Source organism: Fulmarus glacialis, unplaced genomic scaffold (genome assembly GCF_000690835.1).
Source record: "Fulmarus glacialis isolate BGI_N327 unplaced genomic scaffold, ASM69083v1 scaffold40863, whole genome shotgun sequence".
NCBI lineage: Eukaryota > Metazoa > Chordata > Aves > Procellariiformes > Procellariidae > Fulmarus > Fulmarus glacialis.
In genome coordinates this window covers 8,328-72,053 of record NW_009205553.1, presented here as the reverse complement: position 1 = coordinate 72,053, position 63,726 = coordinate 8,328, and the positions used below count along the sequence as shown (strand labels likewise).

The window sequence follows — 63,726 nt, the reverse complement described above, 5'->3', positions numbered from 1 at the left end:
CTGAGCGGCGGCACCGTGTCTGGTTCGAGGGTAACGTGTTACGTGGGAAAACGAACAAAACATCAGAGCGTTCTCTGATGTACGGAAACGACATGAAAGCTTTTGGGGCGATTCATAAATCAGGGAAAAGCTTACATCGGTTTTAACGGGCCTGTGGACCCAGTAACCTTAAAAAAAAAGGTGTTAAAAATTTAAGTTAATCCCTAAGGTGATAACTCTATGTTCTGGTAAGTACTTCTTTACAGTCTCCGGAAAAAAAAAAAAAATCACTATGTACAAATAATAGATGGTTTATGTGCTGAAGACAAATCAAATTGATGTTCCATTTCTTCTTAATTTTACTTAGATTTATCACCTCATAGCGACCACATACTCATTGGTTCAGTTTGTGGTACACAGAAGCTCAACAGTGGTTCAGCTTGTATATTCAAGAGTCTTTGTTTTCCCAGGAAGTTAACTTACATAGCTTATACAGTTTTAATCATCTTCAACCAATACAGTTGTAGGAGAGTATGGACAAGCTAACTGTAGCAATCTGTCCCAGTTTTAAGGAGCTCTGAAAGTGTGCTACTACTCTTGGCCAGTACAGCATTCTTCTGATGGAGGACTCACTGCCCCAAAAGGGTAATCGAAGAACTCTTCTCTCCTGCTTTGAAATCCTTGTCTTTCAGTGTAGACCCTGCTTACTTCTCACAATTCATATGTGCACAGCCTGCAGTTTATTTGAGATTTATGCCTTGAGCTTTATTCATCCATTTATCTGCTTAGAATTTGAAAGGAGACTAGGTCACACCAAGTAGCACTTTTAAAAATAATTTTCCTTATTTGGACTAAATACTTTCATTAGTGGATTCTTGCATTTAAACCATTAGTATGAGGTGGGGTTTTAGGAGTAGTGACTTTAAAGAAGAAATGAAACAAAATGTGTTCACAGTATAAATGTCACGGTTTTATTTGTGTAATCTAATTGACTGGGAGCTATCCTTTTAAGAACCACTGGAAATCTCAAAACAAAACTACTGCTGCACATAAGCACAAGAACAGCTTTTGGTGGCAAAATTCCTACCAAAATAATTTAAGACTGCAGTTGTAATTAAACAGGTTGAAAAGTAACAAGTTATAGGTGACTATGTTCTGTGATGGTTTATTTTAAGGTGCATGACTTCCAAATTAAATTAAGAGTTCTGGGTTCATCCATGATAGTGGGTCCACTTCTTCTACACTGGGAAATTGTTACAGAACCACTGCTAATGTCTCTGCAGCAACTTCAGCTTTAGTAACGTGGAGCATAAACAGCTCTCAGAGCTCCCGTTGCTATTTTTCCAGCACCATGTCCAACTGGTAGCCATGATGGCATGGTAGAGGCTGAGATGGTAGTGCCCCTCTCTACCTTCCACCCCTGCCTTCTGTGGAAGGTTCTCTGATACATAGCTGTCCTACAAACCAGCTAAGGATAGTCTGTGCTCGTGGGATGACTAGGATGACTGACTAAATGAACAGGTTTATTCCTGCTATGGGGTAAACCTGTTTGGTAACCCTCTTACATGGCCTGGGCTGTAACTCTGAATGATCTGTTGAGATGGGTGTCTCATCTTAAAGCATTGACACACATATCTGTAGCCGAGCTATAAACTGTCATTGTTAGATTCACACTGCAAGCAAACTGTAATATGGTTTTGTCATCCAGTACAAAGAAGACCAGATCACAGTACAGCCATCAGGCTAGGATGGGGTTTCTAAATCTGCTGAGTCCTTGTCTTCACTCCTTGAAGCTTTTCAGACTTTGTAAGCAGCAGAGAGAGAGAAAACCTGAAGGCAGCGAAAGGAGAAACTCAGAGGGGCAAGCCAGCGAGGGCTAATGAAGGTCTAGCCCTATTTAGATTACCGTCTGAACGTCACGTGGAGTGTAGCCTGGAGTGCAACTGGGAAAAGTATCTTGCGTACCCCTAGGTATTGCTTCACAGTGTATGACCAGCGGCAGAAAACCTGGATCATTGAATTCTCATCCACTTGTTCCCTTTTGCTGCCCTTCTGATGTAGTGCTTCAGATGTTTGTAGGAGAATTATAAATACGGCAAGAGGGCATACTGAGACAGCTTCACCACAGATGACCAGTGAAATTGTATCCTGAAAAGAAAAGGGACAACAGGATTAAAAGTCTGTGCAGACTTTTGACCATTGAAAGACACCTTGACATTAATGGTGCTTGAACATGTAGGTGGTTAGATATTACTGGTGCTTAGGACTGTGTTGATCACATGTGATTGGAAAAAGTAATTGCTGTTTTAAGCCCTTACCCAGAAGAGAATCCCAAACTTATTTTAGCATGCTAACAGTTTGGACAGATTTTTTTATATCGGGAAGAGTATTTCAAATTTTCCTTCTGGATATAGTCATTCCTTTGAAAGGAGGACAACTGAGCGTGCTTTAAGGCAGTGTACAACAGTTCTTAAAAGATGCTAGTGTCAACATTGCTTCAAATTTGTGGGGTTTTTGGTACTACAAAGGTATGTCAAGAATATATTTCCTTTATCGTAGCTGTTGTGGAAGATCTACCTTTTTATCTTAATAACTGTCCTAGATAAGACCATGAAAGTTTAGGGAGGCATTTTCAACAGCACTTAACATTGACTTTCATGGGGGTAGCAGAGCCAGAGTATTTCTTCCTGGAGTCAAATACTTGGAGGACTAAGTAGCAGATGTCTGTTACATGGTAGGTTAGGTTAGTTTCCCAAGCAAAACCAAACACTTTCCTCACCAAAGCTGAGTTGGAAAGGAAAAGAAATCTGGGTGCAGAGAAAACATTCTACAGCCTTTTCCCCTCAGCAGCAATGCAGCATGCTGCAGGGGAAAACATAAAATTTCTTCCGTTGTTCCTGCCTGATCAATAAGATTTTAGTTGCGGGGGAATGCAGTTAGCACTCTCTCTGAACTTCATCTCTGCGGTCACTAGTAGAAGTTAAGAGAGGGGAGACATGATGTTTGTAGCAGGGGAGGACGGGAACCCAGTCCCTGCAGGTGAAAGAAGAGAACTTGCGGAAGAGTAGAATGGTGACAAACAAATGGCAGACGGATCTGAGAATGAGAAATAGGGATTTTCTCCTCAACATATTGCATTCATTAGCGAATATGTTACAAAGCGAACCTAGTATCTGTGCATAGATAACTAAACACACAAACCTGTGTTTAAAAGGACAGAGGTTGCAAAGTTGAAGTATTCAAAGGTTGGAGTATTAAACTTAGCTAAGTTTAATGAAAATTAAAGTTGCCTAGACAATCTTAGTTGTCTCGGTACATATAAATTATGATATCGATTAGAAATACTTAGTTATCAGATCATTATTTTTCTCAAGCTGGGCAGTTCTCTGAGTAGGGAATGTTTTGTTAGGGCAGCAAAATGATAATGTTCAGTTCACTTTTGCATGAGACTGATCTGCCTTATTTGCTGCTCAATAAACTGTAACTGTTTCTCTTGGATGTTTTTTGCAGTGCTTAGTACGAATCACAGCTAAGTTTTACGTAAAAGTTAATTTTTCTTCACAATGTGTCTATGAGCTATGGCAAGTATTGGCATTATCCTTATTCTAAGGATAGGGAATAATCCACTAATTTTGAATGCTCAGTTTGAGAGTTACTTGGTTGCTTTCAAAATATTTAACATCGTTCAGTGGTGCACAGCACAGAAGTTCTTTTGTTTTGCAGCATTACACGACGTAGGTTCTAAGCAGAAGGAAAAAATGGGGAACATACTGTCAGAGGTAGGTGGTCCCTCAGGCTGTGGTTTTAGTTATGCTTCCAGTGTATTGCCTTGTTCCACAGACCACACCCATGTCTCTTCAACTGCAGTGTGAAACTGCTGGTTCTGCAGAACTACAACCCAGACAATCCCAAACCAGACCCAAAACAATTATCTTCCTCTTTAGATTTATTTTTTTAGCCAGATCTATTCTCCAGTCCTGTTCATTCCACCAAGACAAGAAAGAAGACAAATAGCTGTGCCACCACAAATATGGGGAGGAATGACTGTGAGAATGAGCAGCAGGGAGGAGCGATGCCTTTAATTCATAGCACTGGTGAAAACAAAGTACCATGAATTCATATCACCAACTCCAGGTACACTACAGCTATCAGGAACCTCTTTCCCACTTGCAGGAAAATCCAGTTAGACAACAGATGAGTCAGGTATCCTTATAACAGCCTTCTCCATTTCCAAGCAGCCATACGTTAATTCCCATAGATCTATTCTAATTCTCTGAATGCATCCAGTGGGCTCATGGAAACTGTAACCATGATCTATCATAAAATATATAAACAGAATGAGATTTGTCAAGCAACTTTGATTTTTGACATGAATTCTTTCTGTTTGACATCCGAGTCCTGATTATAGGCTTTTAAGACCATATAAAGAATACTGTAATTTCACAGGTTTTTAAAAGAAACCTTTACAATGAGGTGAACATAGATCAAATACCCAGTATAAAAAAATCTTTAAATAACTAGGACACTAGGAAAGTAAGCAGTTGAGGTTATTGTAATGGAAAGTGTCAGGCAGTAAGTTCAGATAGCACAATTGGCTCTACCCCATGTATTAAAAATGTTTATTGAGAATGCAGTCCAGGCAAAAGGGCTAGAAATTGGATAAAAGACAGGTTAATCAGGTTCATTCTTCTTCATTTTGCTCTTTTGCTTACAATTTTCATTTAAGCTGTACTAGCTCCAGCCTTTACGTATATGATAGCTGCATCTATTTGTAAAGTAATCAGTTTGCTGGTCATAAGCTTCACCTATCTGTTCTCAACCGTAAGCACTTAAAAAATAAACTGTCTTCACCAATCCAGCTTTGAAGTAGACCCTAAAGAGTCAGTAAGCAACAACTCCGTAAGCTTTCATGCTTTCAAGCCAAACTTAGTGTATTTTGGAAGCTATATTTTGGAAGGATTATCTTTCTTTATGGAATACTTGAAAATCTTCTGGGTTCTTTATTTATAGCCATAGTGCAGAGGAAATCAAACTGGTAATCAATGTTGTCTGCATTTGTCAGATTGAATTGTAAAGCACAAATACATTATTTACAACAGGTTTTAAGGAAGGGATGCATTCAAAGCAGTATCTTAAAATAGCATTTAAAGTCTGCTTAATCTGCATCATAAACCAGGGCCTGTGGAAGGAAGGGATCTCAGAACTGCAGTCTTCTGGAACATTCTGGCTAAAAACACTTCTGAGTATTTGGGGTTTGAATTTATCTCGAATTTCTGTTCAGCCATTAGGAATTTAAATGTTCATCTGCATTTTTATGACAAAATCCAAAGTGTGATTTAAACTCGGAGAGTGTTGCAAAATGCAGAACAAGTGAGAGATCTGTTTTTGAGAGCCAAGTGGGTCTGTTCAGAAAAAGCATGCAGGATGTTAAGGTGAAAAAGAGAAAAGGATGGAATAAAAGAAGGTAATACCACATTACCAGTCTTCTACCTGGGACCACGGGTGAGGTGTTAGAAAGAAAGAGGCTGTAGACTCTAGAGGTGACAATTAAAAGCGAAAAATAAAAGTCCATGAAGGCTGCTGTCTTCAGGTGTGGTCAGAAGGATGCAAAAATGGGAATGGCAGAGGAGTGGGTGGATATCTGTAGCAGTATGTGAAATCTCTGGGGCCTGTGGTTTTGTTTCAGAAGTATTTAGCTGCTGGAGGAAGTTTGTGTGCACTGGGGTGAATTTAACAGGTGCAGAGTGTAAAAGGAATGGAACGTACTGAGGAATCAGTAGGGAGGAAGGAGGTGACCTAGAGTTATAGAAAAATAAGGGCAATTAATAGAAAAGAAATGAACAAGAGGGGAGCTATAAATTGGGTTTGGAAAGGAACAGAGTGCCACATGAAAGGAACTAAAAATATTGCTGTGAACTAAGAAATCTCTTCGTAAACAGTGCTTAGTAAAGGCAGGTTTGGAAAGCAATTTTGACAGTGTGTAGGAGAGATGGAAAATAGGGAGGAAATGAGAGGCAGGAATTCAAAAGCTGAGCATCACCAGAGGAGCTGAGAAAGATGAGAGAATATACAACGCCAAAGAGTCGGCAGCAATGATGTGGAATGGAAGGACTTCAGGGTAAAGAATCTGAACTGATGGTTTATAGAAGGGCTAGAGTGGCAGACGAGAGGAAGCAGTAAGTTAAGGTAGGTAAGAGAAGCCCCATCTTGGGAAGGCTCTGGAAAGAGGAGAGGAAAAAAGCTTTAGAGAGTGTGACAGAAAAAATGAAGTGGAAAAGAAAGAGGATGCTATCAGGGAGTGCAAATAAGGCTCTTAAGATTGCCTGGATTATTATCACTGATCATTTATTATGTCCTCTCAAAGAGCTAAAATGAAGAGGAGAAAATCATGCCTTTAAACTCAAAATCATGCCTTTAAACTTAGTAACTTCATGGAAATCTCATCATGGATGCTGAAACCAGAAGGAAACTGGCAGCACTACCAGGTGAAATGGCTTTACCCATGCGCTATCCCCACCTTTGCGCCAGCATGCAAGCGTGTGCAGCCAGACAACAAGCCCCAAGCTCAACACTGATTTGGGTTTAAAGCAAGAGAAAGAATGGTTAATTATCATCTCGATCAGTCTTCCCAGTCCAGTTTAGTGTGGGATCACGCAAATGCCCTTGAGCTGTGAAGGGCAGGACTAGTGCTTTCAGTAGCATTTCCATGAACTGGAGCCTGCAGTGGTCCCCTCCCCTTGAGAGCAGAGAGCCATTACCTGTGCTCAGCACACCAGGGGCAACGAGGGAGAGGGGGAGCGGGTTCTGTCCTCTGAAATGCACTTCCTCAGCAGTTTGAGCCAGTCTTAGTCAGTGCTTCTGCAGTCCCCCCCACGCACTCCTTCAGTGTTTTCCCCCTCTTCCTTTAGCAATTGTTTGAACCCCAGAGAGTCGATGTGGTTGAAAACTGCTAACTTACCTTCCTTTTTCATCCTTTCCTTCAGATCCTTTGTTTTTTTTCCAGAGGCATTACCAGGATGAGCTAATGCAAGAGGCTTGGCGACATGCAGCTTGGAAGGGATAGAGGCATGTCAGTGCTTAACTTAGGTTGATGTAATTTCTGGAATTGGGCCTTTACAGTGTATTTCCATGAGGATGCAGAAGGATGATACACACCTTGTTCTTTCTATCTTACCTTCCTCCATCACCACCCCAGGTTTCAAACATCCAGTGGCATCCTTCCTTATCTTGTGCCAGCTCTGGTTCTCATCGATCTTTCCTGTCTAACATTCTAAAATGTCAGAAAACAGTCCCCCTGAAAGAGCAGATACTTCTACCATTTTTGTTTGAAGCAGGAGTCCTGGCTGAGGAATTCTTCAGGAGGTATGAGGGATGAGAGCTGTTAAAGCCATTACGTTTGTTCAGCTGCACATGAGACCACCGTGAGTCCCATGTGAGGACTGTAATTCAGACTAAGTAGAATTCCATTAGCTTAAAAGTGATCTGCTCCCCATTGTTTGGCGAGGAGTGCTCTGAATGCATATAATACATTATTATTAATGCATTATTAAACCATTCATTGCCTTTAATTCAAAGAGCCTGGACACGGTAGACTGCAATAATCTGATCTTTATTCTGGGAAATACACTGGAAAACTGCATATGTGTCTGCTGCAAAGTTTGAAGTAATTTAGTGAAACAATAGTTTCTAATAACCGTGATAAATTGTTCTCAGCTGTACTGTTATAAATTGGAAATACAGCTCCTTCAAAAATCACACTGGTCTTATAGTGAAGCAGTAAGAAATGGAGTCCCATGCTTTGAAAGCAGGAAGATAAGACTTACGTACGAATATACTTAACGTTAATTTGCACATGGTGGACTTGATTCTTAGCTGTGGTAGCTCAAAGGAAATTCAGATTCCGAGCTTCACTTTTTACAAACCTGTTTCAGTCCCAGCATAAGCAACAGCATCCATCATATTCCTTTGGGTTATATTACCTGTTGCAGTCCTAAAAGAGATTCAGAGCACAATTGTTCATTGACCACTTTACTTAAATGGATAGTGTGTTGTAAAAAATACTGATCCCGCTGTACTTGGCCCGTGATGTTTGCGTTATGGAATGAGCATTCTCAAGTGGCAAGTTGAAGGGATTTTCTGATGGTTTTCACCCCAGGAGCTTCTGAAGCTGTGGGACTCTGCCAGTGTTAAATTCATAGCAGGGACACAGATCTACTTAAATGCAGTTGTCTCACTTCCTTTTTTTTAGGTCAGAAAAATTGACAGAATCTAGAAGGAAGCACATTCACCAAAGATGGAAGAGGATACCAAACCTCTCTTGGTTCCTGTGGGAGGTGATGAAAGCAATTATGGAATCATGAATATACAGTTTAATCCAGAAGATTTTAAGTGCAAAAGGTACGAGGAAGGCTGAACCTACAGAATGATTCTATAGCAATGAGTTGTTTAATCTTTGCTTTTAGCAATGGAATCCTACAAAGACAGAAGACTAACATTTGGAAACCAGGATCTGAGTACAAACAGTTCCTACTTTGTCTCTATATGATATTATTTCCAAGCACCAGGTGAACAGATGTTCATATTGTGTTTCTTTTGTAAGGATCAGACTCTTCTATTGACATCACTTCAGAGAGAGTGCTCCAATAAGAATTTGGCCTGTGGCTTTTACAGTGCTCTTCAAACACTGAATATCGTGTGTGTATACTGAAGCATGATGGTTTTTATTTAGCACAACAAACTGAAACGTTAAAACTATGCAAGAAAGCTTGCCAGATGGTGTAGATAAATGGCTGTCAGTATGTGTAAATGGCTCTGTATGCACTTTGCAGGTGATGCTGGAAAAATACATTATTTGCTAATACTGAGGGAATTAAGCACCTTTACTGCCTTTAAGAAAAAATCCTGTAGTATTTTTTGAGATTGAGCAAATATGAAAAATTTGGCAGCCCAGCCTTTTTGCCATACCTGCGAAAATAATACGAATCTAGCTAAACGGTTATTTTGCATGTTTTCTTAGAGTTTAATAGCTCTGTTCCCCAAAGGAGGTCAGACTGGGAGACTTCCTCTGCTGTTGCAGTTAAGATTTCTGTGAGCTGGTCCTGGAACCAAAATTAGATCGGAGTGGGAACTAACCTTCTTATGGTAGCTGGAGGCACCAGCTCTGCTTTTTTAGATGAAGGAATAGCCCGTGCTACCTCTTGGACCCTGTTTATGGCTCTTTTCTTTTGCCCTTTGCATCCAGCATCGTATTTCAGTAGAGCAGTTTTCCTGAAGGAACTGAAGATGGCACTGCTGTATACAAAATCCTCTTGTTGAGGCCCACTTCAGCAAAGAGCGTTCTTGATGACAGTGTTCTGCTGCTGTCCCAGCCTGCCGGTTTGGAAAGCCATGAGAGCCTGCTTACACGTTAGCCAGGGGCTAAACAATCTCCTTTTTCTCTGTGAGCAAATGAAGGAGCATAAGGGTCTGAGTGAGCCCAAGAGAACAAACGGAGCACAGGTGTAGGAGCATACAGAATTGTATATATAAAGATTAGGAAACAGTAGAGTACTTTCAGGTGGGAAAAGGAAATGTGCAAAATGAATTCTTGCTTTACTTTCTTTCTGAGGAGCATCTGAGGCCCTTCTGGCATAAGATGACTGCTAATTTATATGACTTTTGGGAGGTCCTTGTGTTGGAGGAAGCATGTGTTGTGTTTGAGGAGCAATGAGTTTCAGGTGGTGTGGTGATGCAGGAGCAACGAGAGAAGTTTACACCTTTGTGATACATCAAAATGCCAAGATCCACTTTTCAGAAGTGAGGTTAGGTATTGTTTCCTCATGTGTGTTTTTTCTCTTGTGTTTTCTAAACTTTGGAGACTCGGTTTCATAAAAGGTCATAGCATGTAGCATTTGGTTCCCTCCCCAAAAGCAGAAGCGTATATTTGGATTGTGTTCCCACCTCCACAACCTCCAGCTTTGCAGATCTGACCAATTTGTCCTTATCGCTCCTCCCTTGAGTTCATTCTCCCATTTTCTACAACCTAGTCTTTTGCCTTCCAAGCATGCAGAGGCACAAAGATGAAGGGCATAAGCCCTGGGATATCAGGAAGGCCTGGAAATCGTACTGGGGCCAAACAAGGCTGAACTCCATCTCTGTGTATTAGAGGAGGCGGTGCTATCTTTAGAGGAAGGAATGAGGAAGAACAGGCCATCAGGGTCTGCATGAGGCATGGTCAGAGCAGTGCACGGTTTGAAGGGCTTCTTCATTAGAGCTTTAGGGAGTAGCAGCTCCAGGGAGAGAGGTTTATCATGCATAAAAGTGTCAAACAGTGCAAGTGCAATCATGCAGAATTTGCTCTGCTTAGTTTGCTCCTTTTTTTAACTTGCTATTCAGAAACCTGATCAGTCGTTGGTCGGTGATCATTTTGCTTTGATTGCGATAGCTCTTGAAGTGTTTTGTGTGTAATCACCGTTTGTCTCTCTTAGTGCTGTTCTGTTCTTTGGTTTGGATTGTTTGAGATCTGACAACATTTACATAGTTGTTTGGTTTTCTTAACAGCTTGGAGGATTTGGGATTTTTGAAAGGTATGCTTTTCAGTGTTTACATAAGAACAATAAACTAACTGTTTTTTAGAGTTGTAAATTATTTTGTCTGGTATTCTTTTGCTAATTTGGGGGAAACATAAAGCCACTTTTAATCCTCTTAGAGAGTGTGTTATTTTATTGTTCTTCACAATGACCCGAATTACTCACACCGTATTTGGTGTGTTTTGCCCATTTTGTAGGTCCCTTTAAAAACCAGAATGTCATTGCTGCAATGGCTTATTGATGATTATTGTATGCAAGAGAGGGAGTTGCTTTTTTTTCTTCTTACTGCTCTTTAAGTCTATTTATTGCCAACAGATACTGCAGTTGTCTTTGGCAATACTTGAATCTTCAAAGAAACAAGTGATGTTTTGTGTTAGTTCTTTTGCATATGAAAAAACTTGACAGTGCCCCCTGCTAAAGGGAGAGCAAGACTTCTTCCTTTTTCTATTCTTTTTGAAGTCCCCTAGTGTTCTCACACAATGGAGGAGAGATCAGTAGGTGAAATTAAACAGTTATAAATTAAACATTGTCTATAGATGGCAGTCAGAGAAGCTTTTTGCATGCAAAAGGGTTTTTTTTTCAAAGTTCTTTTAACTTACAAAAAGGTAGACAATGGTCGGGACTAACCTGGGCAAAACTGCATTTTGCATTCATCAGGCTTTTACTGCCCCACACCCATGTGGTCTTTTTACTCATTGCCTGCTTTTCATTTTTCTGTGTTGCTAACATTTTTACTCATTCCTAGTATTACTGCTTTCTAGCTGGGAAGAATTAGAACCTTCTTAATTAAGAACCTTCGTACTTCTTTGGAAGAGAAGAGTAGAATAGCTTTGCCTTTGACACAGAAGAGGGAACAGTGCATGAAATGTGGTATGGTAAAGGGTGTGATTCTTTGTTTGTTAAAATGTGTATCCTGTGAGCAACAGATGTGACTTAGTATTGTGCTTTGAAAGGTTATTTTGGTTCTGCATCCAGCATTTTAAGATACTTGTGTGGTCATGCTGTAATCATTGTAATGACAATAGTGATATAAGTGTGGAAAAAGTTTAAGTAAAATGTATTACCAAGAGAATAAAGATTTTACAGGATAAACTGTAAGCATACTGTTTACAATGCTTATGTAAATTCAGACAGCTTAGAAAGTAAAAATCAAGTCAGTCATGGAATTCTTTGGAACAGGTTTCCTGAAAAGAAATGCACTGACATCTGTAAAGTTCCTCTCCAGATAGGCAGTTCCCGATTAAGAAATAGCAACCTGTGAGTATAGTCTTCTTGTTATTACTTTTTCCCCTTACTTTAATTTCCATGTTAGTGAATCAATTTTAGTCCTTAGTTTCTCCTGTGCCATATACAGCATTCCTATAATTGGTGACTCAGTAAAACAATAAAGCCATAGGAATTTACTGGCTTTAGTTCTGTGTAATAATCCTATCACATCCCTGAAAAATAACTGATTGATGTGGGGTGTCAAAGAAATCTCTGCAATGAGCTGAAGTGGCTCCTCGTGGTCTTTTTGGAGGAGAGGAAATAAAGTGTTAAGCATTCTGTAAAGAGGGGGGTTTTTTATTTATTTAAATATGGGAAGTTTGTCTAATGTGAAGTCATTAATACCATCATGTAGAGCCAAAACACACACTGACACAAAAAATTGTATTATAACAGCTCAATGCTCAGAACATTACTTTTGATCAGATGTCCAAAACCAGTTGCTTGCTGTTCAAAAATACTTCAGCAAAGGTACTCAGAAAACAGTATTATTTAGTTTAAAACTTCTTGACATAGGTATTCGCCATACTGCTTCATTGCTTTGCAAGATGTAGTACATTGCTGAAAATATCCAGAAAAGAGGTGTAACATTCATAGAATCATAGAATCATTAAGGTTGGAAAAGACCTCTAAGATCATCGAGTCCAACTGTCAACCCAACACCACCATGCCCACTAAACCATGTCCCTAAGCGCCTCATCTACACGTCTTTTAAATACCTCCAGGGATGGTGACTCCACCACTTCCCTGGGCAGCCTGGTCCAAGGCCTGACCACTCTTTCAGTAAACAAATTTTTCCTAATGTCCAATCTAAACCTCCCCTGGCGCAACTTGAGGCCATTTCCTCTTGTCCTATCGCTAGTTACTTTGGCAGAAGAGACCAACCCCCACCTCGTTACAACCTCCTTTCAGGTAGTTGTAGAGTGTGATGAGGTCTCCCCTCAGCCTCCTCTTCTCCAGACTAAACAGTCCCAGTTCCCTCAGCCACTCCTCATAAGACTTGTGCTCCAGACCCTTCACCAGCTTCGTTGCCCTTCTCTGGACACACTCCAGCACCTCAATGTCCTTCTTGTAGTGAGGGGGCCCAAAACTGAACACAGGATTCGAGGTGTGGCCTCACCAGTCCCGAGTACAGGGGCACGATCACCTCCCTACTCTTGCTGGCCACACTATTTCTGATACAGGCCAGGATGCCGTTGGCCTTCTTGGCCACGTGGGCACACTGCCGGCTCATGTTCAGCCGGCTGTCAACCAGAAGCAGTCAACCAGAAGCCGGCTGTAGCACCCTTATGGATGCTAGGAGTTGCAAGATTGTATGTAGTTTGCCAAACAAATTTTCCTATTATGCTGTTCCCCCTAACCCTCCAAATCACTTGAACACTTGAACTTTGCCTAGCACAGTATTTGGAAACAACTTTAATCATGAGCATCTCTTTTCGTTTTCTTTGCTTGCAAAAATTGCTACCCCTAAGTTCATAATGTGAGTAGGTTTAGACAGAAGCCCTCTTATCTCTTTTCCTGGACCAGCATTAGAATTCTTATTAACTGTCCCTTTGGGTGAGTAAGAAATAACTAGCAGATGAGTGTAGCTGCAGGTTTTAGGGGAATGGTTTCTGAAGTACATGTGCAGGGTGTAGTGTATGGGAGGTGTGGACCTCCTGCATGAGATCCTGCATCTTGTCCATACTCATTGTGCTGTGGAAAAGAGCTGTGTTTTACTGGTGTGTTTGCCCTGGTAAAAAGAGCATTGTTTTTCAGGCTAGCTATTGAAATATAAATTGTAATTGTGTTTTTTAGTATGGGTATAATAAATTCATTGGACACCATAGTCTATCTCAATGCATGGAAATTGTCTGCACTGTTTTGCATTAATAGTCACACCCTCCAGTCATGTAACCTCTCCCCTTCCCCCAGATCACATTGTCCCACATCCTTTTCATAATCATTTTGCCACATGAGAGTTGTAATGTGATTGCCTGGATAATTCAGAAAGTTTTCTAGGAATCTGTTGCAGCTGCTGATGCTTGCATGTACAGAATGCTTGTCTGCTAGACTTAAGGTCCCTAAAGAGAGTTTTCCAAAATACATCCCAGATTATATCCCACCTGCTTTGGGCTTTGAAAATCTCAGTCTTTGAGAACTTCTTCAAGTCTTTGAGAGCTTCTCAGACTTATGTCTGAGTATGCCCTACAACCAGTCTTTGATCTGGGTGTAGCTGGGGCTGGGAAATTACTTTGATCCTATACAGAGTGCTACCCTCTCCTAGTGGAGATCAGGGAGGAAGGTTGCATCCCAGCCTGCCTGCATAGCTTCCGAGTGAGACTGATGCTTACAAAGAGATCTCTAACAACAGTAAAACTGATGGGTGGACAGTCTGTTTTAGCATAGTCACTTGCTAAGTAAGACTAGAGGTGCAGTGGTACCCTGAGAAAAAGAAAATTAATTGCTGCTTTAGATCATTTTCATTCTCAACAGATGCGCACCAGAAGGGATCAAGAGGGGAAATAGCCCAAGTACCGGCAGCATTATACATGTGCACTCCTCCAGGCAGGAAGCAGCAGCAACAGATACATAGAATTTCTTTGGGGAGGTTTAATTTTTTTTTTCCTCACCCATAGATCGGATTCTGGATCACACCCTTCTGTTTCGTGCTGAACAATAAATTGCTTGTTCAATCCAGACTCTCTTCATAATACTGAAGAAAATGAAGTATCTTTCTCTAAAGAATTTCTTACCTTCAGACAGATATGTTTTTGCTACACGTGAAATTTTTTCTTGATATTTGTTTGGTCATTTACTAACAACACTATTTTCCCCATAAAATAGGATGTTATGTTTTTGTTTTCTGTTATTTTAATTTTAAAATCATCCATGGCTTTAACTTCAATTGCTTTAAAAATAATTTCCCACTGTCTTCCAGTCTGGAAGAATTTTCTTTGACGTCCATGTCAGCAGTTGTTGAACACCAATTTGAAGGAAATCTTTACCACAGATCTGCTGGCTTCAAAACAAAATGTGGACTTTGTCTCAGTGTAATTTTTCCACATAGCAATGGAAGATTATGGGGATGTACTAGTAATATTAACTGGAAATGGGGAAAGACGTAGTCCTCATGAAGCTCTTCACACCGTGCAGCTGCCGTATAATTACCAAAACACATACTTTTCATGTTCTAAATATAATGTGTGTCAGTGATCCAAAAAGAAAACAGCAGAGAGCTGACTGGGGGCGGGGAGCATTTGAACATACTACACTTCCTGTTTTCATAACTACAGTCTTTATTTTACAGGTCTTCTAATGAAATATTTTTTAGCAGTGTCCAATGATTGCATCAGCCCAATAAATTTTAAGCTAAAACAAGTGAAGTCCTTTAGAGCTGACAGTCCATGAGTATTTTTGTATATTATGTACCTGTGGAATTACTTAGCCCTGTGTGTTTCCGACTTAAGTAATAAAGATATTGCTTAAAATTTTTTCCTGTATAATTGTGGTATCTCTCTTAATTGTTTATAAGAACACCACAGAAGTCCACACAAAATGGGGATTTCCCCTTTCATGTCATAGACATGGAAAAAAAAAGAGTCAGCTGAGAGTGTTTTAAAAATGGAAAGTGTGTTCACTTTCATTTCAGTAAGTGGGAAACGGCTTAGCAAATCTAAGCCATTTTTTTCATGATGAAGGAAGGTGTAATAATTAATGAAGTCTAAGATGAAGGAAAGAATGTATTTGTGGAGAAGGAAGTTATTTTTCTCTGTTTTCCACTTTTGTCAGTCAGTTTTTATTAGTCCCATAAATACTCTTACCTGCTGTGTCCCCTTAAGCACACAGGAATAAGGACCTACCTTAATCTCTTCCAAAGATATAACAACCAGTTTCAGAGCTGTATTCTTTTTCTTCCTTCCAGATAAAAGGTGGTACCATGGTGCAAACGCTTAATGATTCACTGGGAAAGAGAATGAGACCTTTGTCACGGTATTGAGATATGGGGCAGGAGGGGTTGACCAAGTTCCTTTGTAGTCTGAGCCAGAAATGGGTATTGAAAAACAGTCAATTCAAATAGGCTTTGCTCACATTACAGGAAAAATGGCATGGATTTATTACTGACCTAATTTCTGCTTTTGGTAGCCTGAAACTTGGTGTGATCTCTACTTTTGTGGGTTCTGTTTTTGGGGTGGTTCATGTTTCTGAGTGATTAAACATCAACCTGGAAGAAGAAGATCAGAAAGCTGTTGAGATTACTTTAGGAATTAAAAGCACTGGTGAAAGGGAAAAAACCCCAAAACCCTGTATCAAGGCTTACAAGTCACCAGTATCCTCCCTCTTGTTTGAGAAATTAGCCTGTCACTGCTAGGAGTGAATGTCATGTTTAAGCAATAGTATAGTATGCCTATATGGAAGTAAATTATATTTGATTAAAAAAAAAAAATCTCTGCAATATCTTGATTAGATTGCATATCTCTGGTCCCTTGCATGAAGCTATGTTGTGTTGTAACTTCAGGAGCAGCTTTCACTCTGATTGCTCTGTACCTATGTGTGTGCAGAGAAAACAAGGGGTTCTCCTTTAGTGGCTGTGACCATGCCTGCAGTCTAACTCAGCTGTGGAAGAGGGAAGGGAGACCACCTGTGTTCTGTACATCTCTGTATGAGAGATGTAGGACTTCTGTTGCTGATAGTCCTGTTCTCCGTGATTACCCTAATTAAATCTGAAGGGAAGTTGTGAAGTAGTTCAGAACTGTAAACATCTGTTGTTCCATGTCCTGTGACAAATTCCATTCCTGGTTGCGTTGGCTTAAAAATAGTATGAGCACATGGACTTATTTGAGCTTCGTTCCTTCTCCATTAAACACAATTTCATACGGTGTTTTTGGCTAGATTAATAGTTCCTAGCCTTTTCATAGGTGGTCCTCATTACCACCACTCATTCCTCTCTTTTTCTGTCTTCTTTCTGCTTCTGCATTCTCACACTTTCTACCTCTGTTCCTCATCACTATTTCTAGCAACACCGGTTATAAGCACTAATAAGCGTGGCCAAGCTTATTAACATGTAGTTCTGGTGTGACTCATCATTGAGAACTAATAGACTGGATATTAGGTCTGAATTTTGATGTTAGGTTTGCCCCTAATCTGGGCAAGAGGCCATTTCAATATGGATGATATAAACACATGGTTCTTTCATGGATGGCAGCTTTCCTCATGGCAGTGATATTTCTGCATTTGCTTTGTGTCCGTGAATGACACTCATCCTGAGTGATGCTAAGCTGCCCTCTGAATTGTATGTTAGCTCTCGTGTTCTAGGGTTTTAAGGGTTTTCCTTTTCTTTCTTTTTTTCCCTCCTTTAGACCATTTCATGTGGAGCCTACAAACATAGTCAGTGTGAACGATGACATGCAAAGAGTCACTGATGAAGCTTCGGCAATGAATAAGCGGATTCATTACTATAGCAGGCTCACGACTCCTGCAGACAGGGCATTGGTAAGGCAAAGACAGGGCCAGATTAACTGAGTGGTGTCTGGCATGTTGGGTCTTCCACAGCCTAGGTTTGTAAAAGAAGCACAAATAAAGGTAGGGAGAGAATCGCTCTGCACCTTGCTTTGAAGTAAATATCTAGTAGCTGAGTGCCTTAACAAGGTCTTGTGTTATCACAAGTTGCGATTGACTTCTTGTGCAATGCCTTCACCATTCAAAGAAAACATACAAACAGCTTGAATTTTTTAACAGTGGTCCAGGCTGCCCAGATGTGTGTACTCCTTTCTCCCATCTATAAGAGGATTTAAGCAGTGGTCAGCTGCAATGATTGAACTAGCATGATCTGTGCATAGTATGTTACAGACATTTTGCAGAAGAAAAATCTATTTTTCTGCTATCTAGCTAAAAAACTTATCAACGTTTTTTCATGGGGAGAAAATCAATGTAGTCCAACCTTTTTTTTTTTTTAAATGCACTTTTCATTTTGTGATTTACAACAGTTGGCTTGCTGTATTTGGGACAATAGTTACTTTGGTGTTACTAATAATTCTTGTTTTTTATCCATTTGTTAGATTGCTCCTGATCATGTACTTCCAGCTCCTGATGAAATCTACGTGTATAGTCCATTAGGAACTGCTTTTAAAGTTGACAGTTGCACAGATGGCTATGGTAAAAACTCCAGTATAGTGACAATGTATGTTAAGCACCTTGCCATATATTAGCCAGAAAATTGCATTATTATTGAATGTTCTATATTGTATGCATAACTATTGTAGCTAAGAGCATAGTATGAAATAAGAGCGCTTCTTAAATTATTCACTGGCTTTTTTCTTTTCTTCATAGATTTATGATATGGAATACAATGATGGGTACATCTATATTAAGTATCCCATGGGGAATAAAACAGGTAAAACTAAGAAAAATGTATGTGTATGAAAATGTTTTTGGCAACATGGCTTGCTCTTCATTTTTCTGTAGTGTTACTGATAAAGAAAGTAAACTGTGTTTCTCCCTCCTAACAGGCAGGCTTTACTTCTGGAATAATTCTCATCTTACTGATGGGCATTTTGACTCTTTATTGCTGCTACAGAGTTGTGAAATCACGGAAAATGATACGTAAGAAATACAAAGCTTCATTATGCAAATATTTCCATTAAGTGTGAAATACAGAAATCTAATAGATTCTTAGTTTGTCTGTATCTTTGCTGTACGTTAGACCTGACCTGCAAATAAAAGGTGTTCTTCCTTTGAATGTCTCCCTACTTTTGTAGTCTGGATCTAAGCTCTGTAGGCTAAATGTCTGTCTTCCCTTACTAGATTATCCTTCAGTTCCTTGGGACCTAATTATTATAGCCAAACCCAAACTCTTAGCAAGCAAGGTTTCAGGTGTTCACTTACTAAGCGCTTGGGGACTTAAAGAGTTAGAGGCTTCCCTTCTTCCCCATAGACACTACCCAGTTCTCTACATGTATTTCTGACGATGTTTCACAGTGGAACAGCATGGGCTGTAGCTGTATCCGCTTGCGTTCTATGTCTGTACTACCCTAATACTTGTGTGTTGGAAGCAATTTGTGGACAGTTGCCTCACTGACAGTGATTCTATTTAGAATGTACTTTTATTGTTCAAAATTCATATTGCAGCTCTTGTAGTTGGTGCTTTTATGTGTAAGCTAAGCCCTCACTTGCTCAAATAAAGGCAGTTAAGATGTCCGGTTTATGTGACAATTTATGTGACAATTCATTTCAGGGCATGAGGACTGGTTCATGGTCTGGCCTACTTTGCCATAACTGCTGCAAAAGGCTTTAGCTGCAAATGCACGGCTGCATTTTTGCCACCATGTCTTATTCCAGTGCTTCTGAAAGTACTCAGAGTAGTAGTATGGCCACAATAAAAGCCTCTTCTTCTTCAGGCTTTTTAGTCAAACACCTAACGAGTGTTACACTTTAAAGTTAACAGCAATCTTCTTAGCCCTTGGAAGCACTGTGAATTTGTCTCAGAATATTCTGAAACAAGAACACATCCAGTCATGAAGAGTTCTACTGACTCTAATACAACATTTTGTTTAGGTACGTTTCTGTTTTTTGTATCTTCTTCAGCTTTAATAGATACCTCAAACTGGGAATTCCCAGATGTTTGCAAGTATTACTTTGGATCCTTTGGTCAATGGTCAAGCCTCTTATTTTCTATGGTATCGCTTGTTGGAGCCATGGTTGTTTATTGGGTGCTTATGTCCAACTTTCTGTTCAACACAGGAAAGTTTATATACAGTAAGTATACATTTTAGGTTAACTTTTACAGCTGTCTTGTGGGAAGATCAAGACTTTCCTTTATACTGAAAAAGGATTGTCCATTTTACTTAATCTTGATTTTTGTTACTTTGCATGAAAAGTCAAGTGAGAATAAGTAACTGTGTGTGGAGTCATAGGCAGGGTCATGTAGTTTTGAAAGCCAGTTTCTCAATCTCTCCCTTAAAGTGTAGTTTTTAATGAAAGACAAAGTACCAATTATCTGATTTGCATGTCAGTAATGAGGCTTCTTGGTGTAGTTTAAACAACCCAAACCTGGTTGCTTGTTTCCACTTTGTATTTTCACTCCCCCCTTGTTTGCATGGGTGTAACTATTTGAACAGTCATATAACAGGCTAGGCTGTTGAAATGATCCAGGTTAATGAAAAAAATCTAGTTTCATTCTAGATTTCAGCAAACACACTTAGAGTGCTGCCATTTAGAAAGTTTCTGCAGGCGTCCCTGAAGGAACGATGAACTGTAGGGTAGTGAAAGAATGATTCTTAGACTGGCATTGCTGCAAAAGAAAACACACTGGTTATTTACACCCTTGTACGTGCACAGACACACAAGCTTTTGTGGATACAATCAATTAGGTATGTAGAGTTGTGGGAATAAATAATGGAATTGAGAGCTTTGAAAATCTGACTCATAGCGTTGAATAGCACAACTAAGATTTAAGAGTTTCTGTTTTGAAGGTAATTAACAAATCTCTGAGGCAAATAACAGCACAGACACTTATACCTCTTAAACAATGTTTAATTAGAGTTCCCACCATCCCTGAAGGACATACTTTACTTTACTGGTTAATGACTGGTATATTTTACAGCTGACCTAATTCATATGTTGTAAAGGCCATTTCATTTTAGACTTTGTTTTTTTTTAATAAGGTTGGCACTTCAATCCTAAATTATTCTAAACCAAGTAACTCCAATTCTAATAAGCAAACTTCAGAATGATCAAAACAGTTCCTTTTCTAGGAAGAAAGTCCTGCTTTTCCCTGAGATTCACATGTTATTTTATCACTTACCTGTATTTGTTAGGGTTCTTACTTAAGTTGTTTGCTCTGTGATAACTTTAATCACTGGATTCTTGTCCTAACTTTCATTGTGGCTACTTAATTACTAAGTTATAAAATGGGTAATAGGATGTAGGTTTGACACAATGGCATCTTCCAGCCATGCGTTTCTAAGATATTCTAAGCAGGCTACTGTATTTAATTCTAGTATATTCAGATGACTTTTTGAAAAATCTGCACGTGCAATTTAGGTGGGAACAAATTGATTTCCTAAGGAAGGATGGTCTAGAAATTAGTAGTACACGAAGAATGCAAGAACTGTAAGCCAAGTATGATATCCTGTCTTTCTTTTTTTTTTTTAACACAGTGTTCCATGCTTTTGTTCTGTTTTTGTTTTACGAAACAGAAATAAATCCACAAATGCAATTGCCAGTTGTAAAACACTTTCTAAGTACAGAGGAAACATAAGCTGGCTATCCGTCTATAACTAATTTTCAAGTGCTCTAATTCTGTAAGAGCTATGGATTCTTCTGATGGCTTCACACTAGGAACCTTTTTTTAAGTAGCAACACAAAACAGTGGTGAATGAGGAGGTGATGAGTGATTTTAATTAAATCTTCTGATTGTTGTATACACTGAGCTGATATCAGTAAGTATGAGAAACTGAATTGTGATTCAGGGTGTCATAAATCAAAATGAAGAAACAAAAAACAGTTTTCTTCCCACACGACTTTTTGCTTTCTTTATGAGAAACAAGCTGCTGTTAATTGCATTTAAGAAATCTGAGGCCTACTGCCCCAGTTGATTTTCTGTGTGCATAATACTCCCACATGCAGCAGAAGCAAATTTTAACCAGAGACATGGTAATTAAATTTCCAAGCTGATGGGCATTTTCTGTGTTTATATATACATAAATAAAAGGAAACTGCTATCCAGTACTCTCATACTGTTGAAGTTGCAGAAACTTGAAAATATCTGGTGTGGCAGAGCAGTAAAGTGGCACAGGGGTGTACTGGAAACAAAATACTACTGGAGATGACTGTAGACAGTGATTCCCTTCTTTAAAATATAACATGGAAAAAGCATCCCACAGAGTCTCTTCTGAAAAGAAAGATTAGAAAAATGAGTAGGGGAAGCTTTTTCCTTATAATACCATCTGGACTAAGGATATGGTTGCATGCACTTTTTTTCTGTCCCAAAAGAGGCTGGTTTTAAGATGCATCTCCTCGCTAACCTACTGTACAACACTGCAGACCAAGGAGCTGGGACAATTAAAGGTGTGCTGGGATAACAGGAATGAGCAGCTGGGAGGGGAGGCTTGGGAACTTCAGAAATGGACAGGGCTGCTGAGAAGAAAGTAGTGCGTGGGGGGGCTACTTTAAAACACTTCTGAAAGAAAGTTTTATAATATCCACTTGGGGTTGGGGGGAGTGCAAGCTGCTGTATCGCGCCTCTGATGTAATTTTCCAAAATATTTCCTTACTTAATTTTTATTGTCAGCAGATAAAAGCCTAATAGCAGGTTTACAATATTGATAGTAAGATTGTCTTCTTCTTTTTAGACTTTGTTCATGACATTAATGTAACAGATATTGTTCCTGGCACAAATGGAAGTAACAAAGGTAAGAAGCACTTATTAGTATTGTGTTTGCTGATTTGGAGGGGTTTAAAGGCAAATCATCATGTTTCCATGCCTACCCACATTCTAGTTATAAAGTGTATCTCATAAGTTCTAACTACCTGTTTTTAAAAAAAATGTAATTTTCTATGTGAGATTTGTACTTCCACAAATGGAAACAACACACAGACTTTCCACATACTTGGAAAGCTTAATAATTAATTTAAAAAAAAAAAAAAAAGAAGAAAGTAAGTGGGGGTGGGGATAAGGATTAAAAAGCAAATTACAAGTTTGTGTATACCCAGATAAACCATGAATGTTAGACCTCTTAACAGTAGTTGCACAATGAGGAATTGCCTCAGGGAATTTTAACTTTTGTATCCTAAAATTGAGGCACATCAGATCTGTTTACTGTTTAAAATCTTGGCTGGGGCATCTTTGCTCCTTACCACCTCTCCAGCAACATTATTATTTTAAAAAATGCTGTAAGAACAGCTTTAATGATGCTGAGCATAAAAAGAAACAAGTGTCAGGCTACATGAAGGTCCACTTGTCTTTTGTGGAGAGTCTGACATTTGCACAACTAAGAGGAGAAACTGCACTCAAGTATGAAGATAGGTCTATTGGGAGTTCTTAAGTAGGCAGAGTAAGGTAGAATGAAGGCAGAAACTAGGCATTCTGATCTTCCTGCCTGTATACAGTAACTGAACATGTAGTTCTTTGTTACGAAGCAGAAAATTTTCTCTATCCTGGGTGCTTATGGGAGTGGGAAAACATTTCAGTACCAGCCGGACTAGTTGCAGCCGTGTTTCTGGAGAGCAGCTGTTTGGAGTCAGGCAAAGGAGTTCAGAAATAATTCTGAAAACCAGTTGATTTGCATTTGGGCTAGTGTTGAATCCTGTTTCTCCTACAGCCCTTACAAGCAAGGGACCAATAGCTGCTGCAGTGCTCTTTCGCTCGTGCTCTCTCCTGCTTCTGCTGTTCCGTCCCATTCTTATGCAGCAGGGGGTGTTACTTGGAGACAAAGTAGACAACAATATTCCACAGCACCCTCCAGCAACTGGAAGATATAAAGCAGCTGCTTCACAAAATTAAGGGCTGCCAGATGCTCAAATGACTCTTGGCAGGGCATTCAGGGCTACCAAGGAGATCAGTAAGAAGAAAAGCATTTTTCAAGGTCTGTGAAACAATCCTCTTATAAGCAATGGAGAGAAAGCAAATGAGAAAACTGGAAGTAAAGTAATGTAGTGGTCTCTCAAGAGATTTGGCAGAATACTTTTTACACCTTTGCCTTTGTAACATGCAGCCAATGTGGGAGGGAGGCTATCAAGTATTGTGGGATGCCAAAATTTAAAATAAGACTATGACAACAATAATAAGATGGGTTCATATTTCAACACATAGCTTTGTAGGCATGTGTTAGAAAGAAATGCTGATATTAACAAAAATCAAATAAACACATTTTTATCAAGGAATCTTTTTGTTTGATTGGTTTTGTTCCAGTCACTTGTTCAGGTGCTGCCATTGGTCAGCCACCATGTAACAGGAGTGTGATGTTCTCTTTTGGCAGCGTTATGGGTCCATATCTTAAATTGCTTCTGTTGTGTTGTCTAGCAGTGATGCACTTGCACCTGGCGTGGCACCAAGATGACAGGGTGTTTTGTTTGGTGCATGAGTTTTAGACCTGCCAATTGTTACAGTAGCTTGCTTGTCATCCGTAGTTTGTGTGTACCCAGAGCAACAAACAGTAATACAGCCTCTTCTGTACACAGATGCACTTGCATCTTGGTTCATGTGATCTTACTGAAGTGTGTAGGGACAGATTACAATGCTAAATAGCAGCCAGATGCAGAGGTGTGTTACTATGACTTGGTTCCAGCAGGTGCATGTAGGCACTGAACACAGCTAGTTACAAGTATGTGACCTTGAAGGCTGATCATATGCCACAGCTCAGGCTTCAGACAAATTAGCATCTTTGTTGTGCTCAGCTGAAAGAACCGTAGCACTTGTCAGCTTAGAGTGCAAGGTGCCTAGCAGTGAAATCTTAGTGCTGAACTCCTGATAAAAAAACAAATAGAAGTTAGGAGCTGAGTTGTCAAACATTGCTTTTGAGTGGTCCTTTTCGCCAAAGGTAAAATGCTCTCCAGAAATTATGGGATCTTGGCTGTGAAGATTCTGTGCAAGTAAAACCTTTTTCATCTGGGAATATTTTTCTTTTTCTTTCTTCCAGTCATTTGTCCAAGTGCTACTAGCAGTCACCCACCACAGAATAGGAGCATGATGTTCTCTTCTGGCAACAATACCGGTTTTGAACTCTTCGAGGAGTGGTGGAACAAATCACAAACAGTACCATTTTACCTGATTGCTGTTCTTTTACCCCTGCTAAATCTGAAGTCTCCATCCTTCTTTGCAAAGTTTAATGTCTTAGGTAGGTAACAAATACTATTAAAGCATTGGTTCATTGTGGCGAAAATGTATAGAAAACAGAGAAAGCTATTCCAATGAGAAGAATCATAGAATAGAATCACAGAATCATTTAGGTTGGAAAAGCCCCTTAAGATCATAAAGTCCAACCATAAACCTAACACTGCCAAGTCCACCACTAAACCATGTCCCTAAGCGCCACATCTACACGTCTTTTAAATACCTCCAGGGATAGTGGCTCAACCACTTCCCTGGGCAGCCTGGTCCGATGCTTGACAACCCTTTCAATGAAGAAATTTTTCCTAATATCCAATCTAAACTTCCCCTGGTGCAACCTGAGGCCATTTCCTCTTGTCCTATCACTTGTTACTTGGAAAAAGAGACCAACACCCGCCTTGCTACAACCTCTTGTCAGGTAGTTATAGAGAGCAATAAGGTCTCCCCTCAGCCTCCTCTTCTCCAGACTAAACAACCCCAGTTCCCTCAGCTGCTCCTCTTAAGACTTGTTCTCTAGACCCTTCACCAGCTTCGTTGCCCTTCTCTGGACACGCTCCAGCACCTCAGTGTCCTTCTTGTAGTGAGGGGCCCAAAACTGAACACAGGATTCGAGGTGCAGCCTCACCAGGGCCGAGTACAAGGGGATGATCAGTCCTCTAGTCCTGCTGGCCACACTATTTCTGATACAAGCCAGGATGCCGTTGGCCTTCTTGGCCACCTGGGCACACTGCCGGCTCATGTTCAGCTGGCTGTCAGCCAGCACCCCCAGGTCCTTTCCCTCTGGGCAGCTTTACAGCCACTCTTCCAATAGCTTGCTAGCAGCTGCTATGCCTCAGAGTGGTTTGTTGGTTTGTTAATCGCCCACAGACTTTCTACCCTGCTTTGCTTGAATCTTACAGTTAATAGGGAGTTAATTTTTTTTCCTTTGCTCCCTTGATAATCCTGTAAAACAAGTTCCACTATATTTACAACAGATTTTCCCAAATGGTGGTACATATACTACTATGCAGCATTTGATGCATATTACCTTGGCACAAACAGCCAGGCATACCCTTCCTCATCTGGTAAACGTTTTGACACAGGCAGTTACTTGCAAAGATTAATTGCTTCTGACCTGAAGTAATTTGCTACCAATCAGTTGTTTAATTAATCACAACATCAGTCAATCAGTGTAACCTGCTGCTGTGCTTTGCCCCAGCTCCCAATATCCTGGTCTATTCTGTGCTACAAGGACAAAAATTGTGATGCCTCCTTGTTTCCATGTCTTGAGATAGAAGACCAAGGCAGGTGGGATTGGTAAAGTGGATAAAGTGTGTGGATGATTGGTGGGGTTGGTCCCAGTTTATGCAGTAGGAGAGGCGTGAGGGCATAGCATTGAAGCCCATGGTGAAGAGAAAGGGAAAAGGAGATGGGAGTCCCAGAATGGGTTGAAAAAGATGGAGATGTATTGTAAAGGAGATAGAGGACAGGGAAATTTGTTTGTTCCCTGTTCCAATGTGACACTTAATTAGAGCTTGGATCTGCTGTTGCTGGAAGCACTAAATGAAAATACAGCACAGGAACTTGGCTAAGTGATAGTGCTTCTGTGTAAAAAGTAAGGTTTTTACGTAGAGTAGATACAACATTAGGGAAAAGAAAATATTTTATCAAGTGAGATCTAGCCATAACTGTATCTATTCTTAAAATAAGCAGATTATTGTGGGCAACTATTTTTTTTATTTGAGAACCTGAATACTAAAATATGAAATTTCTCATAACTTCAGTAGATTATTATATAATTCAGAAGCTCTTCAAAGTTGCCTTAATTTTTGTAAACCTTGAAGTTTATAGGACAAGAAAAAATGGAAAGCAATTTTTGAGATGCTGAAATGAATCTTAATAGAGCACTTTTAGTTATCTTTACACCTACAGAAACCTAAATCATTAGGAAACTCCAGAATATTTTAGCTGTTAAGCTGATCCTCAAGTACAGAACCTTTTATCTTCCTAATTCCTTGACTATGCTCTGTGTATTCAAATGATAATTTCTTCAATTTATTTTTTAACCTTGGAGATATTGCTGGAATGAAATGATGTCTTATCTGAATCTGTATTCTAAACTGTAAAAATGCTGTTTATTTGTGTATATTTACTTATAGCCTGTCTCTGGTGACAGTATTATTGGCCAGGAGGTTGCATCGCAGTAGCCTTAATTACTGTTACACAGTTTCCTTCAATTTTTAGGTAGTTATTATTTTGCCCTTATCTCTTTCAAATGGCAGGAGCCAAGATGATATGCTTTCCATCCCACATGCAGACACAGCATGGCATTTATACCCATCTGTGATCTTATCTGTAGTCCTCTAGATGTGCAGAGTATTGCTGGATACCTCTGAACTAATGAGGTGGAATGCAAATCCGGTGTTATGATCAAGGTTATCCAAGGTTATGATCAAGACAAGGTTTAAATCAGTAGCGATCAAATATCATTATCAGCTTCTAGCTCCCAGTGTGAAATTCACAACTGCAGTAAACATTCATATCTCATTGGGCCATTTTGGTTCAAAAAGTCAATGACTGAATGGATGTTGTAATAGCTGCAGTACTGTGGCTCACTTTGTCTCATGTTAGATTAAAATCCTGACAGCTGAAGCTGGAACCGATCTGTTACTTCCTAGAGACCTCCCTACCTGTCCAGCACCAGGGATAACAGGGTACTTCATCCACTGTCAGTAGTGCAGCACCCAGAGAACATTAAACATGCTGAAAGCTTGCATTGGGTGCAAGTACGTTATTCTTTCTCTCTGACCTGTGAAAGAAATAAAGAAAAAGAAAATTTAGACCTAGCCTGTATTTTTAGGAATGAATACCAACCCTAAGCGTTTGGGCTACTGGTAACTAGTTGGATGGAGCAAGAATAAAACACAGCACAAACACTTTCTGCTGCCTCATGGTGTTTGTTTGGCTCTTGTCTTTCCTAGGTACAGTTTCAGTTGTCTACTTAGTTTTTCTGGTTACTGTAAAGGCTGCTCGTCTGGGAATCCACTTAGAATACAACTGGTTTACAGAGAATGATTTTTTTGTACCAGGTAAGATAGTTCAAATGCAGTAATGAAGCATATATATGATGGGATTAAGATTTTTTAAAAGTAATTCATGAATGACTTTCTCATCTACCTTTTAAAACCTCTGTGACATACGTGAAGTGAGGAAATGCTGTCTGATGTTGCATGTAGAGCCTCAGGAAGGATCTGTTGTGACAAAGTGACAAGGAATCCCTTTCCCAGTGATGTTCCTTAATTAGGAGACAGTATCAACTCTGTGGAGGAGGAGTGCTCAGGGGTATCTCCAATATTTATCATGTGTCAGGGAACTTGCCATAGTCTTGTTTCACCTATATTATAGTTCTAGTTCTAGCTGCACCATTGTCAGATTATGCCTATTTCAGTAGCTATTCTCAGTTAAAAATGACAAACTGTAGACAGACTGACTGGTAAAGGTGCTGTACACACTGTCTTGCTTAAATGAAAGATCTCATTCACCATGATTTACGAGTATGATTTTCCTGTACTTCCCATTCTATTTCAGGTTTTAGTCCATAATCTTATCTCTTCTCTTTTAAACACCTGTTAGCTCTCCAGTATATTTCTTCTCTTTCTTGAATGTTGTTTTGGTGGCTGTTTGTTCTTTCCAAATTACTGTTGCAAATTACTGTGTGAGATGTCACAGTCATAAACGGTGGTATTGCATGAACAGATAGTCTAAAGAGATCAGTTTCTTGTTTTAGGAGGCTTTGAATGAGAGATTTAGGGTTAGGTCTTAGCTGCTTTTTCCCCATCCTTTACAACCAGTAAAATTGTGTGACCAGTTAGCTCCAAGGGGCTATGTCCTGTACTGTTGAACTGTATCACTCCTTCTGTTCTTAGAAACAAGAGTATTTTGTCCTCCTTTAAAAGTTACTTATTTACTTAAGGCAAAATTCAGATATATGCAGCTTCTTAGGGTTTCTTTTGTGAGTTTGTGGATTTCTAGTTTCCCAGTCACAATAAGCACTGTACTAACAGTTTTACACATGGGTTGCAAACTATTGTTAGGTCCAATAATGTAGAATTGCAGACAAAAACAAGGATAACTTAAAACATTAGTATGGGTTTTGAATTACTGTAGCAAGATAGAGATCAAAAAATGAAACACCAGAGTTGTTCTGTGTTTCTAATAAAATCTGATCTAATTTGTGGAATCATGGTGATGCACTGTGGCAACAAGAGTAACAACTCAGTGAGTAAATTACAGATAGTTCAGTAAAGTTACTGATATGAAATTCAACTGATTTAAGTGTGTTCACATCACAGTTGCAGTGGTCTTGCAGCTACTTATTCTTTGTCGTCTTCTACCACTCCCTTTGGGTCGATTCAGCTCTCTGGTTGAACTGAAATTAATCTGGCACAATAATAAGCAGAGTGAACAACTTAGCTGGTATATTCCATGTACGTTTGGCAAAGAGGTCTGCTCAAAATGCAGAATTCCCCTTCTCCACCCCCCAGCCCCTAGCTATCATCAAATCTGTTCATTTTTCCATAACTGCTGAAGGTCATTCCTTCTTCATCTCAGCCAGGCATTCAGAACCCAATTTCAGGATTTGAATGACAAGAAGCAAGTGAAAGGCTATGTAAAACAGTTTCTTCAGCTTGGTCATGTCACCAAGAAAAAAAAAAATTGCCCTTTCTGGCTGAGTCTTCAAACCCAGGCAATTTTTGCTGAATATGACTGTGTGCAAGACCAAAGCAGATGCTTTGAGGATAAACTGGATTATCATTGTAATTCCCTAAGAGTCCTCCTGACTACTGCAGCATAAGTACAAATTTACAGATGGATGTAGGTAGTTCTGAAACAGTGCTATCTATGCTATCTATTTTTCTCCATCACTACATTTATTTTTAGGCACAATTTTTAGACTAACAAACTACTTTTGCCTCCAGTATAAAATTTTGGATTTCAAAGCATTAGATGATTAGCATCTGCGTTAATGACCTAATTTGTTTTGTATGGCATTATTCTTAATGCTATCTGTAAGTAGAAATGATATTCAAGCATGTGCTGCTCAGTCAGTAGATAGACCACAATGTCTGGTCTTGCTCCCATGTGAGCATGGAAACATGGTTTTAACCTGAACTGCCCCAGCTGACAGTCATCAAATGCTCACATGCCTCGTATCTACAGGCTCTTCCTGAGAGTGCAGGAGAAAATTAGGAGTGCAGCTCGAACTATGGTTCACTAGCAAACCCATGTAAAGTGGAAACCAGCCTAAGTCTAAGAAACCAGGTTTTAAGCATCTTGAAGTTCAAGTCCAAGATCTATTAAGCAGTCCTAGTGTAAAATAAGTTATAGCACAACATGTGTGCTGTGGGTCACTAAGAAGTGGAGCACCCAGAAGTTTGGTTATTTTGTCAATCTGACTAGTACTGCTAGTACTAGACAAAACATGTAGCTAATGCATACAAATCCAGCTACTACTGATATTTGTAGTGATGGGGGAAATGCAGTGCTAAAAGAGATTCTGAACCTGTCAGTTTGATTTTTATTATTGAGATTAAAGTAGTGGATGGAAAACAAGCCCAAAAGTCACTTGCATTCTCAATTCTATCAGTAGCGCATCATGCTAGTTAGGTATTGAAGATACAGTGAATCCAGCCCTAGGGAAGGCATATTCTCTCAACCTGGATGAGCCCTTCATTAATTGCCTAGGGTGTGTTTACCTTGCTGACTTCATAGCACTTTAGAGAAATCTGGTTTGAATATATTTGCATGGAGCTCTCTGTGGTTTGATCTGTAAGGGTTTGTGAGCCTCTGATGAATGTTTTGCTATATTGCTGGATGCTTTCCAGAAGCTGAGCTAGCTTAGGGATCTCTAATTGCTGTTAACACTCTAAAGAGTACATATATCCCTACATAATACCAACAAAGATGGTGCTTTAATGGTGTTACACATTGGTGAATTCCTAGACCAGTTGCAGCGCTTCCAGAAACACAATCATGTGAACCTAATCCTTCAAGTATTAAAAGAAGCGCAGCAATGCTATTCTCATGGCGCAAAAAAATAAATAAAATTTTCATAGGTGCTGTAAGGTGTATGATAAGACAGGAAGTTGCTCTGCTTTTCTTTATGGCCTGGTTTGTAAGAGAACCTCTTAAACATCTACAGAAGTCATTTTTCCTCTGGTAGCATAAGTGAATTCTTATCAGCAAAAGATGCTCACAGAGTAAATGATTCCTTCCCCCCCATGTCCCTGTTCAGGGACCAACAGATATACAGCCTGACTGCAATCAGTTCATGCCTCAAAAATGCTTTCCAGTTAAACTGTTGAGAAGCAGAAAAACTTGTATGTGTAAATCCTAGATTATCCTAATAATCTTTGATGGTTGGGGTCTCTCCAGAAACTTTGCTGGAGAGTGTGTTATATAACAGCCACTGTCTTCATGCATTTTATACTTCCTGATTAAATATCTGCGTTGGCTATAGTCAAAAATAAGATAGATTGTCCCATTTCAACGTGGAGGTTCATGTTCCTGCCAGTAGACTCCACAGCACTGTATGTCCTCTGCATTTTGGCATTGTTTGTTTCAAAGAAGTAAGTTACTATAAACACTTTTTTTCCTCCCTTAGAGTTTAGAATTCTGTTCCCTCAGCTCACAGGGGTTCTGACACTTGCCTTCTTCATCCACAATTGTGTCATCACGCTTCTTCAAAATAACAGGAATCAAGAAAACAACGTAAGTAATTTCACAAGACTGTGCTGATTTGTATCTAGATTGCCAGATGACACTAATTTTTTTCTGTCTGCTTCTCTTGAAATTGATCGAGGGACTGTAATAGCTTCAGAAAATGTAACTTGCTCTTGTGATCCGATAAGAAACCAGTTATACGTACTTTTCACTGGCTACCAATGAGTAACAGATGCATTACAAATTTATGCAAATGAAAGCCTTGAGGAGTGTCCCAGACTTATTTGTGGTCAGGCTGGTATTAAATGGCCAAATTACACATAAGAGGCAGAAGGCTTGACAATGTTGTAAGACTCTAGAAAAACCTGACCAATTCTAGAATGAAAAGTGTTGGAGAATATTGGGCACGGGACTGATTGTAGCAGAGTCCTGAGCAATAATGTTGGGGTCTAGATAATATCTTTTCTCAGAGTTGCTTCAGTAGTTTTGCGTCACAGTCCAAGCCAAGGTCCATAGGGAAACATGATCCTATTTAGGAAATCCTCAAAGCTAAAGCCTGGATTGGGAGTCTTTGTGATATGTAGCCTTTGGACTGGTCCTTTGCCCTTGAAAAAGTTAGCTACTGCTCATCCAGATAGAACCGCATTCTTTCTTAATATCTTCCCATTATAAAATACAAAATGGAGTAAACATGATACAGAGTTAGAATCCTAGAGTATGTTTTTACTGTAATTATTTTTATTATTTAATTTTTTTCCTCCCTACTTCCCAGGATTCTTGTCCAGCTTCATTAAAATCTTAGCTGTAAAGGTAACTACAATAACATACAAAGTTTTTAAAATATTAGCTGTATGAAAAACGGGCATAGAATCACAGAATCCCGGAATGGTTGAGGTTAGAAGGGACCTCTGGATGTCATCTTGTACAACTCCCCTGCTTAAGCAAGGCCACCTAGAGCCAGTTGCCTACACAACACATCAGATAAAATATATCTGATTTGATTATTCAGAAGTGAAGTGCAGATTATGTGCCAATGCAGTGAGATGACCTTTTGCTTTAGTAATCTGTATAGTTACTTTTTTGTCCCCATGAACCAAGGCCAGCTTGTGAGTCACCACCTCTGCAAATTCTCCTCCAGGAAAGCTTCTTGGTGTATATGGGCATTTTTGAAAACAGTTTAACAACTAAAGAGAGAGTTAGTGGAGTTCTGGAGAAAGAAAACTAACTAAGTTTTTCCTCAGTTTTCTTAAGAAAATCTTACAATGTGGAAAAGGGCAAGATTTCTCTTTCTCTTTAGCTGTGGCTTTCGAATTCTAAAGGCATGGTCACTCCAGCAGTCAGCTTTGTATGCAGAAGAGGCCTAATGCCTCCATGCCACCTTCAAGACTTTTCCTGTGGCTTTTCCCCCCTCCATTTACATCGGAGCAAGCAATCAGCTGCAAAGAGCAGCACCTGGAATCTTCTCCAGCTTGCTTTTCCTGTGTTAAGGAGGAAGAAACTGCTGCCTCATTTGAATCAGCTTTTCTGAATGCCCTCCCTGGAGCTAAAGTTGAATTTCCAAGTCAGCCCTAGCATGGATCCCAAGCCCTTGACAAGACTCAGGCATTCCAGAAGAGTGTTTAAATTGTGTGGAAAGAGCACCTTTAAGTATGGCAGCAACGGTTTGTAATGGGAAACCAAATCTATGCGTAGTTCTTCTAGGAGTTTTATTTGGCTAGAAATTTCCTTCCCTGTTTGTAGCTGTACAGGAGCCTTTCACCTAGGACTCAAAGTGCTTTGCAAATGTTAATGAAGCACTCTTCAAGAGCTAACTGTTTTGTGATTATTTCACTAAGCTGCTGGACTAAGTGCGACGTTTACATATGTATAGGGGTCTCAAGTTCTGTCACGGTGTTGCAGGTATTTTTTTCCTATGTATTTACATCAACAAGATGCTTTCTTATATCAGTATCTCATGGGGAGTCAGGTAGTCGAATGGAGACTCCACTGATCTATGGACCTGTTAACATGTCACTTCCATCAGAGTTCTGTAAAAAGGCACAGAACTTGGCAAGATGGAAAAGTACTGGTTTAGTTTTGAACAAAACTTGCTGAAACTAGTGGTCATAAGAACAACTCTTTGGGGAGGTGGAAAAAAGTAAGAGAAACAATAACATTCCTTTTATGGAGTCAGAAATCCAAAACAATAGCAGCTTCCATTCTGGTCACAGGCGTGTATCACTGCCCAAAGCTAAAACACACATGGGGGGAGGATTCCTCTGGCTGCTATTCCAGTACAGTGGTGTGGGTGTGAGAAGAGCAGTGCACTGGAGTAAGCCAAATGTCAGCAGCACAGCCTGGAGAAGCCCTGTGAGCAGGGTTCTTAGTCTGCACTTCAAAGGTGAGCTTCCTGTTCCCATCTCCTCCTGTTGCCCCCTTGATTTATCAGTGTAAGTTTTTGTGCACTGCACAATCAACTAGTTTGGAAACTGATGGCATAGAAAACTAACCCAGCCACAAAAGGGTGATTTGTTGGGGTTTTGGGGGTTTTTTTTCTGATTCACGTCTGTGATGTGGTTCCCTGAGCAACTGTACAGATGCTGCACGAGCCCAGAGCATAATCTACAGGCATGAATATACTAGTGTTGTCTCCTAACAACTGTTTGTGGACCTACCTGGGGGAATGGCTGGGAGTGGGGAGATGTTTTTTGTCCAGGTGGTAACTGCAGAAGGCATGGAGCTGTGGATCGTTCTTACTTTGTGCAGTGTTGAAACGCTGTTTATTCCCCGTAAACAGACTGAGCTTCCATTGATGGCTGTCCTACCATTGGTTTCGCTTTTCAGCCAAAATTATGCATAGCATTATGCATCTTGGTGAAGTACTTTTTTGTCGTCCTGTTAAATGTTACCACTTGCCCTTGACACTTGAACAGGTGAAGTCTGTTTTTATGATACGGATCAGAGTCCTGTTGAGATATTACAGAGGCAGCATCTCTCTTTTGAGAAGTGGCCAATCTGAAATGAGGTCATCAAAAGGTACTTCTTCTAGTGGTAAAAATTACTAAGCACTGATATAAGCTTCTCCTTCCAAGAAGCAACTCTACAAACCAGCTTTCACTGTGGTACTTGAGGAAGAAATGAACTTTTCTCCATGGCATGCAACAGCGAAAACAAGGCCTGAAAGTTGCCTATTCTTTTCAGTGTCACATAGGAAATACCTGAGAGCCACAGAGCCTTCACTGTGCGTGTCCAGTTGTGTGCCACAGGTCCAGCCTGTGCCTGGGTACTAGTCTATGATAGTGTGATATAACGTCTTGTACTTTCAGAGTTTTCTTTGTTAGCTCCACCAGATTTATCAGACTCATCATTTTCTTAGGAGGCTGGTTTCTGCCTTAGTTCTGTGGCTGCTGTTAGCCTCAGTCACCCAATTTTCTGTTCTTCCAGATGCACTTTTAAGATTTTATTATGTGCATCTGACCAGAAAAGCTCCTGGTCAGCCATAAGTGCAGCTAGCATGTTCTCTATGTTCCACCTCAAAATCTGCCTGTTAGTTCAGGTGTACTTGACAAGGCCTTGGCAGGTGGCAAGCTGTGATCCTTACGGACTGTGACCTGCATGTTATCTTTGATACTTCCCTTCCACTCTGATCCCCCAAATACTTCCTCCTTTCAACCATTTTTTCTACATTTGAATCTTAGATTATAAACTCTACATGCGAGGACTGCCATATTCTTTATGCTTAGGCAGCTTCCACCACAGTGGTGTCCATTCTGAATATAAACGTCTTAATATAAAATCTGAAATAGGCAAATGCGATTATTGCTCTGTTACTTAAAATTAATCCTTTTATCTCTCTCCATGTGTCCTGTGGTTTTATCTGGAATTATGCTGTCTAAACAGTATTTATAGTCAAGGTCTTTAGGGAGTGAACCGAGGTCTCCTGAAGAGTAATGAACAGTAATCAAAAGATATTCCTGTTACATACACAAACACACACTCTTGTGCAAAAATAACCGTCTTATATGCAGAAGCAGATGTTTGCAAGGGAGCTGATGGATGTTTGAGAAAAAATAAATTCAGGTTTTCGAGTTGTCTTTATTTCTTTTCTTGTTGCTTATGGAAATCAAAAACTGGGTATTATTTGTATGGTGACAGCACCTGAAGACTGAAGGTCTATTGTGTTACAATTTTTATCAAAATTATCTCAGCACTTAGTTTCAGTACAGATTAAAGCATACACCCTTAAGAACTGTAGGAACATGAACTGGTTAGTACAATCAGGGGTAATAGCACACCAACTATGTACCCTTAATCAAGTGTAGTCCAAAGGAAGCAGTAAAAAATTTTGTTTCAGATTGCTTGTCCTCACAATGGCAAGTACTTGTCACAGCAAAAATGGTTTTACAGTTGGTTCTAGAGCTTATATGTAGGCTGAATACAAATAACAACTGCGAGGTACTATGCTGTCTTTATATGTGAGGAATACACCCAAAATACCAAATTTAAAGCAAATGAAAACAAGTTTTGTCAGATGATGTGCCTTAGGAAGGTCTTGGGTGCATTTTGAAAAATTGTCTTCAAAAGATGAGAGTCCATGTCTCCCTGCAAAACCACCTTACCCTGATTAGTCTCTGACTCCTGCAGAGCCAGAAGTTACTCATAACTACCTATAAGAAATCTGGATGCTCAGATTTAGTATTCCTAAGATCACTTTTTAGGATGGGCACTGGTGCTTTTGAAGATGTAGCTGTTATGTAAAAACCTGTACAGCTTCTCATGTCACTGAGAAGAAATTCTGGGAATAATTTAAAGAAAATGCTATTGCTCAACCTCTGATGGAGGTTGATAGTCCTTACTCAGTGACCGATGTGAGGAGAATGAAGACTAGAGAAGCATCTTCCAGCTGCATGTAACCAGTCAGCAGGAGGAAGAGGTTGCAGCTGGAAGTGTGCAGCTGCCGGTGGCATGAGGGCCACCCACGTGAGGGGTACACGTTAACAGCACATTGTTGTCTGGTAAGAAATATCATTGGCCTCTTGCAGGCCGATGGAAAAAAGGCATCAATCTTCTACCTCAAAAGCACTGGCAAAATGAGCAGGAGATTCCAGTTCCCTCACTAAAAATTGACTCCCTTCTGAACTTCTCTTGAAACTTGTAGTCAAGCACTTTGTACTTTCCTCAGGGACTGCCTTGCCCTTGGAAGACCCCAGAAAGGTATAGGATATGCTGCTTTTTTCAAGGAGATAGGGTGAAGAAACACTAAGGGAACCATTTCCGTGCACAGATGTGATCAAACTTTGCCCACACTCAGTGAGCTGGCTGGATGCCATAATTATGATCCTGGTCTGGAAGCCATATAGTCCTAATAATTTGGTGCTGTGCCTGAGCTACTAAGACTTGCTCCTCAGTCATAGGAAAATAGGGTCATGTATTGAAGAATTACTAGTAATCCTTTAAGAAGCTGATTGTTAGCACCAGCTAAACAAATGGTTTGCTCTAAGGTAATGAGTGTTTTGTAATGTAGCATAAGCTTATACAGAATATAGTTAGTTAACTAGAAACAAATGGTCTCCCACTTTATTTCCAAAAAAAAGAATTGATGTAGAAGAATAACCCACTAAGTACCTTGCTGTGAGGTGACTCTGATGTATGTGGATATGTGGATTCTGCAATTTCATAAAGTACTTGGGTAGATTTGCTGCTTATTTTCCAATACTAAATGTTGCTAAAAACTTTTAACTATTTTTGTGTAGTTGACAATCTCTTTATATACTAGATACTTTATAAATATAGTCAAAATTTTCAGAAGTGAACATTGAAGTTAAGGTTTACATCCATGTTTAGGTATATGTAATATAGTTAAATATGGATTTATGACCCTAGCTTCAGCACTCTCTCCTAATAATCTTTGACTATTATTTAGTGCATTTACCTGGGGTGTTTACAGAAATTCAGTAATAAAGTGGAAAGAGTCATTATAAAATACAGTGCTAAAGTAAATTACATACATACTTCTGTGCCTACCTATGCCTTTCTGTTTTATTTGTGTTTTATTTGTATTTTTTATTCAATGATGTATTAGCTATGTCTTCCGTTATCACGCCATTCATACAGAAGCCGGTGTATGGATCATCCTCTAAGGTTTCAAAGCAGCTTCTTAAAAAATGTCCTTTACCTTATATCTGCAGTTGGGTAGGCTGATGTCTTTAATTGCAAGATTTTATTCCTGACAAGAAATTTAACATATGGCATTGCTGGGCTTTCTGCCTTCAACAGCTGTCTCTGTGTCCCGAGGCTCTTAGTAAAATAGGGGAATGTAAGAAAGTAGAAGGGGTTTCTTGTTTATTTGTTTTAATAAATAGTATATGTTTGTGCATCCAGCAATAACATGCTACATCTAGTGGCGTATTTGTTTCTTGGTGCCTTTTCTGTATGTAGATAGATACCTAATACTTGTCTAGCTCCACTTTGGGGTATCTTCTTGCAGCTTTCTGATCTGATCCAGGACCAGATTTGAAGTTCCCATTCAAGTAATAGAAAGTAAAAGTAAAAATGTAAAAGTAAGAGTAATATATATAAACTAGTAATAAATATAAACCAGGAGTAAGTATAAAAGCAACAGTAATAAATGCAATAGCAATCTTCGCCTGAGGTTTTTATTTTGCCTGTTTTGGTGTGTCAGTGCTGGCCAAAATAAGATTTTATTTTTCCTTAGGTGAGAGACCTCTCTATTGCATACTTCCTGGTGGGATTAACATATCTGTATGTCGGAGTGATAATTTTTGCATCTTTTCCTTCTCCACCACTATCCAAAGAATGTATTGAACAGGTGAGATATTTTACTTCAGTATATATTTGTCCTTGGTCTTTTAATAAATATGTGTTAAAAAAAGAACTGCTACTGCTTCTTGCTTCATGACTCACTCTGGCAGACACATCTGTCCTTGACTCTGGTCAGTTGGCTAACGCCTCATGGGCACTACCACAAGCAGATGAGTAGTGCTTGTGTTCCCTCATTTATATTCGTGTTTGGTTGCCAGTAGTTCTGTAAAAAACAAACATTTAATAAATACTCTGTGAAAGTGATGAAGAAAGGACCAAAATGAACAAGTGAACAGTTGAGGCTTTAATTTCTTTGGCTTCTTTAATCCTGAAAAGTATTATGTTTATGTTTAGTTGTGTGTTGCAGTGACCAATCCCACTCATTGGGGCTGGTTTCAGGTACTCCAGCAAAAGAAATGTAATGTGAATGCAAGCTCGTTTAGATAGGAGTCCTCGCTATAGTTAGGTTTGGAGTCTTAACACTCTAGTAAACCTTGCCAGCAGAGTTCTTCAGATAATAGCACCACATGAAACACCCTGTGAAGGCTATTAAACTCTTATCTGCTTATAGGCAAGGCTGAGTCCCACACCCTAAATTACTTCAAAGATAGGAGTTATCAATTGGTGATCCATTTTATGCCAGGTGTTCCATGTCTGTTGCATAATATTTAGCAATAAAGCAGCATTTAAAGCCTTCCTCTGACTGTAAGTTGGTTAGAACTGGTACCACTGTTTAACCATGAAATAACTTTTCAATTAAATGATTTGAAATAACTTCATGGGGTGAAATCCACAGTTAAATAATAGATGACAAGTGATTTTCTTCCCATTTATTTTCTGTAGTTATCCTAAGTACTTACAAAGCCATTTGTATATCTCCATGATACTTAAGTCTTACACTACTTTTTCAGATGTTCCCACTTACAGTATATGATCCCTTCCTCATTTGTATATGATCCAGTTTTACTGATTAAATAACTGTTTTTAATATCTGGGTATGATATGACAGGTAATAGGAGCATATGAATCCATCTGCCTAAAAAGTAAGGTGGCCCTTCCACAGCCTTGATTATTTGAGGATGTTCAGAAGATTAGAAAATAATTCCATCTTTAATGCTAACATGAAAGCTGACATCAGCCCTGTAATATTAAAAAATCAGTTGGTATTTGGTGGCAAGGCAATTGTAAAAGAGGGAGAGGGTATTTCATGTTCTGGAGTTTGTTTAGCAATTGTAGTTGCTTGGCTTTTATCCCTTTCTTTCTTGCACACAGCTATTAAAAATCAGCAGATACATGTAATCAAGGCACCATTGATAATTGTGACATTATTCCTATGTTTAGAATTTTCTAGATAACTTTCCCAGCGATGACATCATGTCATTTTTTGCTGTTCCAGATGATGACTGTATACCCACTGTTGGGCTATCTGGCACGAGTTCAGCTCTTAAGACAGTTTTTTGGAAATGCTTACCCAAGGTAAGAAGTCTACTCCTTGACAAAAGCTTGGCGCACTTTGCTTGACTGGCCTTCTGTTGTCAGAAATTTGGCTGAGCTTTTGAGGATTTCCTTTGCTGCATTAGGTACGTTTCAAAAGCTAATTTCACAATGTTTGTGGAGTTGGGGTGAATAGGCATGCAAAATTAACTTGCCTGCAGATCAGGACTGCAACAGCTTGGCAGAACAGAATGGGGGTGTTCTTTTGGTTTAGCTCTTCGTTTTGTCAATAAACAGAGGAATTTTGTCAACACAGTTCCTTTGTGTTTTGCATTTATATGGCAAAAGAAAAGTTGTACAAGAAACAAAATTTGTTCAGTCCAGAAACATTTCATCAAGTCGTCTTTAAGCTGTGAAGGACATACACTCTGGATATTAACCTTTCAGGGTGCCATATGTGTTTTGATTGTGCATAATTAGTAATCATCCATCTGTTTTTAAACAGAGCTGATAGCTAAGTGAGTTGTTAGCTGTGTTATCTAGGCTGCTGCTATGCTTATAAAAATAGCTTTTCACATGCCAGTTTCAGAGATGAGCCACACCCCTGCATTTGTACACTCGGAACTGCAGGGAAGAGCTGATCCAGATTTCAGTTTTAGTTGGTTTTTTTTTAAATAAAACCTAGGACATTTATATTTGGCGTATTGTCTGAATTTGTCACAGCTGAGAAGCTGGCATTTATCTCTGAGTTTCTTATTTTATATTGTGAATTACTGTTGATGGAGGAAAGGAAAAAAATATCCCAGGAAGAAATGTGTATTTCCTGTGTGGCATCAGCAGTAGTGTACAGGTCTGGGAAGACGTTGTTCCAAGTTTCAGGTTTCTTCTGGGTCCTAAAATAGGTATGAGAAGGTCTAGAAACTGGATGCCTAAAATTAGGCAGTGAAATAAGTGCTTACTTTTTTTGATGCTAAATTGTACGCAGTTCAACATTGAAGAGATTTTTAGGAACTGCTGCAAGTTACTGTTGGAAACAAGGCCATTGATTTAAGTGCTAAACATGGATTTCACAGCCACTGGGAAATAGCCATGTCCTTTATATTATGGATGTGCCTCTTCCTATCTCCTCCCTCCAGTTACTCCCTGACCAGAATGGTTTTCATTTCCCTCATGCCCTCTTCTAGAACCTACAGCTTCATACCAGTCTCTTCTCAGGTTAATTCCAGCTTGCTGTTTTAAGCCTTCATGGTATGACGAATGTCATGATGCAGATACTTGCTTGGTTCTTGTCTCCAGGATGTCCTGTGGGTAGCTTCACTCACTTTTTTTTTTTTTAATTTTTATTTTTAAGATTCCTTATAGGGAGGTATTTAAAGTTTCTGAGAAGTCACTTAAATCACTCCAACGTATAGTGATAAGGTAGTACATTCTGGCTGGCTGCATCTCCCTCTCTAGTATCCCAGCACAAAAATCACTCAACTAACCTCGAAGCTCTGTGTATTTACAACTGGCAAGGTCAGCCCTTAGTTTTTCTATGCAATGGGGACTAACTGAAGACTGGTAGCAAGCAGGGGACCTGTCTCTGGGACGATAGTAAAGATTTATTACCTGGTTGTGACGTCTGTCTTTTGATGACTGGTTCTCACCATTAGCTAAAGCTAACAAAGGTCCTTTAGTAGCACTGTGCCGATACCACCTTTTTAGGAAAAATTTCAGTATTCTGAATTTTTCCCAGAGCTGCTTTTGTGGGGAAACATTTTGCAAATATAAAGAAGTAGGCCTTACTGACATAAACTGATGTCTCACTGGGGAGCCTGTTGATCCACCCTGAAGAACCTACCTGTAAATACTAAGTTCCACGGCTTTCGTGTAGGAAAATGAACACTCTACTAGTAGTTGTATATATGTGGCGTCTTTTATCAAAATCTTCAATGTCCAGGGTTAACGGTTCTCAGTCAGTAAGAAGGACTGACCTGCAGAGACTCAAGCTTTAGCTCTTAGATGTGTGCATAAGGTATATATATGGAGGGGAATATTCCCGGTCACTTGACTGGAGAAAATTTCTATGTTAGTAGTGAACCAAAAGGATGAAGAAGGACAGAAAGAAAAGAACAGAAAGTGGGGTTCTGTGCTGTTCTTCTAGAAGAATTTAAAAAAACTCTCAAAACCCACAGTTTAAAATCTTGTATTTTTGTGACTGATTCTGTATGTTTACATGAATTTTCTGCCTTTTCCTATTTTTATCTTCAGGTAGTGGAAGTGGGGTTTAGGAGTGTGCGCTGATGATATAACCATCCATCTGTTTATACAGCACATTGAGTAGTGTGCTGAATTCATACTGATTTTGCATTTGAGGATCTCTGTTGGCAACCTAGCCTCATTTAACCCTGTGATTTAGTGTGCTAAATCTCATGTATTTCCATAGGTGTATCCTTCCTGTATTAAGTTTCCTTTGCAGCTGAGAGAACGTTAGAAATTTATCTTCTGGCTATAATTGTCCAATTATTTCTTCTTTTACAAAAAAACCCCCACACACCTCCTCCTTTGGTCCAAGTCCTCATTGTAAATTTTCCTACCTTCTTTTTTAAGCCCTGGGTTGCTCCATACAGATGTGCTGCAAGTTTCACAAGAACTGGAAGCTCCCTGATATTAAAAGCCAGGCTTCTTCATATGAGCAATTGTTTGCACCTGTGGATACCTGCTTCTGCTATGAATGGAGTTAATGGATAGCCATTAAGTTATTAGCTGGAGCACTTGGAATTCTGGATGGATGCATCTTAAAGCTGGCTGTTGATTGAATACCTTGATCAGACACGTGCTTACAGGGCTGCCAGATAATTTTTATTTCCTAGCAGTGACTGTATTGCTCAGATTTGATTCTTCGCTTTAACTCCTTTTTCTTTACTATCTGTCACTGGATATGATGAAGCACCAAGGTATTAGTTTGCTGTTTCGTAGTTCCTAGTCTTGACAATTGGTCTAATCTAAGGCAATTTCTACGAAAAGCAGCATCCTGTTTTGTATCCTGGTTTTTGCTGGTAGGCCATGAATTATAACTGGATTATAACAAGGAGCCGTTTGCTCACCTTCAGGGGAGCTTTTCTTGTCTGAAGACTGATCGCTATGTCTTCTGTCCCAAGCTTTTTAGATACTTTGCAGTGCTATTTTTCTACTAACAATGCTTTGCTGTGCTTATCCATAGTGTATCCTACTAACCTGTAGTCTTGCGTGATGAAGCAGCTCACCCTCTCCAAACTTAAAAGCTTAAGCAGATGATACATAACTTTTTCTTCTCCCAGGTTTCACATCAAGGGTCAGCTGAACAGTGGCAGCTTGGTTGTCTGAAGCATAGCGGAAATGAGTAGTATCATCCTATGTCCTCCAGCAGTAAGGAGGAGAGCAAAAGCCCCCCTGCTTCTACGAAGGGGGATTCTCCTTCCTCATATGTATCAATCATCTGTGTCTCTGCCCATCTTAAAAACCAATACATGTGTAGACATGCTTGGCATAGGCACATCTGATAAGCCTTCAGCCTTTCTGTGGTTCCTACAAAAGATTTAGAGACAAGAGAAGGCATCTTAATTCCTTCTTTCATTTTGCAAAATGTGTGCTAGTGTGCAGACTAAAACATAGAAAGTGACGTACTGGGATGAAACCCAAGGAACTGTTCATTCTCTCCTTCTGTCCCTGGTGTTGTAAAGGAAGGCCAGAATGTCGTGTATTGGGAAATTACTTTCTTTTCTAAAGTGAGACATGTTTGCAATGGCATCATTTAATGGGTGACTTAGGGCCAGAGGCATGTGGTTTATCTGCCGTTTGTTATGTGACTCTGGATCTTCTTATACGTACAGAAAGCTAATTTTTTTTTATTATTGTTATTGGCTCTTGGCTACAGTGGTATTTGTGACAGAGAATTCCCTTGATTAATTACATGCCGCGCATAAAATGCTTTGTACAGTCATTTGATCAGTTTTTAAAACTTTTTAACATCTTTCCTGTTCTGAGAGGTTAAATAAGCTGATGGACAGAAATCACTTGGCTTTTCTTAAAGATTGTCCTCCCTTTACTCCATGGTAGCCCAGCAGACCTGCCAGTTCTCCCACAGATGTGTGTCTTCTGATGCAATGAAATACGTTTCTGCTGTCTGCATGCATGTTTAGTTATCTGCGCTTCACCTAGCTTCTGTCTTGCTTCTTAACTGCTGTGATTCAGTCTTTTGATTGATGTCACTTGAATGAGATTTCCGGGAAGAAAATGCATTTTTAGATACAGTAGCCTTACAAAAATTCTTACTTAAATGACCGTGGTTTGCTTTTTTCCTTGCTTTCCTGTTTCCCTTATTGTGTGTGTTCACTCTGTGACTCCATGCTGAGTCCAGCACTTCTAATTTCCTTGCATCTGACCTGAGGGGATTTAAAATAAGTTTGTTTCTTTAAATGTCCCCTGCCCTAGGGTTTGGTTTCATAGTTTTCAATATGATGCTTACTTTGAGGATACTGAAGTTAATTAGATATATATGCGGTCACTGTCGTTCAGTGGCTTAACTGTAACTACCACTTTTGCAGGAGAGAACTTGATAGAGCAAGCCCTCTAATGATCTTCTGGCATACCAGGTTGTTTCTTGACTGTGAATCTGAAAAGTGAATCTTGCAGTGGGGAAACAAAGCAGGATTTAGGGGAAAGCTTGATTTTTTTTTTTTTTAAATTTTTTTTCCTCCTCCTCTCTGCTATCATTTTTGTGGAATTGCAGGATTTTTGCAGGTGAGCAGTGATTCCCTTTAAAGTCTTCGTCTGCCCAGCTGAGAATATTGAGACTGAGGACAGAATATAAAAGACGGAGTGCCACGTGCTGCACTTGGATTGCCGTGGGTGTGCCTCTTTTGTGAATTACAGCTGCCTTGAGGTAATCCAACCTGTGCCTCAGAGCAGCAACCCTGTTCAGGCTGCCCCGGCGGACAATCCAGCCTTGGCACGGGCCACCCAACTCTGCCATTGACCGCGAGGAAGAAAGTGCTTAGAGAATAGATCTGTGCTGGTGGGGTGGTTAGGTAGAAAGGGGCCAAATCCTTTCTGATCTCTAACATCATCTAAATAGTTTTCTGCCTATAGTCGTAATAAGTAGAGGTGGTATGGTTATGCCTCCAAAAAGTATTGTTTTTCTGACTGCCCTTTTGCAATGTGTGGTAAGCATTAATCGTACTGTAAGCTAAAACTGAGCAATTTAGAACTTGTTACAATGTCATGGGCTGTGAGAAATGCTTGTCCCTTCTGGAGCACACACACACCTGAAACTTGGAGTCTTATGAAAAATGCTATCTCAAATAATACAGCTACTAGTAGCCCTAGATATCAGATTCTTCTTTATTCAGAAGGATGGTTTTTTTCTAAACGATAATGCCTTTTTCTCCATTAAGAATGAGGCTTTTTCCTGTCTTGGAGCTGAGATGGACTATGAATATCTGCCTACGTAAAAGAAAGGGCTTGCAGGTTAAACACCTGTTAACCGATAACATGGTTATAACTCAGGCTGTTTCAAAAAGGTAGAAAAAGGAGCAAGGATGTTCCAGGGGAGAAATACAGTGTAACCTTTTGCCCTGAAATGGATTTAAATCCTTTTCAGACTTTTTGATTTTGGTACTGTTCTTGAGGATCCTGCTTAATTGTAATAATTAAAACTGCAAAGCACTACTCTGCAAGTACTGAATTGTTTTGGAGACTCCAGCATTTTGAGACCATTGTTTTCAATTGAGCCAAAACACATTTCCCCCCCCTACCCTGACCCAGTTATTTTTTCCCAGATCAAAAAGTTGAAAAATGTTTCATTTCACACCAAAGACACACACACCCCACTTTGCTTTTGAAGTTATAAGAAGCTAGAATTAATGTTTTAAAAAGCAACAACTTTGAACTGCAAAATCACTTCTTCTATTTTAAATCATGTCAAAATGAAATACTTCAGATTTTTTCAGGTTTTCTGCTAAGATATTCTGAACTGACCCAAATTTGCAAAACGTTTTTGAATAATTAAGCCTGCACTCTTTTTAATCCCTCTTGCTAAAAAATTAATCTCAGCAAAAAAAGAATGGAAGAAGTGCCATCATTTTCTGTGTTCATAAACTTCTTGCTTCAATTGTGCTATCTGACAGTAAGATCTGCAATCTGCCATATGTGTGGGGAGAGAGGAAGTAATTTTTAATGGCAAACACTTTTTTATGAATAGTTTAGTTAATTGGCTTTCCTTAGCAATATTAGAGAAGCAGTAAACGTTTGGTTTGTCTGATTTTGGGGATTTTAGTTTTTGTTCTTTGGGTTTTACCAGGTTTATATCCAATTATGTTTTTGTTAAAGTTTCAGCTGCTGTTTTCCCACTGCTATCTTCAGTATCTGAGGTACACCTCTTGTACCACTGTTAAAATGTCATGTACAAAATGAAAGATACTAGTTTTATCCTTTTGAAATAGATTTTTAAGAGTGAACGTTAGAAATAGTCCATATCTTAAATTACTCCTTTGTTTAAATTACCTCCATTCCCCTAAACTTTAATGAGACTACTTGACGTCTCTAATCTTTCTTCCTAATTTGGAGACTGGCAGCCAGCCTTTCAGCCATGGAAGTGGTCACTTGTAAAAAGCTTGTTAGTTACTGACATCCTCCATAATACAGATACTTCTTACAGTTAAGAAAAAATTAGCGTTGGCTTACAGATTTTGTTTATTTTAAGAAATCAAATCTTCCAGAAGAATAAACAAAACCTGTGAGTGTATGTATGTTTCCTGTGTGTGAATTCTTTTTTTCCTTCATAGAAACAGCTGTGTGACCGGAATATCGCAGTTTTTTATTGTATTTCCTGACTTTACCTTATGTTAAAATATGCCAACATTTCATATTCTCTAAAGAAAAGTAATACTTTCCTGAGTCTCAGCTCTGTGCATAACTACACTGAGTTTGTCTGATGCATTAAAAGCTGCTTTTGCAGAACAGAAATTCTCCATTTTTTTCATCTTTAATGCAAAAAGGAAAGCAACAGGACATTCTTTGTAAAAACAAATTCAACAAAAAATTCCAGCATAAATAGTACACAATATTAAATGACGTCCAACATTCTAAACATTTGTCCTCTATCAAAATGCATTAGAGTTCAAGTTTTAAGGTGTTATTTCCCTCCTTGTATTCTATGTAACATTTTCCACTCAATACATCTTTTCCTTTCTTCTGGTTTCCGTTAGTTCACTTTGAGCAATTCAGATCATTCTCTGAATAAGCTAATTCTTTCTTGTGGGAATTAAGTTATACAGTATTGTTTCTTTGGTATTTGAATATCCATCTGAAATACTTGAGTGCTGAGTACCACGTATGGTGTTTTTCAGAAGAACAGCCAAATTACACATACGTACTCCTTAAGAATATTTTGAGTCAAAACACTAGATATTTAGAGTTTGGCACTCTGAATATTCAGTAGATGTTATGTTTGCTGTGAAATTAATTAGCTTTAATAGAGTGAGTCATGCAAATAGAAACACCATCCATGTACCAGTTAAACATTAGTGTAAATGAAGGATAATGGCCATATTTTGTAATAAATACAGCACAGATTTTAACACTCTTCCCTCACTTTCCTGTAGCATTTTCCATGTGCTCGTCCTGAACATAGCAATTGTAGGAGCTGGAGTAGCAATGGCAAGATTTTATCCGAATATAGGAGGTATCATAAGGTGAGTGTTGCTTGCACAGTGAACTTGCCTCTGGTATTGCTGCATGTTTGCCTCTCGATGTTGAAAAGGAACAGTATGAGTGCAGGTAATTCTGTCATTATATTTTGTGAGGCTTACACCTTTTTGAGATGTAAATAATGTTTTAGAAGTATAAACAATCAGCTCTTTTAAAGTTCTGACAAGCAGCTATCTGTAATTGTGCCTCTGTATCTGAGGTGATTAGGATGATTCCCCAAGTTTCATTGGAGCTGTATCTGAGGACCTTGTAACTATACACATGAAAGAGTATGGTGTCAGTAGAAAAGTTGCTCAGTTATTGTGTGACTTTTCTCAAGCTTTTATTTTGTGTCAAGACCATTTGAAGCTGTTTTGAAAGTCTATAATAAAAATCCAAGAAAGCAAGTAACTTCAAAGGGAAAAGGGACATAGAAGTTGTACTTCTAAATGATATCTTAAATTTGCCGTGTTAATAAACACCTAGGATTTCTATAATTGAGAAAGATTAGGGGAAATAATCTAATGAGTTTTATTTTCTACATTTGACACCACCATATTTGTAATCATTGTCATTCATTCCTAGTTTGCATCTTTCCTACAGCAACCAGGAGAGGGAGGTGTTTAAAAATATAGAAATCTGCAATTACAAAACCAGAATGACAGGCTTGGGTCTGACCAGAGTAGCAGAATAACTTACTTTTGCTCAGTGGCTGATCTTTGAGGTTTTTTCCATTTCCTTTTTTTCCTACCTCTCCTTTTAGTGAAAATTTTTGTATTCCAGTAATAGAGATGGTCTAGTTCTTAATTCCAGATAAATACCATGCAATACATTTTTCTGTTTGCAGACTGATCCTGACCTCTGCTGATGTGTTCATACTGTGCATAGTAATCAAACATTTTGAACAGTGAATTTCCAGCTGATAAATTGTCTATATACAGTCTAACTTAGGTATTTGCTGGTTTTGTGTTGCAGGTGGTTACTCTCAATTATGATGTTTCCTCTGTCTAAAAGGAATGTTCAAATATTTGAAATAAAATATGTTGTTAGTTAATAATGCACATTTGGCTGCAGTATAGCTTAGTAGGTGGAAACTCATAGTAGGGGAAAATAATGAGAAGGTTTTGGTAAGCAAGGGAGTGGTTAGAAAAAGAACAGTTAAATGTTTCACTTGCTGTGGTTGGTCATGTTAGCAGGAGGGCATGTTGATCTTTTCAGGTCTGGAGAATGGTTTGCTAGGAGCTCATTAAGTACATTAAAATAAAAGTTGCAGATTCAGGAGCATTTCTGTGCTTACATGCTTTAACATGTGTCCTCAGATGGCTGGGGTGCAATGAGATTTGCAGTTCTGACAGTAAAGGATGCCTAAAAAAGGCTGTCCATGTTGCATGTTCACAAATTTCCCCAAAGAAAGTAGAAACATCAAGTCAAAGAGAGGGAGTCAGTCCCCAGAAGCGTCTGGGGATGTGACTGAAATGTCAGAGGCATGTCAGAGTGCAGGTACAGGGGAGCAGGGGGCTGAGCAACACAGAAGGGGGCATAATTAAATGCTAGTGAAGGAGGTGAAGGACAGCAAGGAACAGAAATTTATGTTTAGTGACTGCAGATAGTCATTGTTCAGCCAGACTGTTCATTGGTTTGAGGGGGAAAAATGACAACAAGAAATGAGAGTTAACACAAAGCATTCTTTTTTTCTTTTTTTTTCTTTTCTTCTTCCCCTCTCCCCCCCTTTCCTCAGATACTCTGGAGCAACATGTGGTCTGGCGTTTGTATTTGTGTATCCGTCCCTCATCTACGTGATTTCCCTGCATCGTGCTGGGCAGCTGACGTGGCCAGCATTGATCATTCACATCTTTATAATCCTCCTTGGACTGGCTAATCTGATTGCACAATTCCTATTGTGAAAACTCCCCCTTCTCCCTGTGGCTGTCAAAAGTGGTACTGTGACATTTGGCAACAGCCTTGAGCAAGACTGTCATGCATGAGAACGAACAGTCCTCAATATGATCTTCTTGAGAAAAGCTGCACCTTTGAAACAAATTCAAAACACATCTTTCAGGCGCTTGACAGGAAACCTGTCTTGCTCCTCTAAAAACACAATTTTGTGAGAAATGAAATGGTTCAGACTTGAGTGAGGTAGTTCTCCTGTTTTTGTTGAACGTACATCAAAGATTAATGAAACTCAAATATTTTAATTTTTTACAGCACACTTCTCAAAACACACAGCTTTCAGCCTCAGGCGGTAGAACTTCTCTTTCCTCCAAAGGAACTGTCCTTACCTTTATTAACAAACATGCTTTCACACTATTGTTCAGTGACTGTTTGAAATGCTCTTTTGTTGCAGTTATTTTCCTGTTTTGTTTGGAAAATGAAGAAATTATTGTCTTTCCCTTTTTTTTTTTTTTTTTAGGTTAATTTCTAGTCATTTGGGTCAAAATGCACTCTTAATTTTGAATATGCTGTTAAATTGTTTTGGCAATATTTTTCCTCTAGGAAATTCCAACTAAGAGAAACAATAAACTCATGTCTCAGTGTTTTATTCAGAACGAGTATGTACACAAGTTATTTGTGATCTTACAATGAAGAAAGTCAGGAGGATAAAAAAAAATTAGAACAAGACAATTAAAATTAGAATTCCAGGCTTGACCTCACTTCAACTCTGTTAACTGGGCTATTATGTGAAGCTGTGAAGTAGCCTTGTCAGGAGTTGCATGTGGTTTTATGGATGCATGTTGGACACAATATTCATCACAGGCTTGCTCCCTCACTCGTAGGGTCTTAAGCTAGTGGTCTCTCACTGTGCTCTTCCATTACATTACTCTAGACATTTTGGATGTGAGCAGAGAGACAAAGCTAGCACTCTTCAGAACTGTGGACTGAGTCAAATTATTTAAGTTTTAGATAATTCCTAACAGAAGCTGGAAGAATCTGGGAAGGGTTTTGTTGTGGGGTTTTTTTTAACTTCTTGTTTACTAACTAAGAGGGTGTACATGCGTAAGCCCACAGACACCTTCCTTCACCTACTGTCTCAGACTGTGACTCTGAGTCTTAACCCAAAACATGCAATAATTAAGTTGCCAGACACTAGTGGAATGTCATCTTTTGTGGTTGGAGAGAGAGTAAAAACTCCTCTTTGTACAGAATTTCAGTATATTAAAATAATCAACAAATGTAGAATAATTGAAAGAGGACTCTGAGCAATGCTAAATTCCAAAGTAAAAGAGTGAAAAAGTTGGAGTGATGCAGTATTTGTGAAGTAGGAGTTGAGTTGGGAAATAATTACATTGCAGGGTAAGAGTTTGTATTTTCATCAGAAAGACAATGATAATTACCATGCTTCTCTGGAAAACGATGTGAATTTTTGTAGTAATGATGTGAATCTGTTTGTTTGAGTTAGGCTCCTCAAACTGTGTAAAGGACACTGACTTGCATACATGTCCTTTGATTTGTATGAAATACAAGATCATATGAGTTTGGAATATTACCTGCAGATTAGAATAATTATTTCAGATTCTCTCTCTTTTTCTTGTGAAACTTTCTGTGCCTTTATTGGAGAATACATCCATCATCTGTTCTGTATTAGAGAGAAGTATTTGCCCCATCCTGGCCATTTTCCCTGTGTATACTCTTATCTTCCACTGCTTTGTTTCCTTATTCTCTAGGGCATATCTGTCCACCCTTTTCACTGCCTGACAGTGAGCGTATTTTGCAGTGCTGACACCATTAGCACTGGCCAACACATTTGCTTTTTAGGGACAGGGTCTGATCTCTGCCATAAAATACTTCCTTGAATGTCTAGGTAGTCATCACTGCACGTAACTTGATGGCTGCATTCCTCAACGTTCTCAGCAGTGTATTTCACCAATTAAACCTGTTTTGTTTTTTTTTACTTTCCGACAAACTTCCTCTTCTTTCCAACAAATTTTACAAATTTACAGTTCCACAACTGTAATATGTTGCTAAACCCTCCACAGTTACTTGATACAGAAGAGAAGTACTTGAACACCAAAAGGAAAGGACAAAAGATGCAGGATTTCAAGCAGCATTGGCTCATTCACATTAAGCTCTTGTGCTTATTTATTATAGATTCAGTGCTTAATTTAGGTACAAACCCTGAGGAGTGCAGGTACTTCAATTTGATTATGTCTTTCCGTGTTCCATCTGAATATGGTTCCATGAGTTAACTCCTTGCCATTGTAGCAGATAGTAAAATGCCCATTGATTTTTAGTAGAATTAAATTCTGTTAGGAGCTAGTAGTTCAACAGAAATCCCCAAGTAAGACAGAGTTCACGGTGAAGTGTCTTAATTGCATCTTCTGTTTGTCTCTTTCCCAGTTGTGCAATGTACAATGATCTGAGTTAATATTTAGAAAGAAATTACTCTGTACCTTTCTAAGAGCCTGTTTTAGCCCTGGGTTACAGAGATAGGTTCTTGCTGCACTGTTTATTTATACAAGCCTTTAACAGCTTTGATTTGAATTATAAATTGGTAAGTATTAAAGTGTTAACAAATATTTCATTACACTGGCATCATCTGAAGCACATTTTCTTATGGGAAAGTATTTTTTTATTTTACTACGTGCAGCTGAGATATTCACAAGTGTCAGAAACAAGTTAGCAGTGTGTAAGTAGAGTGGCATTTTCAGGGTTTTTTTTTTTCTTTGTCAACAGTCAACATCCTGAGTTAAGTAATATTTTAAAATTTCATGGCAACTTAAATGGTCTAAAAGACCAGAACTAGATTGCAGTGTCTCTTTTTATGCAAGCACAAAATGTAGTCCTCCACAAATCCACACTTCATCTTGCTTGCTCATGCGACCTGCGGTGATGGCCAGCTAATTCCAATTCCTTATGTTCTCTGTTCCAGCAAATCATCATGTGACTTAGTGGAGCAGAAAAAGTAATATATAGACCCAATGGTGTATTGTGAAATGTCATTTATTACCTTCTCATAGAAGAAAAATTATTTCTGCTGGAAATACTGAATTCTGTCTTTACATTTGAGCTTTGCTGGAGTAAGCTGTGAGGTGAAATACTGTCAACTCTGGCCATTGAGTAAGAGTCTAAGGTCTTCTTCATAACAGTCCCAGGGTCTTTGTTTGGCACCATCCCTACTTCATGGCACTTTGAAAATCCAACCCTCCATATTATGTGGTAACTCTGTGATGCAAACTGAAGTTTTCATTGCATGGGGCTCAAGCAGCTGTAATCATGTATGCTGCTACCACCAAGCCAAAACCCAGATCTCAAGGTATGTAAGGCATTAACCCAGCATGACCTTTAGACGTTGCCAAAGTACCAGTAGCGAGGGAAATTCCCAGGAAGCTCCAAGAGCAGTTGTGGACATGCCTGTGTGGTGAAGTTGTGGACATGTCTGTGGGTGATTACACACAGTCGGAGCACCGAGACGAAGGCATTAGTTTTTCAGTGGGAGGTTTGTGATGAACAGAAGTAGTCGTACTTTCTAAGGACAGGGACAGATGATGGGGCTTTTATGTCCGCCTTCTGTCATGACGAGAGAAAGAATTACCTTCTCCATATCCATGCTTGTACTAACCTCATTGCCTGTTCTGTAATGGCCTAGCATCATCTGTTCCAGTTTCTTTATGTTATCGTGGCCCACATTCTTCCTTTCAGCTTCTAGCAGGCTTCAAAATCTCTCCTGTGCTCTCAGTTTCCTCTTGCTCTTCCAATCACGCACAGCTGCATCTGTTCCTACAAATCAATCTTTTCTGTTCTGTCTGGATTAATAATGTAATGTTAATGTATTAAATCCTGTAGCGCAAATGATCTGCACAGCAAAAATGAGCATTCAAAAAAGGATTCAAACGTTCTATCATTTAAACGGAGGGGCTCAGGGAGGGCATTTTATGTAACTTTTTTTTTTTCTTAAAAGTTCAGCCTTTCGAACTCCACGTACAAAAAAATACGTGAAGATAATGGCATTTGGTTGCAATGCTGAGCGCTTTGTCGGATAGGCAGTTTGCCCGCCCAACCTCCAGACTGCCCCCTCCTCCGCCAGGTTTCCCCTCAATGGTCGGGTTTTGATTACATGATCACATAACTTTTTTTCCATAGGGCGTCAGCTTGAGAGGGTGAAGGTTGCAAGAGCAATTGGTTCCCTATCATTGCTCAGACCTGGCATCTCCTAACTTTGCGTGCTGGACTTTGGGCAAATGTTAATTAACATGCAAGAATGTGCAGTCAGCCCTAAAGTTGCTTAAAACTCCTTTGTGACCCGTGTCCGTAAATGTCCCTCCAGCACAGCATAATAGCAGAAAGCTGAGAGGCAGAAACAGTATAACTGAGTGCTGGAGCTGCTATGGGAAGGAGGAGAGACTTCCCGGAGTAACTGAGACTGTTGAATCTTTGATATACAGCCTGCATTCTGGGAAGTCTCAGAGACTCCTCTGTACATACAGCCACACTGATGCTGCAATGGCCGTGTTCTGCAGCATGGTAGTCATGGTAGATATGGTAGCCTCTGGAAAGCGTATTTTTGCCTTTCAGGATGTTTTACTCCAGAGGACAACTGCACTAAACATCTGTCACGATTATAATGGATATGAAGGCATCTGAGGAAAAACATTAATGGGATAGGGATTAGTGCTTGGTAATAGCTGGTAGCAGCTGTACCAGCAAAACAGTGTCTCTCTTACCTTCAGTCGGAAGCAGAAATTCATTTCCATGGGCAGTTCATTAAATTTGGGGGCTGTCTTCAGTAATGAAAATGCTATTTTAGCAGAGCTCTCAATAACTTCCTAACAGGAAGTAAAATATTAATAATATGCAAAGCACTGATATTTTTGTTTTAGCTCACTGTACTGTGCTTGATGGGGGAGTACAGTGCAAGCTTTTCCCTCTGAGTTGGTATTTTGTGAGGTTGGAGTCATGATCGGCATATTTAATTTCTTCTGCAGTTGAGAACGCCATTAAACTTTTCTTGGAAAAGAACAGGACTCAACTTGCCAGACCCTCTCTACCTCTCACTCCTGTAATTTCAGATGGTGGAACCAGTGTTACGTAACTGTTGCTCTGTGGTTTGTATTTCCAAACATTGACTGATCTGAGCGGGGCAGGAAGGGTCTCTTTCTTTTTTTCAAATTTACCTACTTGTGGCTTTTGCCATATACCTCCTTTTTGTAATCCTAAAGTAGATTAAACAGTTCAGATGAAAAACGTGGCTTTATATAAAACATTTTTTGGTCCCTTCTTAGTATGTTTATATTGCAGCTTGGCTAAAGCTCATTGAATTATTTCCAATAGCCCAAAGACTGTTTAAAAACTGCTGTCCATGTGTTTCTTTTCATCATTGTTTGAATGGTCTTTTTTCAATTCCGTGGACCTTGTTCACTTCTGACATTTCATTAAACTGTTAGAGGAAGTTGAGATTAGTCAGGTCATTTCAAATCAACACAGCAAAGTCATTCAGCTGCAGTATGAGGGGAGGAGAAATGCCTACACATTGAGTTCCAGGCTAGATACTAAATGCCACACCAAACAGAGACATTGTCCCCACTGCCCAGCTGGCTTCATCTCTCAGAGCAAAAGGAGATTGTATTATGAAATTACCACAGGGCATTCAAATTACAGGCTGCTTATGGGAGGAGAGGGGAGGCTGCTTTGCATTGAAGCTGGTTTTTTTATTTATCTCCTCAGCGAATACCTAGTTTTTTGCATACAGATGTGTAATAAGAGCCCAGGTCAGGATACCAAGTTAGCATAAGCAAACTCGGGGACATCCTTTCACCTTCCAGCATAAGAGTTCAAGGGGTCTGGCCTGGTACAGGGTGGCAGAGGCAGTGAAGATGATTCCCACTGATACTTTGTGCTGGCTTTGTGGGTTTGGGATTTGGGAGAGCTCATGTTCACTCAGCACCTCTTCTATAGAAGCGCAACACTCTTTACTAAGGGAAGGTTGAATCTCACCTATCCTGTCTGCAGTCCCTCGGCTTGAGAGGGAGGATTTGCGTAACTAAAGTCCTCTGTTATGGAATACAGCTGTTATTTAGGGTGCAGCCAGATTGACAACAATGGGCAAAAGATCATGTCCTGACTCTTGCCTGGGAAACTGCTGTCTTCTCCCTGAGACTAGATTTATTCAGCCCTTGAAATCACTTCATATTTCTTTCATGGTGCCACAACTCCCTAACTATTTTTACAGTGGTGGTCCAGGTTTAAGTATTATCTTGTCTCTCCTCTTGATACGTCATACACCAAAGGAGTGAGAAGTTAGGGGTAACCTCTGATAGCCAAACTCCAGCGAGATGTGATTTCTTCTCTGAATAATTAGTTGCGATATCGAAGGTGTAACAAAATTTGCTATTCTTAATGCTGGGGGGGAGGTTGGATTTTTTTAAGCTAACTGAAGTCTGGCCTAAAACAGTATGAGAAAACAGTGAGTTGTGAATGCGCATATTGTTCCTGCTCCTACTCAACAGAAGAGAACAAGTTTAGTTAAACAGAAGATGACAGTCTTTGCACTGTGAGTGCACTTGTTTATACCACAGACAGCACTTATTTTCTGCAGGCAGCCAGCTACCCCATCATAGCAAATGCAATAAATGATGGGCTAGAGTTCCTCCAGAAATAAACTCTTACCTAAAGGTGTATGGTTTTTCATTCCTTTCCTGCCTGTTTTTGTAGATAACTCAGATGCCCCAATGAGCCCCTTTCAGACAGGTTTGTTCACCTGATTTGCACCTTAGTAATACATTGCCATTTAGTGGCATAAAAGTATGTATGTTACCACAGGCTCCCACGCCTTCCCTGGGAGCTTACGAGACTCTCCCAGTTCTTTCCACAGTGAAATCTGCCCTCAATCCCCATCTGCACTGGAATGTCTATACTTACCTCTGAGGCCAAACTACAAGTAAACTTCAACCATTGGGTAAACTTGTTAAAAATCTGGCTTCTATGGTTTTATTGTGAGGGCACCGCACAGTTTTCTTTAGCACATGACTGAGTCTTTTATCTTCATCCCATGTGTTTATACAGGGAAAATCAGGCCATTGGACGGCAGAATGTTTTAACATTGCATATGCTTCCCAGTGCACCCTGACTAAAGCGGGTCTCTTAAAAATGAATCTGATAAAATGATCTTCTCTGTTGAATCAGGGATAGAAACACAGCAACCCCGCTTTATCCATGTATGAAGTGTCTGGAAAAAATTCACTGAGAAGTAAGATCCATAAGAAAGACAACTACAAAAAGAGAAGCTTTAAAAGTCATCAAAATGCACATAAACAAAATTTTCTGGCAAGGGCAGCCTAGACCTCTGGCTTACTTGGGCCAGCTGCCATCAGTAGGAATCTTTCCCTTTGCTTTCAATGGGCACTGATTCAGGCCTTGGAGAAATTGCTCTTGAAAAGATTTTGGCAGTTAGGGGAAGATTCCATCAGAAACAGCGGGACTTGGCTTTTCATGCAAGAAGCTGCGTATACTTCAGCAGCTGTTACTCAGGTGCAGTCGGACCTGCATCACTGTTTACATGCTATATTGTTGAGCGTGATATAACAGATTCACCCTTAAAAAAACTCGCTGAAAAGGTGAGTACCAAAGTAAAACACAGAAAGTAAGTGGGAAGCACAACCTTATTTTTTTACTGTTGTTTTTTTTTTTTTTTGCTGCAGTGATAACTCATACAGGAAAAAACAGAATACTTTTGAAGTACCCTCAGCTGGCTATTTCATCCCAGGGTGGATCTTGCTTTTCTTTGACTCCTTGGGCAAAAATTTACAACTATTCTGGGATTTGTGTGTAGTTGCATTGTTGCTCCCCTATGTACTTCTTCTTTGCCTGTTAGTTATTTGTCAGCAGTGTTTCTCTGTGGAGTATTTTATAGCGCCTGAACCACACGGAAAGTATGAACCAAGCTGAACCCACTAAATTTGGTGAATAATCCGTTGTGTGTAGATGCTGTCATGTATTTCTGGGGAAGAAAAAAACACTAAGGGCACTCTGTCCTCTTCAAAAACACTTGTAAGGAACAGTCCCAGAACTTTAAAAGATCCTCCCTTTTCTAAGTGCTGTGTGAATTTCCATGCAGTTCACTACCTTCATTACTGACTAGAGCCACAAACCTCAAGCCAGCAGACAGCTGGAGAGGAGCTGTGAACTTTTTTGACCACATTTATTTTAAAATGTTAAGCCAAAGTATATATAAAGTCACGGAAGACTCAGAACTCAGTTTTCTGCCATGTGCTTCTCCATCAGCCCCACCACTTGTCAATTATATCACTCTGCTTTTTAGAGCAACTAATCCAGTTTTGCTTAACCTAACAACCAACTGTCCCTGTTCTGGCACTCCCGATGACAGTTCTTCTTCAGCAAATGAATAAACAGTTGCATAGTCCATCGGGTATCTCTGTGTCAAGTTCTCCTCCGGTGACCGGGCTGCAGTGGAGCCTGTGCAACTCAAGTAGAAAGAATCTCTTTTTGGGATCTAGAGGCCTAAGAGCTCACATTCTGGTGCTGACCTGTTTAGAGAGAGCACCACTGGGTATGCCCGACACGAAAATAACATGCGTCTGTCTGCTGTTGTTTGAACCCCTGAAGTACGCATTGCACCCTTTTGTCATGAAGTTTGCCCGTGCTGGGCTGTGATCAGTTGCATCACGCAGCCACCGTGATACCCAGTCCACCAAGAGGATAAGTGTGTGACAGCAGTCAACTTGACAGCCTGGCTCTCAGGAACAATAAAACGTCATGGTTCTAGCTTTAAGGATTTTAATCTCATGTTATGTATTAGCCATGATGGCCTGAGTGAATTCAAGAGGTATGTTTCCCACCGGCAGTAAAGGGGAGGGAGTAATCGTGGTATAATACAGGTACACACAGCCGCAGCTGCTCCAGGCTATATCCAGTTTCCAGCCATTCACACCTGAGCGGGGTGCCCTCCAGCTGGCAAATGCATCATCGCTGCTAAACTTGGTATAATGTTGTGGACTGCTTTGCTCTTCTTACTTCAAGAACTTTCAAAGGGGATAAAATGATGGCTTACTGAGCAGACCAAAGCTGTGGAATAAATAATAAGAGATTAATAGAAAAATGGCATGCAATGGCAAAAGCTACCTCAGGACATGTGCAGTTCCACCCAGAAACCTAGAGGTGCAGAGACAGAGGAAAGCATTGCGTCATTATTTCCATCTTCTTACCACTCACAAGAGTATTAGTAAGATACTCCCAAGCTTCACCAAGCTCTAACATCAGCCAGATACTCAAAAGCAGTAGCCGAACATCCCAAAGCACTACGTACTCCCATGGAGCCAGGTTAGAACTATAAAGCAGTAGGTCAATGACCTCAGCACAGGAGAGCTGAACTTCTTCAAAAAACTGTGCAAGTGGGGCAGTCAAACATGCAAATCAATCACACACTGTGCTTGTGTAGCAAGCCTATGCAGTCTCTTAACATTCCATATTAGACTATAAACCTTATGAGACAAATGGAGCATGTTACTTATAAAGCTGTAGGCAGTATGATATGAAAAATCATTCTCCTTAATAAATTATTTCTATGCTTTTAAAGGTTTGGGTCCTCCACAAAATGTATTTTTGTTTGCTAATCTTAAATGAATCCCTCTTGGAGGACATAGATTCTGTTGCCTGGCCATCCTCACAACTCTTAAAGCCAACATAGCATTAAATAAACTGAAACAATTTTAACTTTGTCGACTTTTTCTGCTGTGAAACAGCTATTACAGAAATGGCATTTAAGAGTGTGTCTTTTTTTGCCTTCAAGAGTTTTGGAGTAGTCCTCCTTTTTCAGTTTCAAGATGACCAAATAGTTCCAGTAATTTCTGATCTCCCTGCCAGTTTATTATTAGTGCAACTGGCTACAAACCAGCTGACTGATGTCAGTCTCATAATAAAGAATGACAAAGCTAGACAAGGGTCCCATGAGAAACTGAAGAAGGAGGATCAAACACAATTGTAAATGTGTGCAAGAGACTACAAGGTCTCTGGCAAAAGTTTTACTGCTTTTTATAGCACTACTTATTCAACAAGTTTTCTTTCTTTTCTCTTCCTTTCCCAGGTATGTGCATGTTGCATTGTTCTCTGTTTTGTTGTTTGGTTGTTTGGTTTTTTTAATATGTCATGTAATGGAGTACATGAATATTCTTATTTAATGTGAGTGCATGACTCTTTATTTAATATCACTCATTAATATATCCGACAAGGTTGAGCATCCCTAATTATTTGCTGTGTTGCCAACTGCAAGTCTTAGGTTTGCATCTTGCAGTTATATAAATGAATCGTAATTGTGGAGAAAAGCCATGTTTTCCAAGGCTGCAACGGCAATTTTTCCAGCTATTGTGTGCACAGGAATGTGGCTGCACACACCCAGAGATCTCCAGACATCAGTAAAGCTTATGGATCCTGTCAGCTGCAGAACCAGAAACTAAGCGTTAGTATAAAAGCCACCCATGTCCTTCCCTCATCTTTCAATAGCTTTGTTCTCGACTTAGCCTTGTCTGATTTTGCAACTGAATTTTTAAGAGTGGTGGTGTAAAAAGGTCATTGCAAAAAACTGGACAATTGCAAGAAGTCTATCCGGATTATTTGAGACAGGACTCAACCAGATTATAATCTGGTTCTCCTGGACTTCTTAGCACTAGACTAAAAAAGATACCAGATTTAGGTTGCTCTTCATTACTGTGTCTAGTTTTTACTGCCCTGCCATTCAGGATAGGTTCTTGGAGGGAGAGTTATACCCTCAAGAGTAAGATTTGTGGAAGCCATCACTGCTAAAAAATGAATTGTGATCTAGCCAGCAAGAATGCTGTAGAGAAGGAAATGCTGTAGGAAATGCTGTAGGGAGTTATTCACCTCAGGCTGCAGGGACATGGTATGACACTCTTCTCATTATAGCCGAGAAAAGCTGTTGCGTTTTCCGTATTTACATCTAAAGTCCATTCAGGGATCAAGCTGTACTTATCTGAGCTGTCCTTGGAATCCAGTACAACATACTCTGCAAATCAGTACATCTCCACAAAAGACATCTGGACTTCTGCATTCAAAAAAAGTGTTTTGAAGAAAATTTGAGCCTCAAGAACTGTTTTAATCTCATTTTCCATTGCCTGAACTGTATCTTTACTGTCATCTGTGCTACTCTGCTGGTGATAAAAAGTTTCCAACCCTCAGGCGATATGAATATGTAAAGCATTCCAGCAGATTCAAATACCATCTTGCCTCAGTGCAAATCTACAAAGGTGGTTTTCCAGCACACATTAGGCAACACCTTTGAAAAATTCACCCTATTTCAGCAGACAAGTAATGTGCTCTGGGAAAAATTCAAACTTTATTCCTTCAAGCCAGACTATCAATTCAATTAAATTGCCTTTAGGATACAATTTCTTATTTCCAGATTACCACATGGTGTGAAACAGTCACATTTACAGAGGGCAAAAGTTTTACTAGGAAGGCACATAGAGCCACGTGATGTCTTTTGTTCAAGGAAACCACCAGTATGTTAAAAGGAAAGAAAACAAAAGAGGCTTTTGTTAGTCTTTCTTCATATTTGTGATGGCACCTAAAGATTAGAGAAGGCCCCAAATTTTTGATTGCAGACTGGTTTCTTACTTCTTGCAGTTTTAACGGATTTGGATATGATTGTTTCAGTCCAAGCTGCTAATTCTCTAGTTCATTTACAAGCTGCAATGAACGTCTGCACAGACAGGTCAGGATTTCCCGAGGGCTGAAATGCCTCTCTTTAGCAGTAAGACCCAAGACAAAAAAAAAGAGGGGAACAGAGAGAAATCCCTATGCAGGATTACTCCAGGGCTTGTAGAGTAGGCAAGTTATCTTGCTCCCTAGCATCAGGGAATCCCTTCACGTCTATATTGGTAAAGCCAGTATTTGTCATTCTCTCCACTTTACCTTCCTCCTCCCCTTCCCCCATGGTTTCCCGTGCCTCTAAGAGCTTGTCAAACACACAGTGCAAAGAGGATCCACAGGACAGGTAAAGTAGCATTAAGACATAGTATCATTGCATGAGGAACTGAAAGAAAGAGAAAACGTATTGAGTAATGCTTCCTTCCAGCTTCCGGTTCTCTTTCCTTAACTTCCCAGACCTAAATGTTAATCCAACTGAAAATGGTAGTAACCAGCTGGAAGAGCACAGAAATGTAGAAGGCAAGTGCCCATCTTTATACATGAACATCAGGTCAGAGATGAATTAGATTCTGCCATGTGTAACAGATACTAATGACTGCAAGGAATTGGGACATTTGTTTTACATCTGTTTGTAACGACAGAAGCTCCAGCAGCACAGTGGTCGCCTAACTCTGAATTGGGGCAGTGGTTCAATACTGACTCAGAGGGAAGTGTGCCAGCAGCACCACTGAATGTGCATTACATATAATACAGCAGGAAATTTGGACAGCAACTTGTTATAACACTGTTTTGGAAATGCATGAGTCACTGTGTTTCTGGAATCTGAACCTTTCTCAGCATGTTTTTGTGCTAGATACCCTGTCATGTTGTTTGAGAAAGCCCGAAGGACCGATGCTGAGTTAGTTTACCCAGGATCTTCATACTGGAATACTCTAATTCATCTCTGTCATCTTTCTTCCTGTTTTCAGAAAAACAACCCACTGTTTTCTTCCATTGTGAAATATTATTTAAAACACTTTTGTAATTGACACTAATCTCCTCCTTTTTTAGAGCAATCCACTGAGCCTTTCACCTCAGCTGTTGCACTCACTGACTTCTCTGATGCTTTCAGATGAGGCTCCCCCGCTTCTTGCTCCTTCACACCACCATGCATACACTACTTCACCGCTCTATTTCAAAATGTTTCTTGCAAGACTAAACACTAACAACACTGATAAAATCACATATGCGCTCTGCAGTAACTAAACACGCCAGGGGATGCCTGTGCATTTCCTTTGCTTCCTTTCTCCTCTTCTGCTGACAGTTGTCTCTGTCTCCAGAGCTGCACCCCTGTCTCTGCAAGCTTAGGATCCTGGTACCACTCTGAACTGGACTGATGGCAGAAGGTCCCTCCCTCTAACAAAGGTCATAATTTGTCTACAACATCTTGGCTTTTCTTCTACTTCTTAACTAAAATCTAGCGCTGAACTGAATTACACTTAAAATAGTTTAATTTAATCTGATAAATACAGTTATGCACGCACGTGCGCGCACACACACATGCACACACACAATTTTTATGAGACATTTAAATACAGGTGTATACCAAATGATCAAAGTGCAAGGAAAATCAACAACATGGTTGTGCTAGAAGCAGGCTGCAGAGGAAAGGGAAGCTTCCCATCTTGCAAACAATTACATGTGTTGGATTGAGCATTTGAGCAAACAAGTCTCAGCAAAGATGAGTAAGATTGAAGAAATGCACTTACGAAGGGTCAGGGCTGAAGACTGACCGCTCTGCGATAGTGTCCATCCCGAATCTGATCCACAAAGTCTTCGATGCCTAACAGGCTTTTTAGATACCGGCACTTAGGCGGATTCACAATGTCTGTGACCCAACTCCGCAGGCATCTACAGTCGTCCCTGGAGTCACAGGAGTGCTCAGAGCCTACCTCACAGGTGAGAGCAAGGGAGATGCAAAAAACTGGGGTCCTCCAGTCTTTGTCACCTGCTGGTCCTCGTCGAGCAGGAATAGGTGATTAGGAGTATCTCTGAGAGCCGACTTACAGCAAAAAGATCTCTCGGACATCTTTCTAAACACCAGCCTTACAGAACCATTTCTCTCTGTTGTCTTTAAACGTGATAAAGTTAAGCAGGTTCTTTACCGTATAGAGTTGATGTCTGGTTTTTAAACAGGCCTGGGTTTTTTTCATTTTATAAAACTAGTTAATTTTTTTTTGAACAAGGATACTACAAATGACTTGATAGAAACCAAACTATACCATAAACATACTTAGCAGATGTAATATTAAAATTGCATTGCATCACACACGTCACTTTTTAACAGGGTCTAACGTGCCTTTATCTGCCTGTACCATGTCCCCTCCCACTTCTGCTTATAGCTTTCCTCTTAGCTTTTATTCTAGAAGCAGAGAAACACAGTGATGAAATGCCACTCAGAATTTATGTGTCACCTATATTAATTCACGGTTACCAAATTTTTTTAAGACTGCAGGTAACTGGGCAATAAAAACCATGTTCAGTCCTGGGTACCTCAGCCAACCTGCTGTGGCTGCTCCAATATAAGTTAATTTATCACACACTTCATGGGCTCTTAAGCAAAACAAAGATCAGGTTCATGATAAATGACTGCAGCACAAACCCTCTGCCAACTGCTGAGTCTGGGATGGGATACTCCCCCTTTGCATATTTTTAGCAACTGCATGGCCTTTAGTCATACAAAGCATGTACACAGTGTATAGATTTTGCCCTATTGATTTGTGCAAGGATTCTATGATGAGGCTGCTCTGCTCTCATATTTTTTTCAAGAAAACCAACACTGCACAAGATAGCTGTCATTTTATACTG

At 39.6% G+C, this 63,726-nt stretch overlaps 1 protein-coding gene across 1 annotated transcript; it reads left to right on the top strand.

Moving 5' to 3' along the window:
• The first annotated feature begins 8,229 nt into the window (after positions 1-8,229).
• SLC38A9 (solute carrier family 38, member 9) lies at positions 8,230-49,434 on the top strand. The gene is given in 15 exon segments (XM_009575425.1): positions 8,230-8,376; positions 17,153-17,285; positions 17,852-17,973; positions 18,123-18,186; positions 18,302-18,395; positions 19,377-19,547; positions 22,145-22,204; positions 24,431-24,628; positions 27,582-27,689; positions 31,265-31,371; positions 38,018-38,131; positions 39,466-39,503; positions 39,505-39,600; positions 47,181-47,270; positions 49,004-49,434. Coding segments are annotated over 15 exon segments (1,665 nt in total). The 5' UTR covers positions 8,230-8,272; the 3' UTR covers positions 49,170-49,434.
• Positions 49,435-63,726: the final 14,292 nt, after the last annotated feature.